We start from the raw sequence: 70,627 nt of genomic DNA on the forward strand, positions 1-70,627 counted from the left end.
TTTGGATGGGCTTTTTTCAAAGGCCTGCACTGAACACACCACCAGTCACCATTTCAGGGTTTTTTCCATTGGCAAGGGCATCCTTAGATACATGTCAAAAATATCAGTCACGCCATGTGGACCTGCATTTCAAGGAAACAAAGGACCAGGACATGAACGATGCAGGACAAAGCGTATTGCTAAGGTAGCACACCCCACAATGTTCTATTGATGGGACCAAGCCATAGATGGTACACAAATAATCAAACATTTGTATCACAGCATATGAGACTTTGTGTGCCTTTTGTTTCTGAAACATAGCCACGTTGCATCCTCTATGGCTATGATACAGTAATGGGCCAGCGAGCACCAAATAAGGTCCATCACTTACACCAAAAGCCGCATAATCACTTTAGGCTGGCTCTGTTAATGGGACAGAGCGCGTGATCCATTTGGCTGGAGCTGTGATCCCAAAAGGTAAAAAAATGTACTTTTAAACTGCAGTGCCTGGCCCTGAAGCACAGCGCACATACTGACATCATTTCTTTTTTTACGCATTAGCCCTTTGCAAGCCAAGCTGGCCCTGTTCGGTACTTTAAACGCTGATTAACAGCAGAGGGGCGCGTTGTGCAGCTGGGTTATCAGTGCACAGACAAGGTGCACGCTTGCACTGTGTGCCACGCTTTGGGGGGGGGGGGGGCTGAATTTTGGCCCAAAGGGTTGTCGCTACATTTGCAAACCTTGCGCGTGAACCCCGACCAACTTTGACGATGGGCATCTAGCCGGCATGCCAGTGCAGGCTGCAAGCCTGGCCCTTGTCCACCGCTGATGGCCTTGAGTCTTTGGGGCTGGGGGGGGGGGGGTGACAGTGGAGAAGGAGCCCCTGCAACGCACATGCCCTGCGGCCAGCCCAGGTTGCAATGGGCCTATAGTGGCTGGCTCCCCTTTCCCTGTAGGCTGCTGCCCTCTGCTGAGCCAGCCTCCCTGCAGCAGCCCCCTTCGGCCGCTAGAGGGACTCTTAGCTGCAGCCTGTGTGGAGGCGGTTTCCGTTTCCTGTGCACCGCCCGCCGGGAGGGGCCCCGTGCAGGTAGGAGCGCGCGCCCCGGGCCCAGGCTGGAGCAGGGACCGCAGCGCAGGGCGGGCTGGGGGAGGGGGCTGACTGGCCCCGGGTACTAAGGGGGAAGTGGGGACTGGGTGCTGGGGAAGGGAACTGAGCCCGGCCTGTCCCCTCCCCCCCCCCCCGGGCGGGGGCGGTTCTCAGGCGCTATTTCGGGCTTAGGCAGGAATCTTGTCTCTCCCTGGTGCAGCGGTGTGCAATGGCAGGGGTGTGGGTGCAAATAACGTGTCGGTGCAGCAGTGTGCAACGGTAGGTGTGTGTGTGTGCACAGCACTGTGCAATGGCGGGGTGTGTGCGCAAGTGTGCAAATAGCGTGTGTGGGTAAAGCAGTGTGCAATGACACACGTGTGTGTGCGCAAATATCATGCGTGGGTGCAGCAGTGTGCAATGGCAGGCGTGTGTGTGCTGTTGCTGCCTGCAGGGTCTGGTACTTGGCAGGGGCATGATTAACTTTGATGGTCACATCCCCTATTGCAATGCCTGGTAGCTGCACTGTGGCAGGTGCTGCTGGTGGCCCTGAGCACTGAATAAAGGCAAGCTGCTGCTTTTAGTGAGAGATCCCACAGAGAGCCACCCTGCCTCCAAAAGGAAGCGCATGCCCCTACAAATGACAAGTGGTCATTGAGTCACCTGGCCTGTACCCTGGGACCCACTGTGTGAGGACTCCTGGTGTGTATGATCGGGTCGAGCTGGTTGGGAAGCATACATATGCGTGTGTGCATGTATGTAAACTGTGTGTGAAATTTCCCAGCCAGCTGGGTGCTCCTGTGCTGTGCATGGTCCTGTTTCAAGTGGAGGGAGGTGTTAACTGCTTGATTCCACTCTTACAAGTTCATCATTTGCATCAGGTGAATTAAGCACCAGGTGACTGCTGTGGTAACCTTGTGCTATCTTGATGTTCTTGTTATTCCGCAGGTGGTGGTATTCATTGATTATTTTTATTGTGGTAGCAACCAGCAGCTCCAGTCAGGATCAGGGCCCCAGGGTGCCAGGCCTTGCACAGCCACACCCACAAAAGACAGTCCCTGCCCTAAAGAACTTACAGTATTACACCCCAATCCTCCGAAGCTTTATGCCTGTGCTTAACTTTATGCACTGTGACTAGTCAATGGAATTACTTGCAGTGCTTAAAGTTAAGCACGTGCCTAGGTCGTAGTAGGGTCAGGGTCATAGCAGTAGAAGAGTCAGAAATTAAATCTTTGTTGAAAGCAACATACAGTCAGGCTAAAATCATATTTCAAAGAAACAGCGAGGAGTTCCTTCCTCTGGTTACTAATGACACTTAAAATGATTGAAACTGAAAAAAATCTAATTTACTTCTATCTATGGTTTTGGTTATTTTTAAGTTTTGTATTTAGACAATGAAAATAGACCAGTTGCTTTAATGTTTTGGTTCTTCTGTATTAACCCATGAAACAATGCAGGGAATGTTTTTTTTTAATTAAAAAAAATTGTTTGAATTTAAAGGGGCATGACCTAGATAGGAGCCAAATTTTTAAAATGTGTAAGGAGTGGGGGGAGCCCTCCAGCTTTTCTAAAAACCTAAGACCAACATGGCTTGTACAAATTAAAAGGGAAAAAATCCAGTGAAAACAGTTGCTTCTAAACAAATACACCTCTACCCCAATATAACGTGACCTGATATAACACGAATTCGAATATAACGCGGTAAAGCAGTGCGCAGGGGCGGGGCTGCGCACTCTGGTGGATCAAAGCAAGTTCGATATAACGCGGTTTCACCTATAACACGGTAAGATTTTTTGGCTCCCGAGGACAGCGTATATCAGGGTAGAGGTGTAGATACTTCTCTGCAGAGATTCCAACTCTGCCCCACAGAGAACCTGAAAGTGAAATTGACTAAACAACAGTAGAGGTGACTTTGTTGATTCCCATTGTCTACACTGGGAGAAATGCAAAAAGTAAACAAAGGAACTAAATAGTGATGACTTAAATCAGATCCTTACAATCCTTTCATTTTTAAAAATCTTATGCTGTTTAGGTTCTTATATCATGCTCAGCAGTACGAAATCCAAGCACCTAATGTGTTACTAGTAACAGCAAAAAGTGTTTTGTTTGCAACATTATGATCTTTTAAGTTCAGTGTAGTTAATGGTTTTTAAAACACCTATGGAGTGTTTCTGTTTATAGCGGGTGTTGAGAACACTTCTTAAAAAACAGAACCAAGACTCCCTGATCATTGTGTCTAACTATTCTATTGATTAAAATTAGGCCACATCTAAATTAGGAAATATTGTTAGATTTTAAAACATATTAGTCAATGTGTTTTAACTAATACAAATTTTAAACAGGGCTTTGGTCCTAGTGTAGACAGGACAACTCGTGTTTAAAAACATGTTACCTGGTCATGGTTAACCCTCAACTCCCCTTATTTATCCGAGTCTACCCTTAGTGAGACCTTCTCGCTAGGTTTGTGTGAAAAAGATTTTTCAGTTCACTGGCAGTTTTTAAAAAAAAAAATGTTTTGGGTCAATCTGAAGACTTTTTTTTTTTTCAGCAAATTGAAAAGTAAAATTAATTTGTTTCAGGTCAAACAAATCATTTTGTTTTGACAAAACTGAAACATTGTTTTGATTGACCATTTTTGATTGTTTTGAATAAAGTTAAAGGACACTTTGAAACAAAAAGTTGTTTCAAACTGAAAAATTGAAACATTTTGAAAATATTGAAACAAAAGTATTTTGATTTTTTTCCAGAATTGTTTAATGTTTTTTTTCCAATCCAAAACAATCAGATGAAACCAACACGAATTCACTAAATGTTTTGGTGTCACCGAATCGTCATTTTTTGCCCAGCTCTATATCTGATGCTCTCCTTCCAGAAACCTGTAACTGATCCGTGTTTGAACATCTGTCTGATTTCAGAGAGAAAAGAAGAATCCATCTCTTGTGCTTGAGACAAACGGATAGTCTGGATGATCTTTGAATAGAAGAGCACAATGCCTTTCTTGCATGGCTTCCGCAGGATCATTTTTGAGTATCAGCCATTGGTAGATGAGATCCTGGGATGTTTGGGGATACAGGATCCTGAAAAGCAGGAAACTCTAGAGAGGTAACAAATTTCAAGACTCTGGTGGCCTTTACTCAGTGTTTTTTGTTTGTTTTTAAAGTAAGTCACAAACTGAATGAAGGATTAAATAAGTGGTTGTGGGTTACTCTAAGCTTATCTCCACAGAAGCTCCTCTGAATAGCTGTGTTGTATCTAATTAACCCTCTAAATTGTTGTTATTATTACAGTAGCATGTGGAGGTCATACCTGAAATCAGGGCCCCACTGTTGTATAGGCATGTTGTAAAAGGCGGTCCCTGCCCCCAATGAGTTTACAATTTAAATAGACAAGACATACAAGAAGTGGATGAGGAAGCAGAGAGGTGAAATGACTTGCCCAAGGTCACCTGGCAGGTCCAGTGGCAGAGCTGGGACAAGAACCCAGGTGTCTTAAGGCCCAGTCCAGTGGGCTGGCTGGTGCGCTCTCCCTGAATCACTGACTGTACCATCAGAGGCCTTTGCTGTAGGAAAGCTGGATGCTAATGTTGGATGGATGTGGGTGCCAAGAAGATTTGGGGAGCCCTTTAATAGAGAGGAGCCAATTGTTTACACAGGGGTTAAAAGGCCGATTACGGTGTTCCCCAGAACCTGCAGAGAAGAGCGGTTTAACCCTTGAGAGAGACCTTCCCTGTTAGTCTGTTGACCTGGAGCGAACTCTTGCGATAGGAACTAAGGGGAGTTCTCTCAGGCTGCTGACACTTAATTCTGAGCAAATAAAACCTCCCCCGGCGGTCAGACCCTAAATGAGAGCAGGGCGCAATGCACCAAGGGGGCGGCTGGCTCCCGCAACACAAGACTGGAGCGATAGGAGGGCAGGACACCTGCAGAGACCGTTATTGGCCCAATTCCCTTTTCCAATGCACATCCCAGGAGAAATGCTGGAGCTCTAACAATGGGCCACTTTTCTGTGTCTCAAGCCCCAGCTGCCTAGCTGAAGACAGCAGCAAATTCTTGGTCCTCAACAAGCTGTTGGAGAGAGAGACCCAGTCCCCATTCTACCAAGAAGGCGTGAGCTACTCCTTGCTGAAGGTAGCTGAACTCGGGCTGGTGCCTGCAGCTGAAATCCTCCTGCAGAACGGGGCCAATCTTATCTTTGAAGGTAAATCTGGGGGAGATGATGCGTTCTAAGCACACCCCCGTTCCTGACGCAAACAGGCTCCGCAGGCGGTGGAGAGGGAGGGAAGGGCCGTTCGTGGGCTGGCCGGTGGATTGGAGCCACGACGCAGCGTCCTGGATCTGAATCAAGGTCCCAAGCCCTGCCCCTTCCTCATTCCCGAGTTAACCCGTCTGAGGCGTGGAGCAGTGTTAGGTGTGTTACGAGTTTTGGAAGAAGCCAACGCCCAACCGCCTTCCATCAGAGGGAAGATCAGTGAGCTGGGTGGGATCATAGGATATTCCACATTCCCCTCCAAACCCCCTTCAGTGGGTAATAAAATTGGTCCTTTGCTGTCTGTCTCCTAAGACATTCCATGCCCCTCTCCCTCACAATGGATTGATCCCCCCCCCCCCCCCCCCGAACGCTTAAGCCAGGGAGAGGATGCTGCGTTGCCTTTTTTTGAATCAATGTTAATGAAAATGTAATTGCTGGCACTGGGCCTGGTCTCTCCCATCGTTCCTTGGTGCTTTTCTCTGAGCCAGCTTAGAAATGCATTGTGCTAATGGTCTGGGCATCGCAGGAAGCCGGTTAGTGCCTTTAGGTTTAAATCCTAGGTAGGAACGTGCTGGCTTCCCAGGGCGCAAGCACCAACGTGGTTCCAGGGAAACAGGAAAATGTTAGGCCAGAATCTGATGACACCACGTTGATTTTACCAACTCGTGGGGCAGGCGATGCGCTAGTGCAGTGGTTTGTCTGGCAGTCTCTGTATCACAGAGGACGCTGCAGGGGGACTGCATGGCTCAGGGGCGAGTAATGGGCTCTGTGGCCCCCTCACCTTTAGGTTGCCAGTTCAAATCCACCAACACTGACAACAAGCTGTTACCGACTGGTGGCTGCTTGTGTGAGATGAGCAAGGTGGGGGTTCCAGCCAGTTCAGTGGTCACATCAGACACCCGTGTTGCCAGTCCCAACAGCGAGCACAAGGATGCGAGCCGCCAGGATTAAACCACCCCTTCAGCTCAGGATTGAGGCATGCTGGCTGGTCTGTGCCGACTAGCTTGTCCTAAGCGTGGCAGTGCTGTACCTGGGTAGTGAACGCCAGGCTCCAGGGCTGCACGTCCGGCCTCGCTCAGCAACGCTCCTTGCATTAGCTTTGTGTGGTAGCACATGGCCTGTTTAATAGGGTGAAGGGTTTAAAACACTGCAGAACCCAACACTGACTCTTCTGTTCAGTCCCGTGGTCAGAGAAACCCTCCCTCCCGGCAGTGGCTGGGCTTTTGTGACATCACCCCCGGAATGCTGGCTGTGCTCCTGCAGGGTGGCTGGGTTTAAACAGCCGGCCCCGGGATCTGGGGAACATCCAGCTGTTGGGAAGCGGGTGGGGATGGGGGAACTGGGCCATGAATTGCTTCCCTTGCAGGCCCAGCCGCACCAGGGCTGCAGTGACAAGCAGTGAGTCTCTTGTCCATCCATTCACCCCTCCCCCCAGCCTTGCTGCCAGGGAGGCGGTTGGGGCCTGCCTGGGGGTTGCAGAGCTTGTCAGGGATGCGGGCTGCCCCATTGCCACAAAAGCAGGGCTGCAGCCTGCCAGAAAGGGGCTGGGATGGAGTTGGCTCTTCTGATCCAGCTGCTGGAGGCTTAGGGCCAGCTTGTTCATCGGCCTAGAGACGAGGCCCGCACAATGGCAGAGCCTGGGCGGTCAATAGCTTAGCTTCAGCCCAGCCCTCCCTGTCATTCCTCCAAGCCAAGCAGGATCCCAGCCCCTTCCCACGCTCTCAGCCCCGTCTGGGGAGCTGGACTCTCCGAACCCAGCTGCTTTGGGTTATTCTGCCTTATCGTGGACTGTTTCATATTTTTTGGAGGGTGTCTTTAGTCCTGAAACTCCCTGACTTGTTGTTCGGTCTGGCCCTAGATCCCGTCACCTATTACACTGCTCTGCACATCGCTGTTCTCCGAAACCAGCCGGACATGGTGGAGCTGCTAGTGCGCCGCGGGGCGGACATTAACCGGAGAGATCGGGTATGGAAAGCATCCACCTTAGACGCAGGGTTAAAGGATCTGACCTCTCCTAGGTTTATGGTACTGATAACGCCTCCTGAGAGATCTGGGCCTGTGAATTCCTTTGCAGAGAGCACAGGCAGAGAGGGATCCAGAGTGATGCCTGCTTAGCTCATCTCCCTTTATCTTTAACGTCTTGGGCTGCTCGGGTCCAGGTGGAGCATTGCATGCTGGGACTCTTAGTTTGCACAGGCTGCACTTCAGTAATGAGGCCTGGCTGCAGTCAGTCCTTTGCATGCCCTGCCCCGTTGCGCTAGCGCTGATGGGAGGAACCTCCGCTACTCCCTTCTGGCCGTACGAGCCCTGCTTTTCACCTGCTAAAGCGGAAGATCATTGGCTTTTTTTCGTTGTTGTTGTTGTCTTCCTCCCCACAGATTCACGAGAGCAGCCCCCTGGACCTCGCCAGTGAGGAGCCCGAACGGCTGCCATGTTTGCGGCATCTCCTGGAACTTGGTGCCGATGTCAACGCAGCTGACAAAAATGGTCTGTGCCCCTGTCCATCCTACATCAAGAGTTAATTTCCCCCCCAGCTCCTGGTGCACTTGATTCCCACACAGAAAGCAACCGTTGGTATGTGTAGCAAATAGAATGGGCAGACAGCGTGGTCTAGTTAGAGCAGGGGACGGGGAGGCAGGACACCTGGGTTCTTTTGCCTAGGCTGTTAAATTTGGTTCCGGATTTCTGAATCGCCCAGTGCTCAGCCCGTTTTAGAAGTAGGAACCACCTGTGGAAATTCAGATCCAGGTTAAGACCTTCAAACCGTACCGGCGTTCAGGGGCATTGGCAGCTCTAGGACAGACAAGACAGGCAGGTATTTAACCACATTCAAACATGGTGGGTCTCAGCCCTGCTTTAGCACTGCAGTGTAGCAGTGCTCAGACTACCTGGCATTGCTAGTCTCTGGCGCCTTCGGGCTAGCACGCTTAATTCCTGCCCACACCATCTGGGCTAGTGACACTCGGGCTGTAACATGCTTGCAGTTGCCCCACTGTGCTCAGGGGCTAATGGACGAGTCACAATGTCTGGTGCTCCCCCTGGTGACTCTAAAGCAGTATTGCGCTAACACGCACTAGCCCCAAGTGGGGTTGCCAACGGCAGGTCGGGGAGAGTGAACAATGGAGGGAGGGGGGATGGAGTGAGCCGGGCAGGGTCTCGGGGAAGGGGCGGGGCAAGGATGTTGAGGTTTGTGTGATTAGACAGTTGGCAACCCAACCCCTAAGGCTGTGTGTGCTCGCGCTGCTGCATCCTTGTGCAGTTTGAATAGCTCACTAAGGGGGTGCATTATTTTTTCTCCTTCAAGGCAGAGCTCTATGCAGAGTGTTCCCCTCCATACTGTCACGGTTCGTGGACAGGGGCAGCCCCAAAAGGGACCCTTCCTAGAAGTCACCCTGATGTAATGCTCCCCCTCCCTGTTTTACGCTCTTCTCCCCAGGAAAGACAGCTTTGCTGCATGCCCTGGGCAGCAGCGATGGAGTTCAGATCCACAACACCGAAAACATCCGGCTCTTGTTGGAAGGAGGTGAGGGCAACCGGGCAGCTGTCGGCTCACTTCCCTGTAAAGACCGAGCGCTCGTTCGGGCAGGGCCCGGCTGTTCTGTGTTTGTACAGCACCGAGCACCATGGTCTATGCCGGGGTTCCTAGGTGCTACCACAATGCAAACAAATAACGTAACATTTGGCACTGGCCTTTGCTCCCTGCAATAGTCCAAGCTGGAGCTTTGTGTCTCCTGATTCACCTGCCCCCAAGTGCAATAACTCACAGCTTCACCCTTTCTGGTTCATGTCTGATAGTCCTAACAGCTCATGCTTCAGCCTGCAGGGGTCAGGAAGAGATCGCCCTTCCCACCGTATTCTGGAGTTCGTTTGGTCTCCTCCCTCTGAAGTATGAGGGATGACCACGGCTGGAGATAGGAGGGCCAGGGCTTTCAGGTGGCCCCAGGCATTCTCTCTGTGAGGTGCTTGGCTGGCTGGTTCTAGCTCCCATGCTCTGGGTCTTAACTGATCGCCATGTGGGATCAGTCGGGAGGGGATTTTCCCCCAGGTCAGACTGGCAATGCCCGTGGGTTTTTTTTGCCTTCCTCTGCAGCGTGGGGTATGGGTTGCTTGCCAAGATCAGCTGGGTATATCTGGCTTAATCAGTTCTTCTACAGGGGCCTGGCATTGGTGCACATCAGTCCCCCCATCCTCTGCCTGCGACATCATAATATTGGTCTAATGTCAGTGGTTGGGTTTAGCATCCGGGTGCTGGGGCCTGTGATATACAGGTGAGACCAGATGATCTCGTGGTGCCCTCTGACCTTACACTTGATGACAGCTTCACTCTTCTTAAGCCTATTTGTCACTGTCTGGATGAAACCCTTGTATTGGTCACACTGTGAACCCTCGGTGGAGATTGTTTTAACTGGCAGCACAGGTTGGTGCAGAGAGATGCTGTCCCTCCAGGTGAAACAGTCACAGTTGCTACTGTGCGCTCCATCAACTCCCTAAATGGCAGGCAGAGGAGGGCTGGAGATGAGTGACAATGGGGCTGCAGTTCAGAGGAGAGGTACCATGTGCTGTGACATATACCTGCACGTGCTCTTCGGGGTCAGCCCCCCGTTCTAGGGAGTCGGTGTCCATTGCAGCATCTGACCATGGCTCCCCCTTTTGTCTCTGGCTTCAGGAGCAGACGTGAAGGCCACCACGAAAGATGGCGACACCGTCTTCACCTGCATCATCTTCCTGCTTGGTGAGACGGTGGGCAGGGACAAAGAGGAGGCGCGAATGATCAACCGCTTCTGCTTCCGGGTCACCCAGCTGCTGATGGCCCACGGCGCTGACCCCAGCGAGTGCCCAGCCCACGAGTCCCTCACGCACATCTGCCTCAAGAGCTTCAAGCTCCACTTCCCGCTCCTGCGCTTCCTGCTGGAGTCTGGGGCCTCCTACAACTGCTCCCTCCACGGTCCCTCGTGCTGGTCAGGCTTTCACATAGTCTTTGAGAGGCTGTGCTCTCACCTCAGCAGCTCAGAAGACGACAGCTTCTCCGCTGACCTCCTGCAGAAAGCAGAAACTGTCCTAGAGCTCATGGTGGCCAGCTCGCAGATCCCCAAACTGCCCAGCAACTTTGACATCAACTCCACCAGCTGCAGGTTCCAGGGGGAGAAGATCAAGGCCCTTTTCTACTCCCTGAAGCAGCTGCAGCACTCACCGCAGGCCCTGAAACATCTCTGCAGGGTGTACATCCGGCAGCGCCTCAAACCGTGGCCAGTGGATGTGAAGATCAAGGCACTTCCTCTTCCCGACAGGCTAAAGTGGTATCTCCTCATAGACCACGGCAACGCCGGCGAGGAGGACATCTGAGCCAGGCAGGGGGCAGACCTGGAATCCTCACTCCAGTCCCTCCCCAAACACTCTGGTGACTTGGTTTCCCCACCCAGAAGAGCAAGAGGTTCCTTATGGTCCAGACCAGCTTCCTCCACTGCCAGCCAGTGCTTTGTTTGATCACGCTGTCCACAAATACCGCTGCAGGGCCTGTGCATTTAGGCGCCGCATGGGCCTGGCTTCTCTGGGAAGGGACACCCCCAACAGCATGTTACCTGAATCCCAATGAAGTGTGATTGGGGGTGGGAGGGTAGAGGGATAAGTGGGTTGGGCTGGTGATCTGGACTTTGTGCCTTTACGAGCGATGAGTGCTGGTAGAAAGGCTGCTTCGCATGGACGTACAGGAAACGCCTGCCTGGAGTTGGGACCATAAGCCCGGTCTGAGGAGCAGAAACCAGAGTAGAGACTCAGGCGGTGCTCCCCCTAGGTTGTCCGACTGCATGTGCCATGTTGTTTGAATAAGGCCGAGGAACAACCATTCCCCCTCTCCCTCATCCGCCCGCCAGTCTCCGGCCGCGCACTGAGTGCGGGAATGGCTGAAGCGGTGTCTTAGACGAATGGCTGCTTCTAACGCTGCTGCCTCTGGGGAGTGCGGCCTGGGCAGGAAGAAGCCTCGGGCTGCTAAGGGAAAACGTTCAGCGAGCGTCTCCTCGGGAAGCTATGCGGGAGGTTTCCCCTCAGGCCAGGCCCAAGCGCAGGCGGTGCTGGCCGAGGGATTGATGGCCTTTCACCAGCCCCCTCTGCGCAGAGCCTTGAGCAGGCTTGGCTCTCCCAACACTTGGAAAGCAGGAGATGTGGCTCTTTGCAGCATGGGCCACATGCCAGAGGAGCAACTAAATTCACCCAGGATTTCCAAGAGCCACATCAACGTCGACAGTCACACTCCTCTCGCAACAGCTTGTCCGCCTGTTGTACCACCTGCCAGGACTAAACGAAGAGCAGAGAGAGGTTAGCGTTCTCTTCTCTCTTTCCCCCTGGCATCTGCCAAGCACTTGGGGTAAAGGCTGGAGCCCCTCTGAGCTGGGTGGGCCTTGGGCTCAGAGAAACATTTACAAATGAGAGGGAAGCGGCAGGGCTGGGCGCTAGCTCAGGGCTTTGCAATCTGCTGATATTGCAAGTGGAGGGCGGCACCTTTGTGGCAAGAGGAAACGATTGGCTTGTGAAATGAAGTGCTCAGGGGCTATTGGAGGAGATGATAGGAACAGTGCTAACATGGGGCCTGGTTGTGGATTCCCAGGCCAGGCCGTCCTTTCAGCTTAGTCTAGTAGCAAGTTATTCCCGGCTCCTATAGTTGTGGGGTTTCTAGTGCAGCTCTCCACGCTGCTGCCTGCGCCACTCAGTGCCTTGGGTGTGGTGGACAAGTCTACTAGAGCAGAGGAGCCACTAACCTTGTTTCCAGGCTAGGCTCCACTGACCCTCCCCATGAGGCCGTGTCTTGGGCTGGAGGTGCCGCCTCCTGGAGGCTGTGCACCTTGGCCAGAGGAGCACACTTCTTGCAGCACTCCCTCGTTTTCTTCGCCCTGCTAAACCCTAGGTGTGATCTCAGCCTGGGGCTGCAGAGACGAAAGGCCAAGCCACAGCACCACCCACTGAGGGCAAGTTTCCCTCCAGCGTGTTAATCACCCTAAGTGCCAAAGCCAAACAGCTGCTAAGCCAGTCTCACCCCTGGGAGAAAAAGCCAAAGCTCCAGTGAGGAAATCCACTGTGATTCGCCTCCGATTACCAGCTAGGCATGAAAAGCCTTCACTGATCTGGGGCTAACATTGCAGCTGGGTACAACATGAGGCTCTTCCTCCCCAGCCATCACCTCCACCCATTTGTTAACACTTACAGCAGGGCAAGAACATGAAATTCACTCTCCTGCCAAAATCCATCCACCCGCTGTCTTCCCCCCCCCCCCCCACCCCAAACACTTCACAGGAGCAGCTGACGATCATATTGACAAATGGGAGTAAAATGAAACACTGTGCCAGTGTCTTGCTGAGCTCAAGCCATTAAAGATGACCTATTGTCATAGAAAATGGCTGCTTGTTTCCTTTGGGGCAGAGGGGGGGTTCCCCAGGGGCTCAGCAGCTGGGACCTACCTGTCCCTTAGGGGGATGAAGACTTAATGGCAGCACTCTTTAGTGGGTGGGAGGCTAGTCGCCCAGCTGTCAGTAAGTGGGTAACACTGATGGGCCAGGCCCCGTGGAATCATTCCTTATTTTCAATGAGAGATGAAACAAAGGAGGCAGTGATCGCCTGCACACATCTTTGACCCTGGGACTAGGTGTAGGACTTGATTTTGAGCTGGATGAAAGGAGTATAAAACTGGCATAACCCAAAATGATGCTGACTCCCAGGATTTACATTGCTAGCGGCAGTAGAGAGATGCCAGATTTACACTAGATTGCGACCAGAATCTGAAAAAGAAATCGGGCTCAGCTGTTTGTTTACAGGGCGGACAGAATGAAAACACCTTAGTTACCCAGAGCTAGGGGGGAAGAAGAGCCTTCGCATTGTTAAAGCCTGGCCCTGCAGGCAGGACGCCAAGATTTTATTCCCAGTTCTGTACTGGGCACTTGATCAAATCACTTACCTGCATGCTGTTTGCACGAGAGGGATCTTTCCCTCCTCCCAGCCAGCGGGGGACTTGCTGCTGGCAGCCCAGTAAGGGCTGTGCATAAAAAGGTACTAACGCTGTCAAGCAGTGAAGTCAGACGCCATAGACCGTTACTCTGCTGGTCCATGGCCCTACCCAAAACAGAGCAGCCACTGGGCCTGCTCTCTCCCTCTTGGGTTAATCAAGAGGGCGGCTAATTTCCCAAGAGGGGCACTGAAATAAGGGAGGGTGCCCCTTTGTAGCTGAATTCCTGCCTATTGTCACCATGCAGACAAGCCCTTAACTCCCCCCCTGAGCTACTCCACCAGTCAGCATTTCCTTGTGGGCTGCTGCTCAGTGATCACGCGACGAGCGGTAATGGAGGGGAAGTTGCTACGGCGGGGGGTGGTTTGAGAGGCCTGGCGCAGGCTCCCACTCAAATGCTAGAACAGCCATGTAAGATGGCCTGCCCGCCTGGAGCAAGCAGGACGCAGTAGTTCAGAGCCAGGCTGTAGCCCCTACCCTGGCCCGGGCTGTGCTTGCTTGGAACAAGCTCACTCAGGAAGTGGCAAATACTTCCTAGCCTGTAATTCTACAACGGGCACCAGCAGTGGGGGGCCAGCCTACCTGCACAACCCCCGCTCTGGGCGAGGGGCCAGGGCTGGATTTGGAGTCTCTGTTAATGGGTAGTTGGCTACAGCAACATTATTTTTAAAATCCTTTAGGGTGAGAGATTTCCTTTCTCCTGGACATGAGAGCACAACCCCAGCAAGCAGCCTGACTCCCCCCTTCTGACTTAACTGTCCAACAGGTACAGCAGGCGAGCTGGTCCCGCCTGAGGTTGGGTATTAACCCTGGGGAAGGAGGCACTGGCCTCTCAACCCCTACGCCTCCCACCCCCGCACAGATAAATACGGATTTAGTCTTGAAAAAGTTTTTGCTCTGAAAAACTTCCCGCGATTCCATGAAGACACTAACGATTTTGCTATTACTACTGATTTTGCGGAAGATACAATGGGGATGGGCAGCCATATAAAACCCCACGATAGCCCCAGAGCCTCTTTTCTTTCTCCCCTTGGGAAGATCTGCTCCATCCTGAGGAAATGGCATAGATCTTGGAGAGAGGCCAAACAAAATCACCCCTTTTCCATCACTGTAAGCGAGCCCCAGCATCTACCCCTCTCTGCCTTTGCGACAGATTTCACGTCCCAGGAACTACAACCTCCTGCCTCAGACTGGTTTCGGGAAGGCAGCAAGAAAACGCCTCGCTGAACTGACCCCAGAGGAGGGTTAGGAACAGCGAAGTAGTCAGCTGGAGCAGGAGCCAGTGAGTTCTACCCCGCATCTCCTCCTGGCTCCCCTGCAGCAGGGAGAGCTGGCGCTGCGGCCTCCTCCGCACGCCCTGAACTGAGCGGGGTTCAGGCATAGTGCACACAGCATCGTCTGGCGGCAGGCAAACAAACCAAGGCAGGGTAGTTGCAGGGTACTCTGCCTCTCGTACCCCCATCTGGTGCCGCATCAAGGCTTTTCCTCTCTAGGGAGCCTCCAGCCTGGGTAGGTGGCGTGGGCGTGTTTAAGCAGAGTCTGTGTACAGAGGTGCAACAGCAGGAGTGTGTATTTGGCAGCTGTCTTTTCTCACAAACAGCAACAACGCAGAAGACCCACCCCGATCTTTCCAGCCAGCCCCAGCAGGGTTATTCAGGACACCCCACCCCACCCTGAACTTTAACCATGAAGTGTCTGGACCACACGATAGGTGTCCTCCTGATCCCCCCAGAAGGGGCCTGCTGGGCTGGTCCTGGCACAGTGGTACCTCTTGGTAAACAGCCTCTCCCAGCCCGGGTTCATCTCATGGCAAACGTATAGACGTGGTAGATTTCGTCGGGGAAGTTCTCTTGCCTTTCTTCAGCCAGGAGATTGAGGCCTGCGCGCCGGACGATCGTCCGCACCACGTCCAGGTCCCGGCACACACTGCTGTCCACATCGTCCATGATGACTCCCTCCTGGGCCATGTTGTCCTTGATGACGACGATGCCATTGGGGCGCAGGCCAACCTTGCATCTCTTCAGGAAGTCAGACAGGTGGTCGTCAGTCAGGTGTCCTGGCAAGGGGAGAAGCACACGAGCATTAGCAGGGACCATGGAGAACACAGACCAGTCATGAGAACGGGACCAGTATAGGAAGGGCCAGTACTGCTGTATCTGTGTGGGGAACAGCTGGTGTTCTGTTGATCCACCCCTAGACGGGTGCGCGGGTCAGTTCTGCAGATCACGGCATCACCTAATGGATTAAGGCAAACTGTTCTACCTGCCCTCCTCAGGTAACTCTCACACCAGCCAGTGCATAGCCTCAGTACAAGGGAACATAAGGAGGCTGGGGACAGCAGAACTGAATGGGCCTTTTCCATATGGCAGAGGTTCTCTTACCTATTACCCACTGGATCCAGATGACGTCATAGGAGTTGGGCTCGGGGCTGAAGTCCTGCAGGCCACAGCAGAAGTAGTTCCTCACTCGCCTGCCCTCTTCTCCCAGGTAGGTCCTCGCCTTGGTCAGGAAGTCCTCGGTCACATCCACCATGTCCACTGCTTTGAAGAGAGGCAACAGCAGCCTCTTGGTGATCCTGCCAATCCCAGCCCCACAGTCCAGGGCGCAGGTGGTTCCCGTCCTGTTAGGACCATCCTGAAATGAAAGTGAAAATGAGGGACAGGAGAGACATAACCCTGCCAAAAGGAACCTCAAAGCTCACAAGCTACAACAGAGGGACGTGGCAATTGGCGCTGGGAACTGGACCTTGGCAATGCCAGCTGAGGGCCTCTTTCGTCGTAGAGCAGCACGGTCAGTGGCACTACAAGCTGCCCTCATGTTGCCCGGCAGAGAGGAGATCCGCTCCAACAGGGAGTGGGGGGCTCAGTCTCCATGGGTTATTCTATCCGTGGCCTCTCAGCTGAGACGCCAACAAGGGAGTTTCCCGCCCCCCACATTCACAGGCTGCATGGACACCTGGTTGCTACAGGTATTGAACTGAGATCATTTCCCAGTGGGCAGAGGTTTGGGGTTGGCTTCATGTGGCGCGATCAGCCAGACATCAGGACCACTCACAAATCCCCCTTTAACAGTGGGTGGGTGTGGATGACCAGCTAGGCCTTGAAGGCACTGGACAGCCAAAGGAAAGAGACAACAGTCCATCTTCCCCTGTGCAGAACGGTCAGGTCGCTAGACAGAGAGCTATGGAAAGCTGTGGGGTGGGAGAGAGCCACTCAGCAGGTGTTTGGAGCATGGTGGACATCCACCCACAGTTAAAGGACAAGCTGTAGGACACCTTCGCCCCTCGCCAGACGGATCCAGACCACCTACCCGAAGGAATTTAAGCAGGAATTTTTTGGAGCTGTTGATGTCAATGCTGGAGATGTGGCCGTACCCACCCAGCATGCCGTCCACCGTGGGCGGCACATCCTTCCAGTATTTCTCAGCCTTGGAATAAAATTCCATCTCATCCTCCACCACCTCACTTGTCATGCTGCTGAGTGGAATTGCCCCCTGGGTTAGGGACTTACCCCGCTCCTCAAAAGAGAGGAAAAGAAAACAAAGATACGTCAGCCTGCCAGAAGCAAAAAGTCACTTTGCACCAAGAGCAGCACAAATCATGGAGACCAAGCAGGGCAACATATTGTCAGGCCCTGTCTACAAGCCGCCAATGTTCATACCACCTGGGCCCATTCTGAACAGGGTTAAATGAGAAGAGTTTAACCACCGTGTTGTCCACGGTGTTCTCAATTGCAGGAGCAGCAGGAGGGCCTGGTTAATTTCACTTTACGGCTACTTGAGAAAGTTTGGGGCAGTGGCAAAAGCAGTGGAGCAACCTGCAGCCTTCCCCTTTGCAGCTATCAGGCCAGGGTTTCCCTTTCTTTTTTTCCCAGTGAATATTGATGCCTGGGACACCACCCCCCTCATTAAGGAAGGTTTCCTACCAACCACCCGCAAACAGCTTCTCCCATCCCAAAAGCCCTGACAACTTCTCTCCCTTCCTGGCATCTGCTCTCTTCAAATCTATATGTGGGTTTGCCCTCTGTTCTTGGCGTTTCCATCCGTCAAGTATTTGCAAATCCATTACAGCCTCCTTTTAAGAGCTCGCAGCCAGACGATACATACGGCACTCTGCTAACCTTTCCTCCAAGTCATCCCTTCCTGCCCTTCTCGTTGACAGGGTGAGATTCTGGGCAGCATCTTGGGGCTTTAAGCCACTTTTGCATCCTTCCAATCCTGAGCTCTTCACGGGGCTGCCCGATGAGCCACAGCACGGCATAGAATCTCTGCAGCTCCCAACACGCCCCCCCATCCCCAGCACATGCCCAGCTTCAGGGCTTGTGAGGGAGTCCTTGCAAGGCGGCCTTTAAAGCTGATTTCTGCTTGGCCTGCACTGACGGAAGTCTCCCCCCAGCCAGATGCAGGCTTTTAGGACCTTTCAGCTCCAATCTGGCCCTTTTATGCACCGTGAAGAGGCAGGCGCGGGGACGATGACCTCACCCCCAGTACCTATCTGGCAGGGACGTGCCCAGAACTGGACGCAACATCCCAGGTGCAGTCACACCATAACCACACGGTCATAACCCTGCTCCATGATGTGCATTTTCGGAGGCTGATCTCTCATTTTCACTCACCCTTCCCTTTCTACCCCTGCCTGAAAGCCTTATGAGAGTTACCATTTTATAGATTACATGTTTATCTAGGTTGACACCCCATCAATCACCCCCAATTATATCCAGGGTAGCTAAAAGTTATTCTAAGCACCTACCTGAAGACCGTAAATTTCAGTCATGACCTTAAGTTGGACGCTTGGCAATATAATAAAGTCAAGGTATAATCAGGAATACAAGCTGTAAATTCCTAAAGACATCTCATAATTCAAACCACTGAGGACTTGATTCAGTGCGCTGAGGATTAAAAACTAGATTTAACGTGGCCAAAGGGTAAATTCAAGGACTCCAAACACCTTTGCAGCGAAAGAAACAGATGGTTTCGTGGACTAAATTTCCTGAGAAATATAAAAATCTTTTCAAGGGTAGCCTAAAGAGCTTACAATACCCTGGCAGGATTTTAAACAGCAACAGAGAGGGAACAAAATAAAAAGTATCCAGAAACTAATAGCTCAGGGAGGTGGTAACAGGTTATGGGAAGTCTCACCTTGATCACCAGCTCGAATCCAGCTTGGGTTGCTAATGATGAAAAGCAGATCCCTGTTCTATGGCCTGTGTGGAAATAAATGGCTAGGTGTCAGTCCAGTGGCTATAGCGCAGACGCAAATTCAATACCGCAAGTGTAAGCGATTAGCTACCATCTCAGCAAGGAACCATGGACTGAAGGGACCAGAGAGACTGAGTGTCTCTCTCTAACCTGCAGGGGGCTCCTGCATGTCAATGCTGAGGCACCTTCAGGTTTGTGATCTTGATGCCTGCACTATTCCTGTTGTGGGGATCTCAGCCGGTGTCAGTCATCAGGGCAGCCACACATGCCAGATGTTAGCTATGCCCCTCAAGGCACAACTGGAAGGGGCTCAAATACTGTGGGGACGAGGGCAATGTAAGAACCTACAAAATAGGGCCGTCAGCCCCGCACCTTTCATCAGCAGTAAATTCCCTTTAAAGACACTTACGATGCAATGCAACAAAATACTCACACTTGTTCCCTGATAGGGGGAGGGGGGGAGATGAGTATTGGGTTCTATGCCCCAATTTAAACCTTCCTTTGAGGACTTGAGTTGGGCAAATTTCACTGCCCCGGAGAGGGACACAATCCCATGCTCTGAGTCTAGGTGTCTCTAAGCCTCTGACTGACAGATGCTGGGACTGGAGGACAGGAGATGGATCACTTGATAATTGCCCTGTTCTGTTCATTCCCTCTGAAGCATCTGGCATTAGCCACTGTCGGAAGACAGGATACTGAGCTAGATGGACCATTGACCTGACCCCTTACGGGCATTCTTGCGTTCTTATGGACCGGAAAAGGGTTGTGGCAACCCTTCACAGAGGAGGCGGCAATATTCCAATGGGACATCGGCACTTTAAGGGCTTGTCTACACTACAAATGCTGTGCTGGTAACACCAGCAAATCTAGCTTGAGTTGCTAGTGACCAAAAGCTAAAAGCCGTCTAATGGAGACGCAGCTTCTACTGACAAAAGTTCTTTCGCTGGCATAGTTACCCCACTTCCCCGGACAACGTAAGTTACGCTGGCAGAGGGACTCTTTGCACACACACTAGGGCTTTTGCCAGCACAGCTCTGTCAGGCAGAGGGCGTGATCGTTTTCCCCGCACTCCTGGCTGACATAACTATGTTGGCAAAACTTTGTCCCGTGGACCAGGCCTAAGAGAACGGACCAGGTCCACAGAGGAAGCACTGGGAGTTCGTTTTGCCCTTGGTAGGTTAGGGCCTTACCCTGCTCCATGTGAAATTAACGAGATCACGTACGTAGGAATATGGATCTGTACTTCTGCACCCATGTAGCGCCAGTAATGGGGAAAACTCTGATGGGGCCTGGGCAGGTGTCTCTACCACTGCACTGACTAATATGGCACAACTCTGAGCACAACTCAGAGATACTGGTGTTAAACTGAGGAGAATTTAGGTGGGGGTTGTTTTTTTTTTAGGATCCACTGCTCAGTTCTGCCCCCGAATCACTGCAGGGATTGGGGCCCCTCTCTGCGTGCCTCCTTGCTCAGGCTGATGGGAAGAGGGAGTATCAGTGTTTGGAGGCCTGTGTCTGACTCCCAAAAGAAGTAAAGAAAGATGCCCAAGTCATTGCTGCCTGGTCCCCAGTGAGCTCCCACAACAAGCCCTCCTCCTAAGGACGTTCCCTCCTCTTGGCATCCACGCAGGCATTTCACAAGCATGCGGGACACCTGAGAGTGCCAGGAGCGCAGGTGACAACTGTGGCGGCCAGCAGCTTCCTCCTGGGACGCTGCTCTGGTGCTGTCATGTGAAACTGGCGGCTCAAAGCCAAAGGGCGGGTCCTGCAGCCGGGCTCCTATCTCCAGCTGTCAGGCCAAAGAATGCACTCTGCACTCGACCCCAGCAGCCAGCACTCCAGTCACATGAGCATGCAGGAGTGTGAGAGAGTCCGCTAAATATACATCTGCTGCCTCTTTGCATGCCAGGGTAGTTCCAGGTTTCCAACCAGACGAGCACTGAGTATACTCTATACCCAGACGGTGCCAGCAATCCCAGGGCAGAGAACATGGAACCACATCTTCCCTGCTATTGGTCAAAATCCTGCCTACAACAGGGTGTAAGTCCAGGCAGGGTCTGGCCAAGTGGACCCATGTCTGCCCTAGGGGCTTTCACTCTTGCAGCTACCCCAGTGGCTAAAATCCCAGCCTAGGCAAGACCCAAGAGTTCAACGTTTCAGTACATGGCTCTCAGAAAGACCAACCAAGTGGTGCTTCACCTGAAGAAGCGCCTGACTTGGCATGCCAGGGGCATTTGCATGATGCTGTTTTGTTACGTGCCCTCACCGGTCAGAGGAGTCACTGCACTCTCAGGAGAGAGCGGATTTGTTCTACTTCCTACCACAGTAAGAGTCCGATTGAAACACTGAACTCCCTTGAACCACTCTCTTCTGGAGGGGAACCTGCTTGGCCCCGGGCACTCATACCCTTGTAGTGTAGCCAAGGCCTCTGATTGACAGTACGTGGGGAAATGTAATTCTCCCCGAGGGCAGCCAAACCAACAGAGGGAGCTATAGAGTAAACAGCACACAGGGTGTTTTACCGCCATATTAGTCAGTGCAGTGGTAGAGACACCCGCCCAGGCCCCATCAGAGTTTTCCCCATTACTGGCGCTACATGGGTGCAGAAGTACAGATCCATATTTTGCTAGACTCAGCAGGTGGAAATAAACTCAGGCTCCAACCACATCCTTCTCATGTGAAAGGCAACCCCAGAACATTACACGGCACTGGCGACACACCAGCCCCAAAGCTGTGTACAAAGCTAAGGCTGGTCAAGCTTTTTGTCCCTTGCACCAACAACAAAAAGGCCTAGGGCACTGCGGCGATGCAGACAACTGTGCTTTTTCAGTGAAGGTTCCCCCGCCCTATCTCCTCAATCCGGCCCCACATTTTCAAACTTGGATCCGTGTTTAGACCCAACTATCAGTGGGGCTGGGCACCCACAGCCCCTACTAAAACGGTGTGAATCCAGCAGCTTTTATTTAGGTGCCTAAATTCACACACTGAGGGTGAAAACTCTGGCCCCAGTGAATAGCGGCACACTGCATTCCCCAGCCTGCGGTGTGGCTGCTCATCGGGAGAGCCTGGCACTGCCTAGCTGGGGAAGCCAGAAGTGAACATGCCCCAGAGGCAGAAATCCAGCATGCCCCTTCAGGCACCCTCATGCAGGATGCAGAAGACGACTGAAAAGCCCAACCCTTGTGCCCCTCCTCAGCGCACAGAGCAGAAAGATGTGGCTATGTACATGGTTGGGAGGTTTAACACCCCCTCTCCTGGCCAATTAAAGACCCCTGGGGCGTAAGAGTAACCACCAGAAGATGCACAAATCAGCTAAAGAAGCAAATGCCAGAGGCCTAGATTGGGGGCATGCAGGGAGATGACAGCTCCTCCAGAGATGGGAGGGAAGGCGCCTCTACTTCCAGGCACAGTGGGGATCCAAGCCTCCGGGGAGTAAGTCCCCATTCACAGCAGCTCTCCAACATCTTCCCACACGTACCCTCCAACCCCATCCCCTGCAAGCGCACAGGGACTGCCCCATGCAAGATAACGCTGAACCCATCAGCAACCTCCTCCATGCAGTGATGCCCCCTTCTCACAAAAGCATTCACAGGCAGGCATCAGCAGCGAGCACAGGGGAGCGGGAGAAATGGGGAGCAGTGTGGAGGCCCTGGGTGGGTGGCAATTTCTCTGCGGATCTTGGGACATCAGTGGACTAAGAAGGCTGAACCTCCTGCCTGCTCTGTGAAAGGGCAAACCAGGCCTACCCCCCACCCCACCCTCCTGGCAAGATGGCTCAGGGAAGCAAATCCTCACTGGACTTCATCTACTCCACCTGTTTCTCAGCAGAAGAGCACAACACGGACTCTAAGGCCATGTCTACACTGGCACTTATGTCAGCAAAACTTTGTCGCTCGGGGGTGTGGGGAAAAGACCACCCCCCTGAGCGATGTCATTTTTGCCAGCAAAAGCACTCATGTGCACAGCGCTATGCCCGCAGGAGATGCTCTCCAACATAGCGCTCGTTGAGCTGGTTTTATGTCGACGTTGGCATAACGCAGCTACATGAGCGTTCTTACAGCGGCACAGCTGTATCGGTACAGCTGTGCCGCTGTTAGCTTGTACCTGTAGACATGGCCTAAGTGCTCAACTCAGCAATGTATTAGTGAGATTGCTAAAGGCAGGGGAGAGAGACACAGGTCCCCGAGCCACAGACCCAGGTAAACAGTGCGTAGCAGTGTGGTTAAGAAATAATACTTTGCACCTACAGAGCCCCTTTCATCCGAGGAGCTCAAAGCACTGAGATGTCACATAATGCAAGCCACACAAAGAGGGGTATGTGTGTGCACACACACCCTGACCATGGGGTGCACAGGGGCGCACACACACCTGATGTGACCATTTACAGGAGGAAAGCCACGTTTTGAGCTTTGGGGTGGGGATTTCCCAGATTCCCAGCTCCCCTTACAAATAAGCTCGGCCAGGACTCTTGACACACACACCCCTTGAGGTTACCCCTAAATCCTGAAGATTCACCAGGGGAACCGAACTCCCGCTCCCTAGATTTCCACCTGCTGTGTGTACGGCGAATGAGTCTCCTGTGGCCAGGGCCCTGAGAGGATCAGCCTGGCATTAGCAACCAAGGACCGAAGCCTTCCCCATGTGCCAGGGTCTCTTGCTTGGAGGACCTGGCGCCCGCGCAGAGGTCCGGCTGCCTGGGAGGCCCTGGGGCCACTGGTGCATGGGGTGTCTGGGGGAGCCTGGGCCCGGGAGCGTGGTTTGGGGGTTCCTGGTTGATGGGGAGAGGCGGGGAGCACTGGGGGTGTGTGTGTGCTACAGCGGACGGGGCTTCTCTCTCCAGGCCCGGAGCGGAGGAGGTGCCCCCGGGTCACCCCGCACTGGAGCAGCCCCGGGCTCCTAGCCTGCGGGCCTGCCTCTCCGCTCCCCCAGCTCCCGCGCCACGTGGGCCGGCCGGGGGAACGCAGCGAGCCCAGGGCCTCGGGGGAACCGACCAGGGCAGGCCCGCTTCCCCCCTCCCTCATCCCCGGGGAACCTGCTGCAGCTTCCTCCCCACCCCCGGTGCGAACTCACCCCGAGTCTGCAGCGCCTGGGCTGAGCAGCTGGGGGGGGGCGGGGGGTCTCCTCCCGTCCCAGCAGCAGCGATGCACCCCCTGGATTTCCCCCCCTCCTGCAGCAGCAGCGGCTGCACGCTGGCCTGCCTGCTCCTCCTCCGCTCGAGCGTAATTTCCTTAAATAGTTCAGAGTGAAAATCCCTCCCATCAGGGCCAGGGGGAGAGATTTATTCCAGGTTACAGCAGGGAGCCACCTACCAGGGGGAGGGGAGAAAGGCAGGGGAGTGAGAGCGCTGTTCCAGCTCCCCTGCTGGGCTCTGCCCCTTCCTCCCTCTCCAGACCAAGGCAGAGCCACCAGGCATGAAGGCTTTTAGGAAATAACACCATGGGACCCAGGCAGGTTGAGGATGGCCGGAGAGTTAGGGCTGTTGTCAGAGCACACACAGCTCAGACTGAGGCCTGGGCCGGTGTGGGCGCCCAGTGCCTCTGGAAATGTGGCCCTTTGTACCTCTGCGTGGTAGTTTCTGTCTCACTCCCCAGCCTTAAGGGCCCCAGAGGGTGTTTGCAGCCCATGCCCGTGCAATCCGATTTGCGAACGTTCGATTGGCACGGTGAGCTTTACTAGCGCTGCCCAAGCTAGTAAAGCGCATCTGGCCCCTTGGTCTCTCTCTGCACAGCACTGCTGAAATGCAGCTGCCTATGGGGTGGAGAGCGGTGGCCAATTCGTGCACATCGATGAACAAAGAGGGCGAGGAAGGGAAAATTTGGGTGAAGGGCACCAGGGCAAACTTCCTGTTCTTAGGAGGGGAGGTATCCTGGAGCAGAGGTTATGGTCCTGGACTGGAAGTCAGAAAAGCTGGCTTCTGCCCTTAGCTGTGCCACTGACTGAGTGACCTCTGGCAAGTCACATCACCTCATGTCACAGCTCTGTGCCAAGTTTCTCCACTTGCAAAACTGAGTATTGACAGGTTTCTGAGTAGCAACCATGTTAGTCTGTATCCGCAAAAAGAACAGGAGTACTTGTGGCACCTTAGAGACTAACTAATTTATTTGAGCATAAGCTTTCGTGGGCTACAGCCCACTTCATCGGATGCAAGCAGTGGAAAATACAGTAGGAAGATATATATATATACACAGAGAACATGAAACAATGGGTGTTACCATACACACTATAAGGAGAGTGATCAGTTAAGGTGAGCTGTTATCAGCAGGAGAGGGAAAAAAAGTATGTTCACATATTGTGATTCTGTAAAGCTGCTCGGGGTCTTTGTTTTTTCAATATTGACTAGTAGGGGGTTTTAATGCTTATCTACCAGCTAAGTGAGCGATGGCCCAGGGTGAGCCGTCACTAGCACAGGTACTTACATGGCCCCTGTTACCACAGTATCTGAGCAGCTCGCACCGTCCCTGTGAGGTAGGGGAGAGCCATTTCACGGTTGGGGAACTGAGGCAGAGAGACCAAGACCCGGATTCACAAAGGGATTGAGGTGTTGCCATGCTGAGCATGGCAGCGCCTGATTTTAGGAGGCCAGAAAATCCCAGGAACTGGGATTCACAAAGCCCGAGTTCAGCGCCTCGGCGCCCTGTACAATGAACGGGAAGGAAGGCCTTAGAACAGGGGTGGGCAAACTTTTTTGCCCGAGGGCCACATCTGGGTGGTGAAATTGTATGCAGGGCCATGAATGTAGGGCTGGAGCAGGGGGTTGGGGTGTGGGAGGGAGTGTGGGGTGTGGGAGGGGGTGTGATGTGCAGGAAGGGGCTCAGGTCAGGGGGTCGGGGTGCAGGAGGGGTTGAGTGCGGGAAGGGGCTCAGGGCAGGGGGTTAGGGGGCTCAAGGCAGGGGGCTGGGATGCGGGGTACAGGAGGGGTTCGGGGTGCAGCCCGGCGCTGCTTGCCTCGAGCGGCTCTGGGGTGGCAGCGGCGCGCAGCAGGGCTAAGGCAGACTCCCTGCCTGCCCTAGCCCCACGCCACTCCCAGAAGTGGCCAGCATGTCCGGCAGTGGCTCCTGGGGGGGGGGGGGGGGGGCAGGTGGCTCTGCTGCATGCTGCCCTCGCCTGTGGGTACCACCCCCGAAGCTCCCATTGGCCGCGGTTCCCCATTCCCAGCCAATGGGAGCAGCAGGGGGCGGTGCCTGCAGGCGAGGGCAGCGCACGGTGGAGCCTAAACCTGGGACTTAGGCACCTAAGAGACAACACCCCAGGTCCCACATGGGCAGGGAATTGAACTCGGGTCTTCCAGGTGCCAGACTTGATCCCTGACCATCCTCCCTCCCTGCCAGTCATTGAGTGCCAGTGCCATGGGTCATTCCAGGGAAATAAATCAAATGATAAAAAATAAAAATCATAGAAATTACCTTCTGCTGGAAAGTTTCAGTCACATGTTACCATGGATACAGGGTTCTGTTAACAGTATTCGTCTCTCCCTAGGAATCACTGACAGGTTCAGTAACCAATAAGAAAGCAGCACTTCAGCCTCAGTGTTCCATAGGGTGTGTCTTTTTAAAATAAATGTACATCATTTTATTTTTTCATCAGGAAGGGTACACTCCAAAAAAATGCTTGTTTTGCACCAAAATCAGAAAGGCCCTCGTGGCCACGTGCAAACCAGAGTGTGGTGTGGGGAAACACCAGCAGGTCCAGGCCATTCCCTGCCGCGTCCACTGCTGATAAACGAAGCACAACTTGTGATCCCCAAAATAAGGACAACAACCCACAACATACCAAGGTAGAGTCAGTCACCTCAGACACTTGGGCTCAGTAAACTCGGGAAAAGCTATGTCCACTAAGTTTGGGATTCCAAAGTTCAGGAGTATTGGGATCCAGAGTTCTGACCTGAGCCATAAAATCTGGATTCAGAGCCAGATTTGTGGGGGAAATGTTGGGATCTGAGGTTTTGGCCCATCTCTAAGGAATGAGAAAACATGCTTTAAATTGTTCACATGTTCAACACATATGAACATACTCACATGCCCTACCGCAAGCACATGCAGTTGCACTCCCCGCATTGTCGCACAAACACGTACGCACATCTTCACACATCTAACTGAGAGAGTTAGGAAGAAACTTCCTTCATGGACAGGTTAATCCTTAACTTCCCACTTCTGGATTCTTGCACTTTTCTCTGAAGCAGGGAACTGAGGAGGTAACAGGGTGTTGGAGAAAAACAATTGTGGTACCACTCTTCAAAATAGGAAAACACAATGATTCTGGCAATTACCATCTTTTAAATCTAATTTCAAACTTTCATGGACCAAATATTAAGAGAAAAAAATCTGCAAGCACATCTGGAGGATAACGAAACGGGTTTCTAACGAACAAATCATGCCAGATAAATTCGGTGTTCTGAAGGAACTGAAATATGAAATTGCAGAACTACTAACTGTGGTATGTAACCTATCACTGAAATCAGCCTCTGTACCAAATGACTGGAAGGTAGCTAATGTAATGCTGTTTTTTAAAAAGGGCTCCAGAAGAGATCCTGGCAACAACAGGATGGTAAGCCTAACTTCAGTACTGGGCAAATTGCTAGAAACTATAGTAAATAAAGGAATTATCAGACACATAGATAAACATGATATGTTGGGGAAGAATCACACAGCTTTAGTATTAGTAAAGGGAAATCATGCCTCACCAGCAGCGGTGGCTCCAGGCACCAGCGCTCCAAGCGCGTGCCTGGGGCGGCAAGCCGCGGGGGGCGGCCTGCCGGTCCCTGCGAGGGCGGCAGTCAGGTAGCCTTCGGCGGCATGCCTGCAGGAGGTCCGCTGGTCCCGCGGATTCAGCGGCAATTCAGCGGCGGGTACGCCGAAGCCGCAGGACCGGTGGACCTCCCGCAGGCAGGCCGCCGAAGGCAGCCTGCCTGCCGTCGATGGGGCCGCAAAAAAGCTAGAGCCGCCCCTGCTCCCCAGTCTATACGAATTCTTTGAGGGAATCAACAAGCATGTGGATAAGGGTGATCCAGCTGATATAGTGTACTTGGACTTTCAAAAAGGCTTTGACAAGGTCCCTCATCAAAGGCTCTTAAGGAAACTAAGTAACTATGGGATAAGAGGGATGATCCTCTCATGGATCAGTAACTGGTTGAAAGAGAGGAAACAAAGGTAGGAATAAATGATCAGAAGAACGGCAGGGTCCCCCTCAAGGATCTGCACTGTTCAATATATTCATGAATGATCTGGAAGAGGCGGTGAACAGTGTAGTGGCAAAGTTTGCAATCTATACAAAATTATTCAAGGTAGTCCAAAGCAGACTGCGAGGAGTTACAGCGGGATCTCTCAAAAGTGATGACCAGGCAACAAAATGGCAGATGAAATTAAACATAGATAAGTGCAAAGTAATGCACATTGGAAAAATCATCCCAACTATACATATAGAATGATGGTCTCTAAATTAGCTATTACCATCCAAGAAAGAGAACTTGGAGTCACCATGGATAGTTCTCTGAAAACTTCCCACTGAATGCGCGGCAGCAGTCAAAAAGGTTAACAGTATGTTAGAAACTATTAGGATAGAAAATAAGACAGAAAACATCATCATGCCACTATATAAATCCATGGTGCACCCACATCATGAATACAGTGTCCAGTCCTGGTCATCCCATATCAGAAAGGATATAGTGGAACGGGAAAAGGTTCAGAGAAGGGTAACAAAGGTGACCAAGGATATGGAACGGCTTCCATACAAGGAGAGACTAAAAAAATTATGGTGGTTCACCTTAGAAAAGAGACGATTAAGGGATGATATGATCGAGGGCTATAATATCATAAATGGTGTGTGGGGGGAAAGTGTTATTTACCCTTTCCCACAATACAAAAATCAGGAGTCACCTGATGAAATTAATAGGCAGCAGGTTTAATGCAAACAAGAGAAAGTACTTTTTCACACAGTGCACAACTAACCTGTGGAACTCATTGCCATGGAATGTTGTGAAGGCCAAAAATATAACTAGTTCAAAAAAGAACTAGATAAGTTCATGGAGGATAGGTCCATCCATGGCTATTAGCCAAGATGGCTAAGGACAGAGCCCCATGCTCAGGGTGACCCTAAACCTCCGACTACCAGAAGCTGGTAGTGAAAGACAGGTGGATCGCTCCATAATTGTCCTGTTTTATAAACTCCCCCTGAAGCTCTATATGGGCCACTGTCAGAGACTGGGTGGGCAAGATCGAGCATGGTCCGACCCAGTATGACAGCTCTTGTGTTCTTACGTAATTTTTATTGATTGAATCACGAAAGTAGCAGATATCGTAAATATTGGATTTCAGTAAGGCATTTGACATGAAGAAGTGGGTTGTAGCCCACGAAAGCTTATGCTCTAATAAATTTGTTAGTCTCTAAGGTGCCACAAGTACTCCTGTTATTTTTGCGGATACAGACTAACACGGCTGCTACTCTGAAACCTGGCATTTGACATGGTATCTCACTAAACCTTATGTGGAAAAAATTAGTTCAAATGAGCTTTTACACACTGTCTCGGTGACTGAAAACTACCTGAAAGGCTGTAATAACAATAGTACTGTAATAACTAGCTCTGATATAGCACTTTTCATCAGTAGATCTTAAAGCACTTTACAAAAGAGGTTAGTATCATTATCCCCATTTTACAGATGGAGAAACTGAGGTGCAGGGCAGAGAAGTGACTTGCCCATGGTCACCCAGCAGGCCAGTGGCAGATCCAGGAATATAGCCCAGGTCTCCTAAGTCCCAAACCAGTGCTCTACCCACTAGGCCAGGGCTGATGATAAATGGCAATGCAATATGCTGTGGGGAGATGGCCAGTGGGATGCTGTGGGTTCAGTATTGGGCTGGTCTTATGTGAAATCTTCATTAAAGAAGATTCAATAGCACAGTAACTGAACTGGGAAAGGATCTCAAATTGGGGAGTGATGAGAAAAGAAGCAAGAACAGAGACATAATGCAAAGGGAGCTAGAGAGGATAGAAATATGGGCAGAGCTAGACTGAACAAATGGAAGCTAAAATCACTGCTATTTAATAGAAAGGAGATCCTTGCAGAGTGGTAACAGTGACAGCAACATTAGGGTCATACTGGACAATGAACTAGGTATGAACATCATACACTGTCAAGAAGTCCACTCCTGCCGATGGGCCACTGACCAGCCTCTATCGCCCATTTATTACCTTGTCAAACAAGCACCAGCATCATTTCTCCCAAGCTGCCCCTCATGCTTGGGAAGAGCTCCCTATAAACACCCGCAAAGCCACTTCTCTGTCCTGCAAATTCCCCCTTACAACTTTCCTTTGCCAGGATGCCTACAAAAAACTTGACAACAGAAAGGCAGCTGGCATGCTGGAATCGCTGCCCATCATGTCAAAAAACAGTGTTTCCCTTTGCTCCCCGTCTGGGTGTCTGTCTCCATCTATTACCTCTTGCAAGATTGTAAGATTTTAAGTGGGCTTGGCAGAATTCGATAGTTACTTTTTAAATAATTTTGGCAGATGATATCAAAATTTATTTTTAAGCATTTTTAATTGTTTTAAATGTTCACAGTTGTGCAAAATTAAGCATTTTTTCTCATTTTATCGCTTTAATTTTCACAGTTGCGGGAAATTATGGGGGTCAGACAAGGGGAGGGTCAGACAATAATTATTTAATGACCATAGACACAGAGCTATTCAGAGTTGAAGCTCTATAACCGTTAAAACACAAATTGTCAACGGCACATGTCAAAATAGACAAAGTAAATATCCTTAAATCAAACTTCTATAAGTTCTCAAGCAGCATTTTTCTTACTTTCCCTATCTATACATTTCGATGATCATTGATGGATATATTTTTTCGTGGGTTTGTGTGTATATGGTAAAATTGACGTTTACCGACATTTACCCATCAAAATCTGACCCTGCCAAGCCTAATCATAAGCTCACTGGGGCAGGGATTGTCTTTTCGTTCTGTGTTTGTACAGCACCTTGCACAATGGGTCTGTGACTGGGGCACTTAGGCACTACTACAATACAAATAACTTGCAGTGTGATGCAGCCACACAATCAAAGGGCACGTCTTCACTACCCGCCGGATCGGCGGGTAGCAATCTGTCTATTGGGGATCGACTTATCGCATCTAGTGAAGACGCGATAAAATCGATCCCTGATCGCTCTGCCGTCGACTCCGGAAATCCACCGCGGCAAGAGGCGGCAGCGGAGTCGACGGTGGTGCGGCAGCGGTCGACTTGCCGCCGTCCTCACAGCCAGGTAAGTCGACCTAAAATACGCAACTTCAGCTACGCTATTTACGTAGCTGAAGTTGCGTATCTTAGGTCGACCCCCCGCTGTAGTGTAGACCTAGCCAAAGCCACTGTCATTCTGGGCTGCTTACACCAAGGTATCTCCTGATGGCGCCTGGAGGAGTTAGTCGCTTTTTACTGAGCGGTAGTAAGGTTGCCCCTGACATGCTGTGCTCAGCTCTGGACACCTAAGATCCAGCTGAACTGGAGGAACTTCGGAGAAGAGCAGGGCAAACTGGTGAAGAAAAGATCCAAAGAATTAAACATGCAGAGTTTGGCTAAACCTCGGCTGCCATGGAGGTGGGTGAGTGAGGGGGTGTAAGAACAAGAGGATGAACCTGCGACACTGGGGAGCATGAAAAGCTTCCTGGCCGTGCGTCTGTCAGACCAGATTTGGCAGAGCATTGGGAGCGCAGCAAGGTGTGATCCTGATGGAGACCTGGGACAGCAGCTAAAGGAATGGGCCTTTTCCAGCTCTGGCTGGTTCTGATCTCACCCTGGGTTTAAGGGTGGAGTTATTCCTGGCTTACACTGATGTGAGTGTGATCAGGAACAGGCAGAGTTGCCGGAACCTCCCCGGCCCTGCCCCGCCTCATCCCCCCAAGTCCTCCCTGCCGTGCCCCTGCCATGCCTCTTACCCACAAGACCCCACCCCACGTTTGCTCCACTTCCCCCCTCCCCTGTCGCTCACTGCTTTTCCCCTCCCCTCCCCAACCGGGGTCCACAGGAACTTCCCTGCGGAGCTGGGGCTGGGAGCTGCAGTCGCTGGATGCAGGTAGGATGTGGCCCTGGCTGAGTAGGGGCTGGTGCGGGTGATGACCTGGTGTCTCCCTGCCTCCCCTGCCCGCAGTAACTGGACTTTGGGTGTCCAGTTAGTAGACCCGACCAGACATCGTCAGGTCCCCTTTTCAACCGGACTTTCTGGTTGAAAACCGGACACCAGGCCCTCCAACTCTAGCAACAGCCCTTTCAGCTCTTCTTGTGGGGATGAGGCAGAGGGAGGGAGGACACCCTGGGCTAAAATCACCGAACTCAACCGCAAGATACCCACAGACTTTGGTGGGAGCAGGAGCAGGCCCTGCATTGCTGAGGTCCAGTGGGGAAGCACACCCTTGCATCTGCCAGAGCCGGAAGTGGCTTGCTGTGACAGGCTTGGGCCCTGGTACCTTTCAACTTCCCTCCTCTGCAGACACAGGCGGGAATCCAACCCCGCAGGGCTCCGGAGCACTGGCTCCGCACAGCCGCTCAAGCACAACCGCGCCTAAGCCTCCAACTCCACTGCTAGCAAGGCTGCCTCCAGTTCCCAGGCAACCTGCGCGGCAGGCGGCTGTGCGGGCAAGGGGCAGAGCCTAGGAAAGTTCTTCAGAGCCCTGCCAGGTACAGGACAGGACAGGACTCCGCAGCCATCCGCTAACAACCGCCTTCCTAGCAACAGAAACATCACAACACCCATTCCTGGAAACAAAGCGCCAGGCTGGAGACAGCCCACTGGAAGGAACAATCGCTCACACTTCAGAGCAGCCTTTGCCAAAGGGATGACACGGGAAAACACAGCCAAGGGGAGTAACACAGCCCAGAGAGATTCCACTGCTGCTCTTCGCCTCTGTCTGCTTAGTGTGTGTGTGTGTGTCTGTCTGTCTGTCTGTCTGTCTCTACATCCTGGTAGACTTCTGGGTGAATGTATGAATCAAGTGTGCACGAGTGAATATGTACATGCATCTGGCCAGAGCGTGTGTGCATATGTGTGTGTACATGCATCGTAGGGTGACCAGATAGGAAGTATGAAAAATCGGGACGGGGGTGGGGGGTAATAGGCACCTATATAAGACAAAGCCCCAAATATCGGGACTATCCCTATAAAATCGGGACATCTGGTCACCCTAATGCATCTGGAAGGAGGGTGTGTGTCCATACATATATGCATCTGGATGAAGTGTGAGTGTGCGCGCATGCACAGAGAGAGAGAGAGAGAGTGGGTGTGTATACATGTGCGTCTCAGTGGATTGTGCGCATCCTCTGCATTTGCAAAGGCTGAACCTTACAAATAAACCATACAGTCAGCAGCTGTTTCATTAACATTCACTGTCTCATCTAAACTCTACGGGGATTTGAGGCCATCGTGTTCCCGGACTGACTGCCCGTGGCTGGTGCCCTTTCTCCTGGGCTCATCAGGACATCCAAGCGGCCTGGGGATCAACTACACCTTGGCATACCAACGGGACTGGCGGATAGCTGCCACACCTGTCAGGAAGAAGGTGCTGCTGTGCAATCACTGTGTCTAGCATTCAGGAGCCTGGCATGTAGCCTGACGTTCTCCACAGGGGGAGTCCAGAACGGCCCCTGCTGGGCACTGGGCAGTCCAAGAGGCTGGGTTTGTGATTCTTCCAACTAGGCCTGCAAATGTGCCTGGGAGAGGGGGGCAGTAAAGTGCCCAGGTCCAGAGCTCTCCCCAGCAGAGCAGTAAGTGGCTACAATGAGCCAAGTTCCCCACTGACATGGAAAGGGGACTCTCCCCTGACGTGGGTGCAGTTGCATCCATTTACCCCTGCAGTGCATGGAGCCAATGGCCCCTTTCTGGCCAGACATGTGAGCTTGAGCTGGGGCTGGGTAAGAGGAATAACTGAAAGCGAAGGACTAACGCAGCAGCAGCAGCTAAACTCACCCCCCTGCAGCTCTGCCAATTCACCCCCCTCTGGCTTTGCAGCAGCCCCGTGCCGTGCCTGTCCTGGGCTCCCAGACACACCGTTCCTCTGCGGGATCTCTGCAGGCCAGTCACAGCGGCAATGTTCCTATCAGCGAGTATTATTAACTTTGCCAAGGCCCCTCAGTCACGACCTGCAGCATTCCCTGCTGCTGCCGGCCCTGGACTCCCTCCAGCATCCGGAGAACTGTCTGGTGCTTTAGTGACACAGGCAAATGGGGCCTGAGACCAGGTCATCCAATTAACATGAGGGCGACCAGAGGCAGAATTTGAATGCAGAGCTCCCAAGAGGTGACAGGCTAATGCCCTACCCAGCACCACTGCACAACCCCATTAGCCGGTCTCTCTCTTCCCACCGGACAGCACCTGCACAGCTGGACCCTCAGACGGACCCCTCCAACACTGCCACTTCCAGCAGAACCCAACACCTCCCCCCTCCCACGTGGAACCACCAGAGCGCAGGTAGCCTCTGCTGGCTCCTGCAGTACCCCTGCACTGGCACACGGGGGCAGTGTTGGCTTTCCTTTGATGAGCCTTGGGTTTTCCCCCCTACATTGAAGCTGGGCTAAACTTCACTCCCTCTTGCTAATGGGTTGGGAACTGTCCCACCCCCACCCCCACCCCTTCCCTCCCTCTGCTGCCGGTGATACTACCAGGCTGGCTCCTCTCTTGTCCCCTCTACTTCCATGTCCCCTGCAAGGGGAAGAGAGGGGTTTTAAAAGTTAAATAAATAAGGGAGGGAAAATCCTGCCAGGGTTGCAACAGAGCTGGAAACTGAATCACGAATGAACCTCGGGACACAGGGTGGCGGGGGAGAATGGGTCCAGTTCCCAGCCTCTCTCTCTCCTGTCTGCTCCCCCCACCCATCCCTTCGTTTACAGGAGACTAAGCAAATCCCCGGGGCTGATTTCCAGCGCCTTTAGTCAGAGGATCTCAAAGCACTCTGCAAACAGGAGCTACTCTAGAGAGCTGGGTCTCCCCCCCACTCCTCCCACCACTGCATCTCAGCACCACCACCCCTCCTTGGTAGCTTTATCCCATGCGCGCTTCGCTCACCCTGCCCGGGGTGCTGAAGGGGCAGGGCCGGGGATTTAATCCCCCCCCCCCCTTATATCTCCCGGGTCAGTCAGGGTGCAGCCGGTCCCACCGGATCCTGGAGGCAACATCTCCCAGCCTGTCTCCCTCCAGCCAGAGGCTGCTAGCTCTGGCAGGGAGCCATGCCAGGCTTATGCGGCTGAGGGGCTGAGGACCAGCAGGCTCATAGCAAACAGCTCTGCAGGTTGCATTTGCACAGCAGCACTGGAGGTCAAAGGAACCCGCCGGCCCTGCCTGAAATCCGCACAGGAAAGCAGGAGTCCTGCTCCCAAGCTTAAGGGAGCCCGACTCCTGGACAGCTGCTGAGCTTTGGTCCGGGGGCGGGGGAGGATTCTCCCTTCCCTCCCCAACGTGTTAGCCAGGGACTGTGCTTTGCACCCCTCTCTGGTGCATTCAGCAAGGGGGGGCACTGTGCAAACACTCCAGACCCCCTCTGCCAGCAGAGGCCTCCCACAGGAAGTCTGGGGGAGCTGGTGTCTCACCGGCAAAATCTCCTTGTCGAGCGGCATGTGCAAGGACTGTGCCCAGCACCCAAGCAGGACAGCAGGGTCTGTCCCCCAGGAACCTGCCCTTGCCTGGCTACCTTCTGCTGAGCTCTGCTGTGGGGGGTACAGAGGTAAGCAGAGTACCCAAGCTGGGATGAGCGCTGCCTACCCCCTCCAAAAGCCACCTGCTCCCTTGAGTTAAGAATGCCCCGGCACCCCTGCAATCCCTAGACTACTTTCAGAGAGAGGGGGCTTTGTTCTGCCCAATTTCAAAGCCACTCCCACACGTTAGCTCTGTCACAAACTCCAGCGCCGTTGAGTTCCCCTTCTGCTACAGAGAGAAATGAGGGAGCGGAGAAGGGGACAGAGAGAAGGTGCCAATGTCAAGAATAAGAGGGTGAGAAATGGCAGATCGTGAGCCACGTGGAAAAACAGACACAGAGATTTGGGGAGCACGGAGAGGAGCAGAGATTAAGTCCACTGGAAATAGACCTGCCCCCTACATAGTTCGTACAAGACAGCCCCTTTGCCCCACTCCAACTCGGGGGACTTGTGCAGTCATTCCTGCCTGGGATCACGGCTGCCCTGGACCTACAACAAACGTAGGTTTTTTAAAAACAGAAACCGCCCTTGAAAAGCAACGAGTTTCCAGTAGACCCGTGGCCAAACCCAGAGCACTAGATCCAACCACTGCTGAGACCTGGGGAAGTTGGGATCCTGATCCGAATGCCAGGCCTCTCGCGAGAGTGGCCTCAGTGGGAATGTAAACTGAGCACTCCTAGCCTCGGGGGAGTCGGGATCCCAGTCCAAGTCTCACCCTGCTGCTCGGCTCCATCTGGAGCTTAAATTACAAGGAGGGGGAAGGCTCAAGAGCTGAAAACGGTTTATGATGATTAATTATTTGCATTGTGGTAGCACCTATGAGCCCCAGTCATGGCTCAGGGCTCCGTTGTACTAGGCGCTGCACAAACACAGAACAAATACTTCCTCCCCTGAGAAGTAGACAATCTAACCAGCTTGAGGTTCACCAAGCCTTGAATACCACCATGTTCCCTCATCCCAGGTCACTTCCCACCTTTCTTTGTCACAGTGGGAGGTGACAGGAGAAGGACAGGAATTCTCAGTGGTATAAAATCACCCCACAACCACCTTTTCCCACCCTACCACCCCAGTCTTCCCACACATGGACTGGTTCTAGCCTTCCTCCTCATTCTCCTGGACAGCGAAACCATCTGCACATGAAGCAAGGCAGAGCTCGGTCACTGGCCAAGCAGCGTAAAGCCTGCCCCATTGCTAGCCAGGGTGACTCAGGAGACTGCAGGCTGAGCAGGAGCCTTGGGGTTGTGGCTACCTCCGAGCCAGTCAGTCACTGGGGAGACAGATGAGGACTCCAGGTCTCCTGAATGGGATGGATCCGGGAGTGGCCACTGGAACAGATGGGCTAGAGGGATGGGGTGGAGGAGCCCACTGCGCTGGGTTTCTGCATCACTGGAAGACCTGCTGTCGAACGCTGGAGCGAGTCCCCTGATGGTGGGGGGAGGGAGAGACATAAAAGCTCTTTCCGGGAGATGGTGCATTTCCATTTCTAATGGCTGGACGGGAGCCAAGCTCCTTTCAGAAGGCTTCATGGGAAAATGCGATGTGAACGCCGGCTGGGCTACAGGCCGCTCGCAGGCAACGCTGCAGAGAGCCAGAGCTCTAGGGCAGCTGGAGACCCACTGGGCACCCCCTGCCTGCCCCAGTCAGTGCCTTGTTGGACAGAGCGGGAAGGACAGGGAGGTCTGGCCAGGCCTCTGAGCACTGCTATCCCTCACCTGTCTGATCTCCTGTCCTACCTCTGGGGGAGGACAGAAAGGGGATGGGGTGGAAACTCTGGTCTCCCATTTACGTTCTAACGCCAGCCTGATCTCAGTGAGAATTTGGGGTGGGGGTGCATTCCCAGCCCCCATTCAGCAGAATTCCCAGTCCAAAGGTCTCTTCATTGCATGGCTCAGTTGGTTTGCTCTCTGCTCCTGCCACCCCCAGCAATGTTGTGAACTATTGCAAGGAGCCATGGTAACTAGAGGGGGTGGCTTAGTGCACTAAACACCCAGATTCATTGTAAACCCAAGTTCCCATCACAGCAAGGTCCCTTCATCATCCTCAGGCATGCGATCCATGGACTTCATTTTGTGTGGGGGACGTGTTTGGGGTGACCCTGAGACGCTGAGGTCCCGTGCTTTGTACGCAAGAGAAAGGGTTTGCCATAAGCAACAATAGCTCCTTCCACCACCTTCACCACCACGCCGGCTGGCTGCCGACCTCCTCCACAGAGGTGGCTGCATTTTAGTGGCGCTGCATGTGGATAACTTCCTGGCCCTTTAAAATTCCACTTGTGCAGGGTATTTCCTGGCCTGTGGGTTGAATTCCACTGATGCTCCCTTTCTACTGGGAATGTTTAAAGTTCTGATTGGGAAGCACATTGGGATGAGAGGCACTGTAAGGTAGAATCATCATTATGGACTTGATATAACAATTGAGACAGAAAAAGACTCCTACGAGCCAGGGGCACAAGAGAAGGGGACAAGAAAGGCCAAGGATCTCCCGTTCCTTCCAACCCCCGCTCAAGGGCATGGCGCACTGCAGGGTCTTTGGCTCACTGAGCACACCCATAGAAAGGTAGGGCTGGAAGGGACCTCAAGAGGTCATGTAGTCCAGCCCCCTGCATTGAGGCAGGATTAAGTTTGTCAGGGGTGGTCTAGGTATATCCTCAGGGGAGGAGAAGTGTGCAGCTCCCATCAAGTTACCAGAGCCCCCCCATTTCCAGAGTGGTTGAGGATGGGGCCTTGTTCATCTCTGGCAGTGCATGCCAGCATTGTTCATAATTACAGGGGGGGGGACTTGTACAGACACACAGAGCAGTGGGACCTGGGCGTTGCTCCCAACTGTGCCTTTGAAAACCTCCCACTATGATCCCTGGTTTCAACGCCAATTGAAAGAGATCACAAACTAATCACATGGATGCAAAGGGACCCACCCCAGAATACCTTGAAATGAAGCACACGCGCCCTGGCCCCCTCAGCTCCAGATCCCACTCATGGCCCCGGCCCAGCGCTATTAATTATTAACATCACCGACCACGTTAGACCTGCATTCAAAGAAAATTATTTATGGGGCTTGATCCCAAAGCCCACAAATAGGCAGGACTCCCACTGTTATAATGAGAACGCTTTGCATTTATACAGCGCCTTTGGTCTAACAGTCATCCAGCATTTGCCAGCCATGAATTAATTGTCCCAACATCCCTATGATGTGGGTCAATATTAATAACTGCATTTCACCTGACGGGGAAGCTGGAGTTCGGGGATGTAATCAGGCAGGTTGTCTGCCCAAGTACATGTTGTGGGTCAGTGACAGAGCAGAGAATAAAACTGTCCAATAATAGTATTTTCCTCCATAGTTCTCAACTCACTTTACAACGGGGGGTAAATATCGGTAGAAAAGAGACAGGGCAGAGGCAGAGCCAAGAACAGAATCCAGGTCTGCCAACTCCTACTCCAATGGTCCATCCAGTGGACCATGCAACCATCTAGCCCCTACACCACACCCCCATTGGGTGGGAGTGTCGCAGTTTCTTCACTGATCCTCCCAGACAATCTCGTTGTGAGGACCCCCCTCCGAGCCCCTTAGACTCAGTCTGCAGCTGCACCCGTAGGCACTCCTAGTACCTGCTTCCCATCACGCTCCTCCTCACTGGATGTTGCACATTACATGGAAATGGTTCATGCTGCAAACTGGCCACGCATCAGGGCCACGGCGTGTGTCATGGGAGCAGAATCGGCCTGGGGCATCCTGGCAACGCTCAGTTCTCTTAATACCCTGGACACTTCATGCTCTGCTGCTGGGATCCTGTGGAGTAAAGGTGGGGTTCTCCAAAGTGCTCTGCCCTGGCCTACCTGTTGTCTCATTGGCATCAACGGTAAAAAGAGCTGGCTGAAAAAGGCCAGTTAGTTTGCAGGAGATTTCAAAACTCCCCCCCCCCCCCAAATTTCCCCAAGTAAATGTTTGGATCTTTTCAACAAAAAGACAAAGTAAAAAACCGTTGTGAAAACCGTGTGCAGGAAATCTCTCCCAGTGCTAGAAAACCAAAACCCACCGAGTTTTGCTTAAAAACATTGTTTTGACAAAAATATTTCGACTGGCCCTAAGGGTAAAATTCCCATTGACTTCAATGGGAACAGAAGTCAGACCAACACTCAGGCAGGGTAGTCAATTATTTTCTGTCAAGGTCCAAATTTCTTGGCCAAGGTATAGACAAGGTCCAGATTCCAGAGAAAATAATTAAAAAAGGATAATAAGACGTAAATAAAAAGATTTCGCGGTCCATTCAAAAGCGTCTGGCAGTCCGGATTGGGCCCCCAGTCTGCCTATTGACTACCCCTGAATTAGGGTATGTCTACACTGCAAAGACCCATGGCTGACTCGGGTCAGCTGACTCAAGCTTGTGGGGCTCGGGCTGCGGGGCTATAAAATTGCAGTGTAGACGTTTGGGCTCGGTCGGGAGCCTGGGCTCTGGGAGCGGGGAGGGATCTCAGAGCCCAGGCTCCAGTCTGAGCCCAAATGTCGACATTGCTATTTTTAGCCCCACAGCCTGAGCCCGAGTCAGGCTCTGCGACTCGGTGCGGCAGGATTTTTATTGCAGTGTCGACGGACCCTGAGAGCTTTTGCCCCATTCTGCCTGCCCAGCAGTTGGACAGGATCCATCCCATCCATGCTCAAAAGCATTTCTCTATTCTTGGTGGAAGATTTTTAAAAATCAAACACTAGGAAATTGTATGCAAAGAGCTTTAAGAGAGCGGCTGCTCCACCTAGGGTGACCAGATGTCCCGATTTTATAGGGACAGTCCCGATATTTGGGGCTTTTTCTTATATAGGTGCCTATTACCCTCCACCCCCGTCCCGATTTTTCACACTTGCTATCTGGTCACCCTAGCTCCACCCCTACTGTCATGGTTGGGTCAGTAGGAACCCCACTGCCTGGACAGTCCTCGGATCCCCAGGAAGAGTGGGGAGGTTACAGCTGGAGTGTCCTCTAACTCTCAATTTCCTTGGGCTCTGTGGTTTTAAGTTAGACTCTTAATGCTGCTTTACTGTGGATTTTGGGGGTTTAATTGAACTGACGGTAAATCTATCTTGCAGATTCCCCCCTTGATCTTCCTTTTGATGATTATTAGCTCAACAGAACATGCTTTAAAATAAAAATAAAAACATGTTTCCATATTTCCCTTGGTCTTCACTCCTTAACTGGGACCAAGAGCCCTGTTTCTCTTCATCTGTCCCCTTGAATTACACACAGATTCCCATCAGCGCACATGCTATTCCGACGTTTGCCATCCAGCTAAATCTTCCGGAATACACACAACCGTGGGGAAGTTGGCAGCCATCGTATCTCTAGGTGAATTGACAGAAACAGGTGCCATAACCGGTGCTATGCAAGCGAAGACGGTGCTAGCTTCCCCTGCCACCCGCACGCCTTACCTTACCTAGAGGGCTGTATACGCTGACTACAAAATTAACTGCAGAATCCACCCCTATGGCTCCAGAATCAAATCTTTCATTAAAAAAAAAAAAATGCTTCTAGCCTTCCTAGTTGCAAAGAAAACCTTTCCAATGTGAACTGAGCATGAACCAGTGCGATGTCTGCCTGAGTTTGAAGACAGCCTGAAGCAATAGTTCTGAGACAGGTATGACCTGCTCTATTATCAAACTGGGTTGTGGCTTCTGAAACCTAATGATGACAGATTAAATGTCAGTCCTATTAACTGTTTCACTGCTGGTACTTTTAGCAGAAATGTCCAATCACCCTCAATCCCCAACTGCCCAAACCTGAGTTCACCCCCAACCGCTTCTGTGATGCAGTTTTGCTTGGTCAGGACTTTGTAGCACGTGGCAAAGTGACAATGTAGGAGCAGAGTAAAATAAAGGGATTTTAATCTCCATATAAATTACACAAAAAGAATGTGCCCTATTCACTTCTGTATTTAATCCACACACACACACACACACACACACACACACACACACACACACACACAAACAGCTGGAAGTTGTGGCAATATTCCCGTTCAGCTACAGAAACTGAGAGATCTTAAGTTGAGCTTGCTGCAAAATGCACAGGGGATGTGTTCTCAAGGGTCCTCTTCTAGGCAAGATTTCAGAGTAGCAGCCGTGTTAGTCTGTATCCGCAAAAAGAACAGGAGTACCTGTGGCACCTTAGAGACTAACAAATTTATTTGAGCATAAGCTTTCGTGGGCTACAGCCCACTTCTTCGGATGCATAGAATGGAACATATATTGGCCTCTCAGAGTTGGTAAGACAACTCCCACCTTTTCATGCTCTCTGTATGTGTATATATATCTCCTCAATATATGTTCCATTCTATGCATCCGAAGAAGTGGGCTGTAGCCCACGAAAGCTTATGCTCAAATAAATTTGTTAGTCTCTAAGGTGCCACAAGTACTCCTGTTCTTTTTTCTAGGCAAGAGTGAGCAGGTGACTCTTTATGGTCCCGCCTACCCAGAGCCTCTGCTGTGACTGCCAGCAATGAGCTAACCAGTCTCAACTACTAGGGTGGCATTTATTATGTAGAGACCTGTCTGCTAAGAACTGGACTGAGGTCGCCAGCTTGTTCTCATGGGCACCTGAAGAGACATCAAGAGATACAGGGACCTTTTGGCCACAGCAAACCTGGATTAGATTTTAACTGCTAGAAGGCTCTCCAGCTCCCCCATCCCCCCAGTCAATCCAATCCCCCCAAACTAAGCAGCCACCTCCTGTTGGGCCAGGAAATCCATAAACCTTAATTTTGATAAATTGGGGGTAAATTTGATGCATAGAAAATTGAGGGAGCTCCACCCTGGCTAGAGACAGACTTGGTGTAGGGGTTCCTCCATGCTGCCCTGTTACCCCTTCCCAAGCCTGATCTTTCCCAATGGGGCTCCTATGGCAGTACTGACTGGGCGATGGTGAACTCTCTGCTTTCTTCGTGCAATACCAGGGGAGACGACTGTACTTGGTAGTAGGAATCAGCGTTCCAGCCTCTGTCTCTGGAGCATCTTTGAGTGTGGGGAATGAGGCTCAGTGCTCTTTCTTTAACAGAACCGCTGTGACATCCCTCATAGATGGCAATGAATGCCATCCCTCTGCAGCAGGTTTCAGTGGGGGACCACTACAGCACTCCTAAGGGGAGGCAATGTGAATTCAGCCTTAGTCACTGGTTATGTAAGGTGCTGCGGATCGGTGGGAGTCCAGATGCGCCTGAGTCATGTAATAAGGAGGTGGAGCTGAACCTCCTCAAAGTCCAGGGCTGCCTGGATACTGGGCTTTGATCCGAGCCATTACAGAGGTAGAGTCCAGGGCCGAGTACGGCTCTGACCACCTGCAGAGTCAAGGAATATTTGGACGCGGGATTCTGAGCAGGCCCATCTCTGTCTCTGGGATGGTGCAAGGGGACAGTCATGAGAGCCAGCACTGTGCCATACAGAAATACCTGCACAACCATAGCACCGCTTCAGTAGCCCCATCTCTGCTTTTCTAGACACCCTTAGAGTCGCTAGCAGGCAATGCCGGAGCACGTACCATAGGGCTATTACTGCTAAGCTTAGTGGCCAATGTGCTTGAACTTGCCAGGGCCTCCAGAGGTATTTGACATGTCAAAGCATCGCAGGATGAAAGGGAATCCGCTGAAACTTGTCTCCCCTCACAGATCCCATCACCTCCCTCTTCCAGCAACCGGATCTCACTCAAGGCAACCAGCCCTTTGATGTTAAAGGAGAGGAAGGCTGCTCTTCCCCACTCCAAAGGCGCTGAGGAGACAATGAGGCAAACATCAAAGGATAAGCACCCCCGCCCCCCGCTCACCAGCTGAACCCAGAGAACTGGGGCAAGACCAAATGGCTTATTGTGCTGGGCACATCAGCTGCGGATGAGCTTTGCAGCCACCTCTCTGGTCTCTGGTTCCCAGCTGTGCTTTCCTCAACCCCAAGCACACCCACCTCCTTCCAGCGTCGGATGCAGAGCGGTCTGGGAGGGGGGATAAGGTTGCAGGCAAGAAGCAGAAGGAGAGGGTGTTGACAGGGCGTTGGAAAGAAATGAACCTTAACAGGGAAAAGAACAATGCGAGCGGTGAAAGGGATGGGGGAGAGATGTTTTGGGGATCTAAGTGGAGGAGATCTCCACCCATCTGCTTGAAATCAAAGTGGGATGAGCGGTCAAAGGAGAAGCTGCTGCTTCACCTAATGTTGTGGCAATATGGAGAGCCACCGACCCATCCCTCTCCTTTCCCTGTAAACCCCCCACGTGGGAGACTGGAGGTCACCCCCAAGGCATCAGCAGCTGTATGTCCAGATGTGCAGCAGGCAATAGACATCGTTGATGTATCAATCACAGCCACAAGAGGAGACCGCACAAGAATCCTGCTCCTTCGGCTTCCAAGATGGCCTTTATCTAGCATTAGCAGTAGGTTTCCTGTCCCCTCTGCAGGCCAGGCACTAGAGAGCAACACCCCACTCTCAGTCACATGCATGTTACACAGTGGTAGAAGAGGCAGACCCAGCCTGGAGGACCCGAGGCACTGAAAGAGATGCAGAGAGGAGCAGGGGGTTAAGCGCCCAGTTTCAGAGGAAGGAGAGATTCTGGGAATTTGACAATGGGACATTCCAAGTAACAGGAGCCTCCGAGAGGCCAAGATTCCATTTCATTCAAATGTAACAAGATGTTAGGCCCTAAAGGAATGGTTCAGTGTAGCTGGAACGTTGACAAGGTCCCAGCACCCACATCTGGGGGCCAGACTGTCCGAAGAGCGCGGCATGCCTTGTGAGCGTTGGGTGCTGAGCAGTTTTGAAAGTCTGGCCCCATGTTTAGAAATATTGACCTGTGAGGTCCTGGCGCAGGGAGCGTGTTAGCCTTCAGCACGGGATGGTAGGGGGATGGATGGTCTTCAGCAGAGCTTTCAGACCTGGAATTCCATCAATATACTGTTAATATTAACAGAAATTTGATCCAAAATGTTGGTGGTCTGCAGAGGATTATTTAATATCTAAACTGCAGTAACATCCAGTGGCCTCAAAGTGCTGGGGTCTGGACAGACAGATAGAAAGACAGTCCCTACTCTGAAATAGAAATGGTCTACGTATCACTACGCCAGGAAAAATAGTTCCCAGGAATGAAAAGGCAAAGAATGATTTATCTTGTTTGGCTTCCTCATACACTCTGCTCTCAGTGGCTCCAGTATGTTTCTGGTTTGTAAAGTGGCTAACCCAATGGGGTCCTTGTCCTACAGTAATACAAATACAGAATGATCATCCTAATCGGAGTTACTCCAGATGTTACACTGGGAAATGGGAACGGAATTTGTCTCTCAGAACCAGGGTGACCAGATGTCCTGATTTTATAGGGACAGTCCCGATATCCGGGGCTTTTTCTTATACGGGCATCTATTACACCCCACACCCTGTCCCGATTTTCCATACTTGCTGTTTGGTCACCCTACTCAGAATGTACTCAGGCCAAACTCTGAAGTCAATGGGAGTTTGACCTGAGGAAACTCTGAGTGAGGATCTCAGGCTTAGGCCTCTGAGCTATCTGCATGTTTTGATATTTGCCAGTCATCTTACTAGGAACACAGGATTTGTCATAACAGATCAGATTATCAAGTGTCATCATGGCCCATCTCATGATGTTTCAAACGAAGGCGCTCACTCTTCCCTTGGACTACTACTAATTCTCTGACGCTGCACATGCTGCGGGGGGGGTGGGGGGGGCAGCATTACCACCTGATCCCTGTAAGCCACCAGCTTGTGCCCTGAACTGGGAGAGCTGATTGCCCCTCTTACCTTAGCTTGTTTAGCTAGAATATATCCACATGGTCATAACGTCACTCCACCCTTGTTTAAAGCCAGCAACGGTATCTGGCTCTGTCACTTATGGCTTATCCAGCCCTCTAAATAAATGACTTACTTTGAAGGCTGGAGACATCACACTCGCATCCCATCAGTTATTAAAAACGTTAGAAGAATTGGGGAAAGGCCAGCACAAGTTAACCTAAATACACGACAAGTGACTGATTTTATAATTTGGTCTCTGTTGTTATTTATATCACAGTAGCACCTAGAGGCTCCATTGTGGTAGGTGCTGTACAAAGCAAGAGAGAATCCCTGCCCCACAGAGCTTACAATCCAAACAGACAACTCAGAATTATCAGGCATATGGGAAACTGAGGCACAAAGCGAGGAATGCTGGGATTTTCGGAGATTAAGGTAGTAATATGCCCAACTCCCACTGAAACTCTCTCAAGCTTTTTGGAAAATCCCAGCCTAAGTTGCTTGCCCTACCTCACCTAAGAAGCTTTTAGGAGAGCCAAGAATTGAACCCAGCTCTTAATCGCAAGACCATCCTTCCCATCAACAAAAGGTAACTGAAAATGTCTGTTTTATTTTAATTCCTGAGCACACAGATCCCTCCTCTTGAAAGATCAACTTGTTCAGACTCATGGAGACATTACTTAACTTTCTCTTACATAATCATAGGCAGCAGGGCAAAAAGTGTCGACATTTTGGCTGAAAAAGGGCCTTCATCAAGTGAAAAAAACCCCACTGGCTTTTTGTTATATTTCTGCTCCCTAGCCATGACCTGACTCATGGTTCTGCCACTTGTGATTTAATAAAAGCCTGCAGCAAATTTGCAAAAAAATAAATCTGGTATTTTCTTTCTGAGCCATATCATCTTCATGCAGGAACAAAATCTGCCAAAAAACCCCAAACCCTCACTGACAGAGGAACATACGGATTGCCGGACAGGATCAGATCCAATGGCCATCTAGTTCAGTAACCTGTCTCTGACAGTGGCCAGTACCAGATAATGTTTCGGAGGATGGTGGGAGAACCCTGCAGTAGCAGGTATGGGATAATCTTTCCTCATGTTAGGTCTCATCTGGTCTCTAACAGTCAGAGACTGGCTTCAACTCTAACACATAAGGTTTAATATCCCTTCCACAAAATTCGCTATCCTTAATTATGTCCAAACACTTAATAAATCTTAAGTCCTTGGTCTCACCAACCTCTTGTGGCAGGGAGTTCCACAGTCTAATTATGTGTTGTGTGGAAAAGTATTTCCTTTTGAATTTGCCATCTTTTAATTTCAAAGCCGACTGTGAAGAGCTACAAAGGAGATATATATATATACACACACATACAGAGAGCATGAACAGGTGGGAGTTGTCTTACCAACTCTGAGAGGCCAATTAAGTAAGAGGGGAAAAAACTTTTGAAGTGATAATCAAGATAGCCCAGTACAGACAGGTTGATAAGAAGTGTGAGAGTACTTACATGGGGAGATAGAGTCAATGTTTGTAATGGCTCAGCCATTCCCAGTCTTTATTCAAACCTAAACTGATTGTGTCTAATTTGCATATCAATTCGAGTTCAGCAGTTTCTCGTTGGAGTCTGTTTTTGAAGCTTTTCTGTTGTAAAATAGCCACCCGCAGGTCTGTCATTGAATGACCAGACAGGTTAAAGTGTTCTCCCACTGGTTTTTGAGTATTATGATTCCTGATGTCAGATTTGTGTCCATTAATTCTTTTGCGTAGAGACTGTCCGGTTTGGCCAATGTACATGGCAGAGGGGCATTGCTGGCACATGATGGCATATATCACATTGGTAGATGTGCAGGTGAACGAGCCCCTGATGGTATGGCTGATGTGATTAGGTCCTATGAGGATGTCACTTGAATAGATATGTGGACAGAGTTGGCATCGGGCTTTGTTGCAAGGATAGGTTCCTGGGTTAGTGTTTTTGTTCAGTGATGTGTGGTTGCTGGTATTTGCTTCAGATTAGGGGGTTGTCTGTAAGCGAGGACAGGTCTGTCTCCCAAGATCTGTGAGAGTGAGGGATCATCTTTCAGGACAGGTTGTAGATCTTTGCTCAAATAAATTTGTTAGTCTCTAAGGTGCCACAAGTACTCCTGTTCTTTATTCTTGTGTTATGAGACAGGCTGAACAGAAGCTCCTGACCTACCTTCTTTAGACCATTCATTTTTTGATCATCTCCCCTCTTATTTGTCTCCTTTCTAAGGTAATGATCCCAATCTTTTCAATCTCTCTTCAGAGGAGAGCTTTTCCAGGCCTCTAGTCATTCTCACAGCCCTTCCCTTCATCCTTTCTGTGGTGGGGTGCCCAGTGCTGCACGCAGTCTCCCAGAGGAGGCTGCACCACTGATTTATATAGAGGCATTATAATAGTGTATGTGTTATTCACCATTCCATTCCTTATGTTAGCTTTTCTGAACGCAGCTGCTCGTTGAGCAGAGGTCTCCATGGAGCTGTCTACAGCGATACCCAGGTCCCTTTTCTCGGTTGATACAGTTCATTTAGAAAACTCTAAAGTGTAGGAGTCATTTAAAATTTTCCCTCCAATGTGCACTACTTTGCATTTATCAACTTTGAATTTCCTTTGCCACTGTGTTGCTCACTCACTTAGCTTCTTTAGGTCTCTCTGAAGTTCCTCACACTCCTCTCTGGTCCTGAGCAACCTAAATAACTTCCTCTTATCAGCAAATTTTGCCCTCTCTGCTCACCCTACTTTGCAGTTTATTAATAAATATATTAAACAACATGGGACCTAATATGGATCCTCGAGGCATGCCATCAGTACTCCTTTTCCATTAGGAAAATTGACCATTTAATCCTACACTTTGATTGCTATCTCCTAGCAAAATTTTGCTCTAGGAGAATAGACCTAATTAACTTCTTTAGTAGCCTCTTGTGTTTAGGGTGACCAGATGTCCCGATTTTATAGTGAAAGTCCCGATTTTTGGGTCTTTTTCTTATATAGGCTCCTATTACCTCCCACCCCCGTCCCGATTTTTCACACTTGCTGTCTGGTCACCCTACTTGTGTTGGACGTTGTTGAAGGTCTTTTGGACGTCTAAATAAATTAGTTCAACTAGTTCTCCTTTATTCACTACTTTATGGACATTTCCAAAGAATTCTAAGAGATGCGAAAGACACAATTTTCCTTTGCAGAAACTGTGCTGGTTAGACACTATCGTACGTAGGTGTTCAGTTTTAGGTGTTCAGTTTTTTAATTGTTGCTTCATTACCAATTTGCCAGGTACATATGTATGGCTTACTGATCCAGATCACCCCTGATCACCCTGGAGCCTTTTTTAAATATAGGTTCAGCATTTGCTACCCTCCAATCCTCTGGAACAGTGACTTTTTAAATGAGACTGCATCTTCTGTTAGCAGATCAGCTACTTCATACTTAAGATCCTTCAGAATTCTTGGATGGACCATCTCAGCCTGGCAACTTACTGCAGATTAAATGATCAATTTGATGCGGCAGATTCTTCTTCTGACACCTCAGTCTCCTATTGTAGCTCATCGTTATTACCAGGAAAGAGCAGGGCCAGGGTAAGTACTTCGCCAGCATCCTTAGCAGTAAGGGTTTATATAAAGAAATCATTTAGCATCTCAGCAATGTCCTTATCATCCTTAATTGCTCCCTATCCCCTTGGTGATCCAGTGGACCCACTGATTCTTGAACAGGCTTCCTGCTCCTAATATATTTAAAGATTCAAAGGTTTGTTATATTAACGAACAGGTCAGTAACTCAGCTAGTTTAAACTGGCATAGCGCCATTGACTGCAATGGAGGTACATCAGTTTACACCAGCTCAACATCTGGCCCCATGCTTTGTTAGAAATTCTGGAAAAGGCAACCAGCAACCATACAGTCTCCAACCTGGGAACATAGCTGGAGCAGGGACTATCAGAGTAACGGTTAATATCCAGTATCAGAGGGGTAGCCGTGTTAGTCTGAATCTGTAAAAAGCAACAGAGGGTCCTGTGGCACCTTTAAGACTAACAGAAGTATTGGGAGCATAAGCTTTCGTGGGTAAGAACCTCACTTCTTCAGGACCCTCGGTTAATATCCAGACAGGTGTGTAAGTGTCACTAGGGACGCACTGATACTGCCATAGTTAGTTGCAACACCCCATTAAAAGGGGCATCTGATTTACAAAAGGTTGGCTAATCAGTCATGACCAGGCAGCTCAGGGGCTCCTCAAAATCAGAGGGTGGGATCATTCCGCGTTCCCTGGTCTCCACGAACATAACTTTTGTGGCAATGGGAGCAACTGATCCTCAGCTAAGGCAAGTTGGCACAGCTCCATTGACAGCAATGGATTGACACAGAGTTACACTGTTTGTCTGCTAAGACAACAGTAAGACCCTTTGCATCTTAGTGAGATTTAATGGCAAGCCCAGCCAAGGACAATCCCTGCTCAGTGCTGGTTTAGAAGCCGAGCTCTGTATTCAGCACAGATTCCGCTGACATTTGTTGTTAGCCTTGGATAGTTTTGCTAGTGGATGCTTAAAAATCATGAGATTTAAAAAAAATATATGCTGGGTTCTTTTTATTTGCCTTATGGTTTTGAGGACTTTACAGTTTGTGTTTTTAGCTTTCTTCCATGATCACAAGAACTAGAAACCTACAGTTCATTTTTTATTTTAAATTGAAAGCTGAGATTCTGCTGTATTCACATGACTCCAAGAGCTGGGGCTTTAACAAACATACCATACACCATGAGACTCATGATAAAACGATGAGTGACATGGTAAAAAGAAATTTAAATTTTTGCATTTCTCCCCGACTTTTAATAATCTGAGGAGTCACATGTGTGAGTGTGTATGTCTATATCTATATATCTATAGATATCTATAGAGATATAGGATCTCATCCTGCTATCACCAGTCAATTACAAAAAACCCATTAACTTCTAGTGGCCCAATCCTGTAAGACGTTGTGCCCTCCCTGTGTGGTGTTGAGTACCCTCGGTGGTTTAAATGGGATGCACCTCCTCACAGGGTTGGTCCCATAATTCTTAATTTGATCGCATCTCTTTAAAAGAAACAAATATTTAAAGGGGAAGGCATCATTCTAGCAGTCACGGTGGTGCAGCATTAAAGTATTTCCTATTGTCACACAGTAAATTCACAGCAATGTCGGATACAGGCCCACTTGGATCCATTTCAGACTAAAGCTTAGCAAGCTCCCATCCTACCACCTTCGCAAACCTCATACAAACCCATCTTGCGGGTCCATGCAGTTGTCCCCCTGGTTGCCGAATATCTATAAACACAAATCCAAGCCTGTCCATCATTTATTATGGTTGGCTCATGCCTGCTGGAGGGCGGTACAGTCAACATGGAGCGAGGATTCTGCTTTTGCCCCAGGCACGTTCCCAGGAAGTCTCTGTGGGTCTGTGGCACCCTACACCGTCCCAATGGCCGGCTCACGGAACGGCAGCAGAAAGGGTGGAGCCAACAGGGGGAAAGTGTACAGAGCCTGGCAGCATCGGAAGTGGACGGCCAGCACCGAGCACAAAGGGGCTCGAATCCCAAATTAGGGTCTTCAGGTGTGACCACAGTACCAATAGAAACAAACCCACTTGCCCCCCAATCACTCTTAGAAAATACGCTAGCTCTTTACCTGGCAACCTGCATGTCCTGCATTTGGTCTCTGGAAGGCCAGCAACTATGGACCAGACCCTCAGCTGATGTAAATTAGCATAGCTCCATTGACTTAAATGGCGCAAAGCCGATATACAGCCAGGGAGAACAGAATGGTGGAGGAATGTGGAGCGACTGAAAGGGAAAGAGAAGGAGGAGGAAGAAATGCAGAGGAGGGTTCAAATGAGAGAGAGGAGAAAGAATACAAAATACTCTGAATTATAAAAGCTTCCGTATTTGATTAATTGGGCTTTCTGTTTGATAAATGTTACTCAGGAGTATAACTATGCAAAGCACTTAACAAGTTCACATTATTAAAAGAACTCAACTAACTAAATTAAAATTCCATGATATTAACCAAACCGCTAAAGATCAACTTCTCCTTAATGCAATGTTTGGGGAACCAACCCAAGCAAATGATTGTGACACAGGCAATTTTACACAGTTAAAACAACCTGGGCATGTTTTTCCTCCAAATGATTATCACTAAAATTTAACTGCAAAGGGAGCAGGTTTGGTCACAGTGGCCACGGAGAGGGTTAGGGGGAGGTGATGTTAGAGTTAGGCCATGTTGTCTAGTGGTTACAGCAGGGAAGTTGGAGGAAGAACTTTGGGATGTTATTCAAAGCTCTGTCAATGGTTTGCTGTGTGACCTTGGGCCAGATTGGCAACGGAGCCCAGGACCCAAAGTGCTGAGCTCTTCTGAAAATCTGGCAATTTATTCAGGTGCCTAAATAGGAGGTGAGCTCATCGGAGAATCTGGGCCCAACTGAGAGTGCTGGGACCTTCAGAAAATTTACGTCTTAGCCGCTACATGACTCAGTTTCCCCCACCATCAAATATTTCTCTGCCACACAGTGGGGTTGTAAGTCTTCATTAATTAACATTAGTAGAGCAGTTACAGATCCTTGGGTGGCAGGTGCTACCATAAGTACCATGCCCTGTTACTAGGGACATCTCTATTTCTAAGCACACCGTATCTGTGAGACAAGCCATTGCTCAGAGCTCTCCAGCGCTCAGGGATTACAATGACACAGGCCTAACTCTGAGAGGTACTGAGCACCTCGGGTCTGAGTTCAGCGGAGGTTGAGGGAGGTTCAGCACCTCACAGGATTGGGCCCTGGGTGATTTCATTCCTTCTTTTCCCTGAGGAACCTTCTCCCCCCAGGAGTAGTAACATACCAGAGCAAGGAGTAACCTGGTGATAAAACTAAGAGCTGGTTATTCCTCCTCCCCTACGGCCTCAGCAGTCTCATTCTCTGGCTAGGCAGAGGCCAGGGGAGGGAGGGTGGAGGAGCAGCTGCACCTGGCATTTCAGCTCCCAGGTTCAGTCAGACTCGCTCAACCTGTTCTCCGCCTCCAGGGGCAAATACCAGGGTGTGGAGAGAGGGAGCAGTGAGCATGACATTGTCTTTCCCTGTGTGTGAGAGTGTGTGTGTGTGTGTGTGTATGCGTGCACATGTGTGTGTTTGTGTGCGCACCAGGAGACAAGGGGGATGCCAGTGTATTGCAGCTTGTGTACAGGTCTCCCATTAATGAGATGTGCAACTCATGAGACAATCGCAGAGAACATATAAAAATACAACAATGGCCTCGGTGTGTGTTTCCCCGGTGCGTCTCTCTCATCATTCTCCCAGTGTTATGGGTGTGTGTGTGTGTGTGTATGTGTGTCTTTTGTCTGGAGTGTCGGTGTGTTCTGACGTTGCTCGGTGCATTATATGAGTCTCATTGTTTGGTGTGTCTGTGTTCTGTCATGGTCTAGTGTGTGTGTTCTCCCATTGTTTTGTGTCTCTCATTGTTTGGTGTGTCTGTGTTCTGTCATGGTCTAGTGTGTGTGTTCTCCCATTGTTTTGTCTCTCTCATTGTTTGGTGTGTCTGTGTTCTGTCATGGTCTAGTGTGTGTGTTCTCCCATTGTTTTGTCTCTCTCATTGTTTGGTGTCTGTCTGTGCTAACGGATTGTTTGGTATGCCTCACTGTTTGGGGTGTGTGTGTGTGTATATTTTCTCATTGTTTGGTGCATCACCCATTGTGGGGTATGTTTCATTGTTGGCTCTGTGTGCGTGCGTGAGTGTGTGTATGTGTGTGGTTATCATGTGGTTGTTTAGCGTGTTTGTCTGTCACTGACTGCCCATGCTTAGCTATGCTTCAGGAACTGCAACCCAGGTTAGAAGGCAAGAGGGAGGGGGAAGGTGACTTGAAGCCACTTTTGTGCCCTCTGGATTCCAGGGCCCCCTCAGATAGGGAAAGCGAGGCCCAGAAAGGGTAGCCCTACATTTTCAAACACTTTTACTTTTTGGATGCCCCGGTTTTCAGGTGCCCAACTTGAGGCACATTGGGCCTGATTTTCAAAGCCAGCTCAGCTCCCCTGGACTTTAACCGGTGGTAGGGCAGCTGGGCAGCTTCTAAAAATTAGGCCCCAGGCGTCTCAAGCCGGGCACCCCAAAAACTTGAGTGCTCAAAATGGAGTAGCCACGTTTGAAAATGTAACCCTGCTGGCTTCACACCAAGTCCGTGGCAAAACTGGGGGCTAGTACTCGGGAGTCCTGGCTCCTAGTCCTGTGTTCACCCAGTGCACCACCCTGTCTCAGGGACCAGGCAAGAGAGAGAAACACACACTCATTTGTCCTTATATTCTGCTGTGTTCTCATCCCTTCCTTTGACATCCTATAAATCACCAACTCCCAAATCCTCCCCGTCCTCTCCTAAAAGGGGAAATCGGTCTGGTATGGAGAGGAATTGAGAACTGCTTTCCTGTCCGCTGCTTAACGGTTCTGACAGTTCCCCATCTATTCCCTCAGACGTGGCTTACAAGGCTACAGTGTGTTTGCTTAGCAGTTTCCATGGCTCCCAGCAAGGGGCGTACGCACAATCCACTCCAGATTGGGCACGGAATCCATCCTGGGATTTCTCTGCCACTCCCCCAGGTGAGCAGGGTTGGCAGGAGGAGTGTGCAGTGCACTCATGTCAGACAGGTAGAGGACTCCTTCAGGATTGCATTTTAGAGGAGAAAGGGGGAGGAAAACCTGGACTGGAATGGAGTCTGGCTGACTCCTGGCTCCCAGGAAGGAACACAGCTGAAAGCCTCAGCAGAGAAGTTTAAACATGAGTCCTGAAAGCTTCCCTCGGTCCTAGCACCCGCTCCCTTCCTCGGGGCTCCAAAGCGAGGGCTGTCTGAATTAGTACTGTATGTGCAGGGGAGAAGCGGAAAAGGGGGTGATTAACATGAAGTCACACTGGGTCCCTAAGAGGACAGAACTCTGCAGCTACCCAGGGTCCAGGCTTGCCGTGCTGTGCAAAGCGGTCCAGAGTTTACTTGAAACCACAGGTTTCTGGAACCGTATTGCAGCCTAGATTAACCGCTCTTCTTTCTCCCACTCTCCCCTCTCACTGCCTGATGCTCTGTGCTTTAGGAACTGACTCTCCTGCTCACCGATCCAGAGTGCTGGATTTGTCCCTTTCCTGCAAAATCTGACAAAACTCTTTGCAGCTCAGCACTCTCGACTCTCAGCGAATGCAGGAGTGGAGGCCTCTCAGGATCAGGCCCCAGAGAAATGTAAAGGGCAGAGAACCCTTGAAAGACAGAGACCAAATTCGGCACTGATTTATGCCTCATTAAGGGGCCAACAGATCTGCAGCAGGTGTAAATCAGGCTACAAGGCTATGTTAAAGCTGTGCTCTGCTGCTACCCAGTCTCCTTTTCATTCTTCTCCCAGATTCTTCTCTCAAGGGTCACCAAACAGTTTGGTCAATTACCGCAAGTTACGCCAAGAAATGACAATCCAAGAAAAACGTGCAGGAAACAATGAATCAAAGAATATCACCAAAAAATACAGATCCTAATACTGGCAATGCGCTTGGCAAAGTACACGCCAATCCCTCTTCCAGTCCCCGTCTTCTCATTTGTCTCTCCAGGCACTTCTCCTGCCCTTGCCATTTTCACTGGGTCCCAGCTGAGCTAGCCTGGAAGCTCCCTGGGGCAGAGATCCTTGGCCAAGCTCAGCCTCGAGGTGCGCAGGCGCCAATTCCTTTGATTTCAGCGCCAATTTCATACGTTTGCAAAGGACCAATTAGGGACCGATCCAATGCCCACTGGAGTGAACAAGAGACCCTCTGGCTCGGCTGGTAATCTCCCACCTCCAATCCCTTCCAGACAAAGAGCTCCAATCACCTTGCAAACATTCCACCCCCGCAGCCATCAGGGTCTGAGCCAGGGAACTCACCATTGAGGGTTAAATATGCAAGACCTTGGCACAACTGGGGCAGTACCCACTGACCCTGGGCTTTGCAGCGTTCATCCCAAACTGTGAAGTGCTGCAACTGTCCAGGGAGAGGGGCAGTTTACCTTTGACCTTTGTTGTAGGTTTTGTCATGTGGTGTCAACCATCAATCTCTGTATAATAGTGTTTGCATTTGCACATATAAGGCATTTGCAACTGAGGGACAGAACACAACCCCCTCCCCCCCTCCCAGCACTGCCTACACCTCCCTGATAAAAAAGACATGCATACCGTCTAGGAAAGGGTTAACTCATTCCTTCTCTCTCCAGCCCGCTTGTTTACAGCTCAGGCCCTGTCATGTGATGCCGACTGCACTCTGCATGCAATCCAGTCCCCTATAAATATCTAAGCCTTTTCCTGAGAGATCTCACAGCTGAGCCCCCAACATTATAGCCTGAACCTCTGAACTCTCCAGCACCCAGCGTGGAGACAAATGTCCAGCATCTCTCTCTGTCACCACGCTGCGAAGATGCTGTCAAGGGTTGGAGGGAGTCTCCGTTGCTGCTTGCACCCTTCCCACTGGCGATTGCTTTTAAAAAGCCCGGCAGCCCCATTAGGTCAGCGGTGAGATTAAAAGATCTGTCTCTATCCAAGCTTAAATGGGAGTAAATGAGCTGCCATTCGTCCTCTGCCAGAGCTGAGCGCTTAGCAGACGTGGGTATCCATGGGCAAGTCACCTACTCTGGCTTTAGCCCTGGCCCGGATGGGGGAGAGGCAGGTGACCCTCACTGTCTCCCTCGACTCGTTTCAGCCAAACAGGAAGTGAGTGGCTGGCCTCGAATGCTGACCCGGACACCCCCCTCACACGCACAGCGAGGGGCTGGGCCGTTCCCCAGCTGTCTATGCAGCAGCAGGACAGAATGTTACAACAGCACCTGGTGACTCAAGCTGAGCTCCAGAAAGGCTTTGGCTCCGGCCCAAGTCCCGACTGAGTCAGCGCAAGAAGCCTCGTTTTTCTAGGTCACAAGCAAAGCCTCAATCCTTGCTCCAGTCGTTTTGTAATCCACAGATGCTGCCCGGCCCCGTACGGGCTTGGCGCTTTCTCCTGCTTTGGGCAAGCGGCCGGCTCCCGTTAAAGGAGGCAGGAGTGCGGGGTGTCTGCATCCCACTTCTCCTCTGTCTTCTGTAGCAGTTGGCCTTGCTTGTCCAGGGAGTGGGCCATCTTCCTTTTCCACCATGCGTGCAAGAGCTTTGCAGCGACCCAGAGAGCCCCGGGGCCAGAGTAAAGCTTGGTGTAACTCAAATGAAGCCAAAGGACTTACACCAGAGAGGAGTCTGGCCCTTTGGTTAGTAACAGGCCTCAGGCTCATGCCCCCCTCTGCCCTCCACCAGTCTCCAGCTCTGAATATGACCGAGAGCATCAGTGCCATTGAAAGCTGGCAGCTAGAGCGCCCCGGCGAGGGAAGTCCTCTGTCCGCAGAGCGAGCGGGGCGCAAGGGGACAACAGTCCCAGCTTCCCTGTACCTCTGCCCTGCCTTGGCGGGACAGGAGCTCAGGCCGAGAGGGAACCACAACCTCCAGGGCCATTTCTGTCTTGAGCACCTGCCAACAAGGAGCCAATTATTGCCAGTCGTGGTTATGCTTCTTGGTGTGTGTGTGTGCGTGTGCTGGATGAAGACCCACCAAACTCATTTCACATGCTGCGGAGGGCCCACACAGCCTTCAGAAGATAGTGACTTTCCGAGCTGGGGCAGGAGGCTTCCTGCTCTGTGGGCTGGCCACGAAAAAGGGGAGCAGTCGGAAGGCCAGACAGAGGGGAGTTGGGTGCATGGAGGGACGTGCACATATGTGACCATGTGGAGTGAGGGAGAAGGAGACGTGTGAATGGGTTAAGGACGTGAGCTGGGGAGGATCTGTGCAGAAGCGGTGTGCAGTGTGAATGGGTACGTGGGCACAATGCTGTGAGGGTGGGGATCCTTCACGCCTCGGGACACAAGACTCCAATAGCTCTTGTCCAGCAGGACAGACAGTGGTACCCAGCTGGGAACAGACCTTCCTGCAAACTACCTAGCTGCTAGCTACAGAATTGTCTCCTGTGGTGTATTGGTTACATGTGCCTGGTAGTAACAATAGAGTAATAATCTAGCCTGGCTGCTCCATGCGTCTCTCTCTCTCTACACCTTCGTTCTCCCTCTTCTGCCACCTTCTCCCTTTCCCGGTATGTCTCACCTTCTCCACACCCCCACTTCATTTCCTTCCCTCTCTCCTCCACAATTCCCCACTCTTTACTCCTCCTTTTTATCTTCTTGGCTCTCCACTCTCTTCCTTTCTTCTCCCTCCTCTCCTCCTCTCTTCCTTCTCTTGTTATCCGTTCTTTCCAGGGTGATGATAATTACAGCAGCCATCACAGCAGTGAAGGAGCTCAAACACAGAGGCAAGGGATGCTGATGGGGAAGAGAGTAGCTTGCCATGGCCCATGTATATGGGAAGGGGGACAGTCATCCATAGTGGAGATGGGTCTTACGAACAGAAATCTTGACTATGCTTACACCACTAATAACCACACTGGGAAGAAACTTGCATACGGTAATTCAGGACCAAAGTCTCATGGAGAAAAAAAAAATAGATGAACATTTTTTCTTCTTTGACTCACCTCCCCTCAAACAGTAAACTATTTTCTGCCAAACTCAACCAGGCTGTTTACTTTCTAGCCTCTCTTAAAGGATCACTATGGTTACATTTGTCACGTAAAGTGGCAGTGAGTAGGAGATTGACTTTCTAGCCCAGGGGTAGGCAACCTATGGCACACGTGCCGAAGGCGGCACACGAGCTGATTTCCAGTGGCACTCACACTGCCTGGGTCCTGGCCACCGGTCCGGGGGGGCTCTGCATTTTAATTTAATTTTAAATGAAGCTTCTTAAACATTTTAAAAACCTTATTTACTTTACATACAACAATAGTTTAGTTATATATTATAGACTTATAGAAAGAGACCTTCTAAAACCGTTAAAATGTATTACTGGCACACGAAACCTTAAATCAGAGTGAATAAATGAAGACTCGGCACACCACTTCTGAAAGGTTGCCGACCCCTGTTCTAGCTTTTCTTACAGGCTCTCTATGGTCAGAATCATCACCGGGTGGGTGACACTGGTGGACTGAAGTGAAGCAAACTTGATTCAGAATGAATTTGCCAAAATGTCTCTGCCCTGAGCTTCCAACTTCAAATAATCCCTGTTAATCCAGGCCCTAACACCTGTAGCTCAAGGTTTTTCATAAGCAAATCCAAGCTAACGAGATGAGTTACAGTCCATCCTTTCTCCCTTGGTACTTGGCGCTGTTCCCCCATATCTATTTTAGGAGGGCAACACCTGCCATCCTTTACTGCCGAACAATCTTCTGCACTATGTTAAAGGGGCACTGTCAGCATGAAAATCATGGGTCAAATTCTGCTCTCAGTTACAACCACACAATCCCCAAGGTACCATTGGAGGTTAAACAGGTGTAAATGGCACCACAATTTAGCCCCATAAATGTAAATAAGAATTCCTTATATGCACTGCTCGTTAGAACGGGAGCAGGCATGACTGCTATAGTCCAGTTATTATTACTTTTACATTAGCACCCAGAGGTCCCAACCAAGATCAGGGTGCTGCACATACACACAGTGAAGAGTTAACGTTCTAAGTACTAATACATCTAAAACTCCCCTTTGCCGTGATGCCTACAAAAAAACTTGACACTGGCTAGGAAGCTGGGGCACTGAGCTCGGCCCATCTAGGGTGACCAGACGTTCCGATAAAATCGGGACCGTCCCGATATTTAGGTGTTTGTCCCACGTCCTGACCGATCTTTGGTCGGGACGCAATTTGTCCCGATATTTCGCACTGTTTTTTTTTTTTTTTTTTTTGCTCCCCTCATGTGTCCCGATATTTTCGTCCTCTCATCTGGTCACTCTAGGCCCATCCTGCCCATCCAATATTGTCTCATAGTTTCCTTGTGTTCCCTCATCTGTCTCTACCTACTTGTTGGCTCTTGTCTGATCCTTAGACTGGAAGCTCTCTGGGGCAGGGCACCCATCGGTTTGTTCTGTGTTTGTACAGTGGCCTGCACAAGAGAGGCCTGGTCCATGCCTGGAGCTCTAGGTGCCACCCCAATACAAATAAATAGCGAAAATAATTAACAAGCAGACAGAAGCTTGTAAGGGAAAGAGAGGCAAAGTGACTTGACCAATGTCACAGAGCAGGTGAATGGCAGAGCCAGGAATAGAAGCCAGGACTTTGGCATCCCAGACCATTCCCCTCTCAGCTGACAATACTGCCCTTTCCCCCAAGTTACTTCTGCAATTTCTATTCTAATCCCCTGACTGTTAGCAGCTGCCTTGCTGCTGGGTCCATTCGAACTCCCAACTGATGCTTTACCAACCGATTGTTTTTCAGTCACTTCTGAAATGTTCACTTTGGAGGGCTGAAATTTCCCAGGCTTGGCCTCTGCCTGCAGATGAATTTGTGTGGAAAGTCTGAGCCAAAACCATTCAGCCAGTTTGGAGAATGAGGCGAGGGGAAAACAAAACACGGGAAAGGAACATCTTGTGAATTTTGTTTGCTTGCCTCTGCAGAAGAAACAGCTGGGGGTAGAGAGTTAAAGTCATACCGTATTATTTGAGAAGACGGTAAGTAGTCAAACAAAGACTGCATCTCAACGCACAGGCACACGGACAGGATTAGGTTTGTGCGGGCATTTCCAGACTTCAGAGTTCTTAACTGAGCACACTTGATGTTCTATTAGGGTTTGATTCCACTTGTATTTTTAGACATGTTTTAACACCTGTTAACTAATGCGACTGTAAGACAGGACACAAACATTCGTCTCCTGCAACATACATTTGTGTAGTGTTGACACTAGAATTTACAGTCTTATTAACACACATTAAAACTTTACTAAAAATTCAAAAACCCAGTTTCTCATTTATACTATGAGGCCATAGTATAGTATCTATACTGAGGCCAACTTGGATGCTGATCTGGCAATGTAAGAGGACTCTGAAGTGGGAGTAAAGAATATTTACACCAAATCTAAAACCTTTTTATGCAGCCAGAGTGGTGTAAAGGAACCATAGTATAGTGAGAATCATCCATAAATTGAAATCTATCCCTGTGCAGAGAGCCGGCAAAGGCCTATACACCATATAAGGGACACATGCGCAGGCTCTGTGCAGAGCAATGGATTTCACTCTGAATGAGATGATATTTTGGATTACCAAAGTTGCAAGAATTTTTAAAATCTCATTTGTTTTTCACCACCTAAATTATTTCTTTGCTTTTCACTTGGCTTGGAGTTATTAGTTGCACCTCCTGTTTATAAGCAATTTCCTTTCATACACTGGAAACCCAGACAAGGCAGCGCTGTACTAGTGCTGGATTTCCACTAGGAATGTGTTTAAATTGTGCGTGTGTGTGTAATGCTTCTATTAATTTTTGTTTAAATTAGCAAAAACACGTGAGTGATATTAGTCACTGTGAAAGCCCCTTGCTGCTCCAACCCTAAATTTTGGCCTACTTTACCCTGCAGCGTCCCTTTAATTGAAAAGGTGACTGCTACTCCGGGCACCATTTTGGTTAGCATGTGCATAGCTATCCTTGGAGATGTGAGGAAGATAAATGCATAGAAGGGGCGTAAAAGGTATTGGAAATTACCCTACATCAGCTGGGGCCTTTTCCCAGGGGGAATCCTGTTGTTTTCATTTATTCTTTATAGGCCTGGCTCAAAACCCACTGAAATCAACCACTGACCTCAATGGGCTTTAGATGAGGCCCTGTCTGAGGGTAGCAGCAAGCCACAGCATATCAGGACCACGGGGATCTCAGCCACTACTGCCATGGGGCAATGACTTGGAGATTAATCCCAAGGGATGCCAAGTCTTTTAGCTCCAATCAAGAGCTGTGTGGAAGTTTGGGCTACACACACACACACACACACACACACACACACGGAGGGATAAATTACACACACACACACGGAGGGATAAATGGTTCTAATTTCTGTCCCTTTCCTAAATGTCATTGACCCTGAGCCCCCGATAAGACTCGAATAAGCAAGGAACGACGAGTCTTGGCATATCACTGTAGGAGCTCTATCATCAAGACTATGTGTATTTCTGGAGGACAGACATCTCTCTCTAGCTATGCAGTGCATGTGTGCAAAAAAATAATAATGATACAAGCAGAGCTCCCATGAGAGCTTGCCAGCTCCCTGATTGTTTGTCTGAGTAACTGCATCCATGAAACCTCTTCTTAAAGACTCCAAACCCGGAGCCTGGACTTGCAGAGTTCCTTGGCTCGCCACGGTAGGTTAGATAAAATTGTGCTGACTGTGTTCTCCAAGCCGCTGCTGACAAGCCTGCTGCTTATTGTTAGGGGAGGGCAGACGCCTCGCAGGCTGTTCTAAACCTTCCCTACTGCAGGCTGGGCTCTTCTTTCTCTCTCACTGCTATCCATAATCTCGACAGCCTGCTCTTCCCCTGTATTGATTAGCCACCTTGGACAGAAGTCCTGATCTGTAAGCACCGCGCTGCAGAGAGAGAGAGAAAGCTGCCTCTTGGGGGTTATGGATACAGCTGTGAGATATACAGCTGTGTCAATAGAGGCAGCGCAGGCCAGGAGGCGACTCAGGATTTATTGCAACACACTTTCCACTTGGGAAATCTCCTCCAGAGGGGAAGCGAGAGCTCCACTGCTAGCCTAGAAACCCACACCTCAGCAAGGAGAGACTTATTGATATCGACCCTAAAATATCATCGGCCTCTTTAGGCGGAAACAGCACTGGGCACAAGGATGGGTTGGACTTCAAATGTTTCTGCGGATGTGAAAGTTTTTATCAGCATGAGAGACATTGCCGATACCTCTCTTGGGGAACAGGAGGAGACCCAAAAGAGTGGGTTGTTTCCTGCTGCAGGGCTGGGAAAGTATCTGGGGGGTGATGTCTCAATAGGTCAGACACCTTAATAAATGGCCTCGCCACCCACATCTACCCGGAAATCAATGACAAGCAGGAGGCTTATTTAGGTGCCTAAACATGGTGCCTAATTTTAGGCACCCAAGTTTGAAGATTTTTACCATCATGCTTCACTCTTATGTCACGTCTTTTGGGTGATAATCTCAAAGCACTTTATAAACATGTATAAATTAGCCTCACTACCCACTGGGAGGCGGGTAAATACCATGAAGCCCATTTCACAGAGGGCTACACCGAAGCACAGAGAGGTTAGATTAACTTATCCAGGATCACACAGCAAAATAATAGCAGAGCCAAGAACTGAACCAGGAGCTCTAAATCCAAGAGCATCTGCTCTACTAGACCATATGCCTGAAGCAGCCTCAGAGCTGGATTTCCCTGGGGAAATCTAGGGACAGATTTTCAAGTTTGCAGCTCCCAGGGTGACACAGAGGGTCCAGTTTTTCTGAGGTGCTCAGCACCCAATGTGCACCCAACATGCTGAGCTCTGTTGAAAATCTGGCCCCAAATTTGAGTGTAGAACTCTTTTGAAAATTTGGCCAAAGGCCCTGATCCAAACCCTATGAAGTCAACTGCAAGATTCCCCTAGACTTCAGTGGACTTTGGATGAGGACCAGAATGAAGGAATAAACTCCCAGTGCAAGTAAAGATCAAAAGAAAGCGAAAACTGACCCAATAAAAGTCAGATCTGTTAAACTGAATCCTTTCTGGTTTACAAATCTGACATACATCTTTTTACGAAATGTGTATTTATCCAACTTTTGCTTAACCACGAAATGCCAGAGAGCATCAATATCCCTTTCGCGCACAATGGTTCAAAAAGAGTTGAGTTACGAGTAAGGGGATACACCAGTTATTGAACCAGTGAGTTACTTTTCACCAGGCAAAGTTTATTCATTCACCCTGCTACCTAGTTCCAAGATGTAAAATTAAGGGGCTGGTTCTGCTCTTCCCTCTCTTGCTGATCTATCACTCCCTGGGGGTGGAGATAGAAAACAAGTGCATCTGCCGCTCAGCAGATTCATCACAGTATATTTCCTTGGTAGCCAAGGCCTTTTCACCAGATGCCTATTAAGGGTCTGACCCAGTAAGTGTGGAAGTCAGTTGCAAAACTCCCATTGACTTCAGTGGGAGCAAGCCATAAAAAAAATCAGGCCTGTTAATATAACTATTTTGGTACAACTTGAGGCAGGACAGTAAAGACACCAATGAGGAAGAGGAACATTTAGGTGTTTAAAAATAAAAGGTGGAACTAGAATAAAGGGATGAGATTAAGGCAGAGAACATTTAGAATGACACATACAGAATGGGAAGAGACTGTCTAGGAAGGAGTACGGCAGAAAGGGATCTAGGGGTTATAGTGGACCACAAGCTAAATATGAGTCAACAGTGTGATGCTGTTGCAAAAAAAGCAAACGTGATTCTGGGATGCATTAACAGGTGTGTTGTGAGCAAGACACGAGAAGTCATTCTTCCGCTCTACTCTGTGCTGGTTAGACCTCAACTGGAGTATTGTGTCCAGTTCTGGGCACCGCATTTCAAGAAAGATGTGGAGAAATTGGAGAGGGTCCAGAGAAGAGCAACAAGAATGATTAAAGGTCTTGAGAACATGACCTATGAAGGAAGGCTGAAAGAATTGGGTTTGTTTAGTTTGGAAAAGAGAAGACTGAGAGGGGACATGATAGCAGTTTTCAGGTATCTAAAAGGGTGTCATAAAGAGGAGTGAGAAAACTTGTTCACCTTAGCCTCTAAGGATAGAACAAGAAGCAATGGGCTTAAACTGCAGCAAGGGAGGTTTAGGTTAGACATTAGGAAAAAGTTCCTAACTGTCAGGGTGGTTAAACACTGGAATAAATTGCCTAGGGAGGTTGTGGAATCTCCATCTCTGGAGATATTTAAGAGTAGGTTAGATAAATGTCTATCAGGGATGCTCTAGACAGTATTTGGTCCTGCCATGAGGGCAGGGGACTGGACTCGATGACCTCTCGAGGTCCCTTCCAGTCCTAGAATCTATGAATCTAGGAATATCAGTAAGAACCTCTTGCCGGGAAACATTGCAAAATTGCATGATCCCGACGTGCTGCAGCTAGTACTGTCGCCTTTTCATTTTAAAAAAAAAAAGTGGGAAATTAAATACAAAAAGTTTCATTACGGTAAAGTTAAGGCTGCAGATTTATAGCAAACAAATCTCAGTGCTGCCGACATTCAGCACTTGTGATTTTGTCACAAGCCTCATGATAGTCCGTGTTTTCTTAAAGCACCAGTCCCTGCTATTGCTGGAGAAGCTCAGCTTTCGTTTAAAAGTAAAGTAAGCTTCTAGTCCTCTTGGTTATGGAGAAAAGCTTGAAAATGGGAATGGTAAGGACTCAAAAAGCATAAGGCAAATTCATGGGGAGAGGGGCCTGGCTGGAAGATCAGCTCTTGCTATCCAGGATCCAGTGGGAGACCATGGGACTAGGCAGCAAAGTGGGGGCAAAGGGCAGCCATACAGATGTCTTCTACAGATGTCCCAAAATCTAGGGGATACCTGGGTTAAGGGCATGGGACTCCTGGCTTCTTTTGCAGGGGGCTATTTGGAATTTAGCAAACCATGTACCTAATGGAAGAATGACTAGGAAACTCAGCAACTTTTCAACTCACTGGCTTTCCTCTCCTCTGCCTGAGCTATTCCCATGGAGGTGAGAATAGACTCTATGCTTATAAAGGAAGGGATTTTTTTAATAATATTGTTCCTCTGTATTCAGTGCTGACAATTGCTAGGTGCTGTGCAAGACATTAGAGTAAAGGCAGACTCAAGAAACCTGATTTCTTCCCCCCCCACCCCCCCATGTCAAAATTAGGATTACAGAAAGAAAAAAATGTGACTTTAAAAAATACTTCCACATGGCCACTGTAGTTCGGCAGTGTATTGATGACTATGGACCGCTCGCCAATTAGGAGGCTGGTGGCTCAAGTTTTTAATGCTGTCAGCCTGCTTGCAAATCACTTGCCTCCTGCGGGCCACCGAGCACCCACTGCCATGGCCGTGGGCACCTGCCAGTACAGAAGTCCTGTTTGAAAAGTGACTTGGATCCTGAATGAAGCAACACAATGGAACCCGCAGCGAAGATGCAATTGACAATGCACCTCAACTCACTAGAGTCAGGAGTGAATTTTAATGGGTTTTTTTTTAGCTCCTTGGAGAAATGAGCAAATTCCACATAAAACCAGGGAGGGAAGGGAAAGAGAAAAATAACTCATTGTAGTTCTACCAATTGAAACTTAGGAGCCAAAATCTCATGACAGTCAATGGGGTTTTGGCTCATAAGTGCCTAAATCCCTAATGAAAATGAGACTTAGGCTCCTGGTGGTCAGGCATTGCAATGCTGAGCAAACGCAGCAACGCCTACGTACCTTTAAAAATCCGGGCCCGTGCTTATGGACTTCGGCACATGCTTCAGTGCTTTGCTAAATCCTGGTTTAGAAGCAGAATCTGGCCCGGGGAGAAGGTGGAGATATGCCAATGAAGGTGGTCTTCTCTGTTTTAAAGGGACAGGGATGTTTTCTGAACTGCTGTACTGGCGGTCAGGCCCCCCTGCTCATCTGGAAGGGTGCAGGCGCCGAGGGGGAAGTAGACGCAGTCTCAAGGCTCAGAGAGAATGACACTACGAACAGTTTATTGTCTATATTTGTAACACACTGGTACCAAACCTGCTTCCTACGCTGCAGGATCTCCATCCTTTTTCCCCGCTCCCCCACCTCTCTCTTTCTCTCTTTCTTCCCTTCGTTCCCCCCTCCCTATGATCCTTCCTTAGCTCGCCCTTTCCCTATCCTCCTTTCTTTCTCATCTCAAACTCTCTCTCTTTTCTCACCCTCCCTCCCTCCTTTCCCTGCTGCCAAGTCCGCAGGTTTCCTGCTGTGACCTTGAGCTGATTGCTGGAGCTGGTGGTGGGTTTCTTAAAGGAGCCACAAGGGCAGCTGTCCCGCTGCCAGCCACAGCAAGGGGCCAACCTCCATTGGGTGGGGTGGGGGGGCTAGCAAGGGGGCTCACAACTCTGGCAGCAAATGGGGGACGACATGGGCAGCTGGCTCAAAGTTCTGCGAGCCAATGGGAGCACTTGCTCGCTCCAAGCATGGCCATTGGTTGCCAGAGTTATGGACTGGTCATTCCCATCAGTGGCCGCTATGTTTCAGCCGTGGTAGATGAAGGCTGTTTCTTGCCTCTGTATCTGGCACCTCCGCCTCACTCCCTTGATTGGGTTTTAGTCCCCATTTAAGTCCTGGAAATTTAAAAGCCTTTGACCTAGAAGGCCGGGGTGGGGATCTGCTCGCTAACGGGCTAGTGATCAGATTCAAGTAGCACAATTTGCTCAGCCTGAGCAACAGCAGCTCCATCAACGGGAGCTCTGTATAGAGATTACGGGGAGAGCAGGGCCCTTCGCTTCAAAGGAAGATTCCACTTCCAAGCCCTGTCGGCGAATCATAGACTTGCAGGCCCTGGCAACCTCCGGAGAGTTTTGAACTTCAGCCACACCTAGAGGAGAGAAGTCTCCCTTCCCCTCACCATGCAAACCCCTCCTCCCCTAGCCCGTCCAGCTCATCACAAACATGCTCATAGGCCAGCTAGTGTGTTCACACAAATATCCACACACTCAAACTAACAGTGCGTTCACACACACACACACACACACATGCAAAGGTACACAGTTCAGGTCACACAGTTACACACACACTAACCTACCTTCACACTCCTACAAACACCACCATATAAAACAGCAAAGAGGTGTGCTGGGGATTCAGGTAGATGGCTCTCTGCCCTCTCTGTCAGTCATGAACCAATGACCCAGCCTGGTGCTAGGGGGCGCTGTGCTGCAGGAGGTGCCATCTTTCAGAGACTCAGAAAACCTGTGGTCTTTAGATCTCAAAACCCTTTTTCACAAGTATAGTATAATTAGTCTTGATGCCCCGGCCAAATGCCAATTTGGGCAATTACGAACTGCCAGCCTCAATCCCCCCTGCAGTTTCAACTGGAGGCAGTACCTTCTGTCTTCAGTTCATATATAGTTTGGCTGTATACTCTTAAACAGCTGTTGTGTCCCAACCAAGTGGCTGCATTTCAGTGGTGGACAAAGTTTATAAACGGCTTTGTAATGAAGAGAGATTTGGGATGTAATTAATTGTGATTATAACATACAAACACATGCTCTGGACTAAAATATGAAAGCTCATATTTCCATTCCTTCAACAATTAGCTACTGCAGAAGTTAAGCCAGCAATGCATAGGTATTGGCCCAACGTAGCTGGGTGTGTCGAACCTGAAGCCATTAGCCTAGGGCAAGAAATTGTACTAGAGGGTAATTGTGTAAATGCTGGATTGTGAACTTTTTACTCATGCTGGTGAGCAGTTACTCACGGAAGTAGTTCTTTTGACTCCAATAGAACCATTAGTGGGTAGAATTGCTTACCAGTGTAAAGGGTTCAAAATCCGCCCTCAGACACTGACGTTCTTTGTTAATAAACTCAGAAAACATTAAATAACTTCATGTTTGTGATTCCTAACCCAGACTCTTTCCGAGTTCTTGCTAGAGCGGGACAGACTATTTGCAGTGCAAAAATTGTGAAATTTGCCCCCTTTTCTGCTGCCAAATTGTGTGCAAACACATCATGATTCCTATGAATTCACGTGCTACTACTTCTTCAATGGATGTTCTGTGCAAACACGAAATCCCATGAGTGTACCATAGGCCCCAGACCTAAAGCTGATTTTGAGTTGTATCAAGTCAAAGAAGTCAAATCAAGTCATACCATAGTGAGGGGCTTTCTTTACATTCACCTTAGAGTTACTGCCATGATGAGTCAAGAAAAGAGTCAAGAAGTGGAATGACCTTGGTCTGAATTCTCAGTTGACTCAACTGTTCCAGGACAATTCTGCCCAAGTATAAAATTATGCCTGGGAAATTGGCTTAGACTTGGTGAATGTAAAGTCCAAGTGAAAATTAGGTCTATCATGGAGACTCGAACATTTAAAAGTCATCTAAAGTGACTACAAACACTTTATAGGCCAATCAGGAAAAAAGACCCCTGTACTGATGAGACCTCTTATTGTTCAGAACTGCCTCCTACGAAGAGAACTGTGTGCTACCGTGAGTTCTGCAGTCATGGAGCAGTTATTAACGAACCCTTGTCACAGGTATTTTAAGAGGTAATTTGGATAAATCGAATGGCCTGAGATTCCAACCTTGTTTGATGGTCCAAGACATGTAGAGGACCACAGTCATTAAGTGCCTTAAAGGTGAGCAGTAACACTTCGAAATTATGCAGAAGTCTATAGTTAGAGTGGAGTTGAATTAATATGGAAGCTCATGGGGAACCAGTGAAAGGGGATCTTAAATTAGGGACAGTTTACAGCATGGGCTGCAGCATTCTTCAGTGACTGTAATCGGGAGCATCAGCAAACAAAGAATACCAGTAGCCAAGCCTAGGGCAAATGGTAGCTTTGACCAGTGATTCCAAGCCTTCCTTCTTATTAAGCAACAGTCTCAGCCTGTATGTTCTGGAGATGGAAGATGTTCTAGTTACAGATCCATTGACAATGCCCAAACTATAGGCCTGATCCAAAGCCCGTTGACTTCAATGAGCTAACTACTCATGCTAAACTATCAGTTCGCCCTTGTATTTAGCTGTGGCACTTTTAGTACCTTTCCCACACCCTGAAGAAGAGCTCTGTGTAAGCTCAAAAGCTTTTCTCTCTCACCAACTGAAGTTGGTCCAGTAAAAGACAGTACCTCACCCACCTTGTCTCTCACATCCTGGGACCACCACAGCTACAATACTGCATACAGCAGAGCTCGTCTTCTTACATGTCTGTAAATGCCACGTGCATCAATGGTGCTAGATGAACAATAAATACTACTGTACAGCACACAGGCTCAGGAAAACAGTATCAACAGGAATTATCAAGCTGGTTGAAGAAGCACATGCACCATAAGCAAGATGTCTGTAGGAGTGGGATTTAAGCAAAGACCTTGTTTACCCTGGGATTCCAGCCACCAGCGTAGCTGCACCACTTTGAAACTGGAGTAAACTGCACCAGTGCAAGCTGTGCGTAAATAGTGCCAGCACCAAAGACCAGATTTTCAAAAGGGTTCCGGGTCTGATTTTCAACAGCTTGGCACCCACAATTGGAGCCGGACTTTCAAAAGTGCTCAGCCCCCAGTGTGTCTGGAAATCTGGCTTTGGTGATGGGTGCTGAGCATTTGGGGAAATCTGGCTCTAGGGGTTAGCACTGCTTAAGACAAAATCTAACTAAATCGTGTGATCTATAAGGACGTGGAGTAAGCAGCTGGAGGCGAAATCACAGCCCAGGGGATGTAGATCTGGGGGATGAATGGTCAGTAGAGCAAGCTAAAGGAGCCCTAATGCAGGGCAATGCGCAAAGCTGAAAGCTTAGTTAAACGGACCCATGAGAGCTGTTGCTGATCGATGTTGTAAACAAAGCCAAAGCCATCATGTTTTGTAAACAAAACACAGCCCAAGAGCACACTGCAAACGGGTCACACGGTCAGCGGTGCTGAGTGCTGCCAAAACGGCTAAAAACCCAATGCAACAGAGAACCCGAATCAAAAGGATCCAATCAACAAGTCTATAAAGGTTACCAAATCCACAGCTCCTCAGGAACTTCCTGGGGCTTTTTTCATGGCACCAGCTGGAAGCGAATTCAGACCCTCCTGCCCCTATCGCATGAGATGAAGGCAAATTGCCGCTAGCTCTTATCAGTCTAGGTTTTATGACATACAGTGGAGCATTCTGGGAAGGAGGGAGATATTGTTGTTGGAGGTAGGACAAATCTGCAAAATTTGGCTCCAGATTTCAAGCACACCACAGTTTGCCAGAGTTCGGATCCAAGGTTTTGGTTCAGTCCATTAAGGTGACTGGTACTGAAATTCAAATCCAGGCTTGAGGTGGGAGGCTCAGGTCCAGAGTTTCGGTTCAGACCCATCTCTAATTATTATATCCACATTCTAATGGGGAAACAGGCGGAGTGGGGCCAAGGACCCGGAGGTATTCAATGGCACAGCCAGCAGAGATACCCAGGGGGGCTGACTCCCTATAACAGACCACAGATGCAAAATAAGAAGCGTACCTAAAGGAAGAACCTCCAGCCCCCCCAAAAAGTAGGGTGGACTCCACACTGCTGGACGGCGGCTTGGGAGATTTTATTCCATCTCCTGACCTGAGGTTTGGGACTCACTGACCCTACGCTCAGGAGAGAAGAACTTTCCGAAAAAAGCAAACACGGGAGGAGGGGGGCGGAGGAGGAGAGGAAAGAAAAGGAGAAAAATGAGTTTTCCTGCTGCCCCAGTGGCGTTGTCGATTGATCGGGTGCAGGTTACTGTGGAGCGGTGGTGAGAGCCTCATTCCCAACTGCTAGCTTACAATTATTGGAAAAAAACCTGTGCTGCTGCTGCAGTGAAATTAGTTATTGATCTCTTGTCTGGGTGACAAGGCTCTGCTCTCCTCTCTCTGCCGCTGCACAGCCTCCCAGCTGCTCTGGCGCTGTATGCTAAGGAGCCCAGATCCCACCAGCCTCCCTCTCCCTGCCTCCCCTCTGATGTTGTGGGGGCCGGGGGTGGGGCGGGATCCATGGGGCACTGTAATTCAGCTGGAGATTTCCAGTGGAATGAGATGCCACAGCTGGGGAGCCCCTGATAACCACCCCCCACGCACACCAGGAGCCCACCACGGCTCTAAATGGAAGGCTGTGTCCTAGGGAAGTCATGACCCCTCTCTGCGTGAGTCCAGG

General features: G+C 50.1%; 2 protein-coding genes across 3 annotated transcripts; one reads left to right on the top strand and one right to left on the bottom strand.

Moving 5' to 3' along the window:
- The first annotated feature begins 1,034 nt into the window (after positions 1-1,034).
- Positions 1,035-10,654, top strand: ASB6 (ankyrin repeat and SOCS box containing 6). 2 transcript variants are annotated; one of them, XM_065418861.1, is made up of 7 exons: positions 1,035-1,066; positions 3,979-4,165; positions 5,079-5,260; positions 7,170-7,276; positions 7,690-7,798; positions 8,748-8,834; positions 9,978-10,654. In XM_065418861.1, the coding sequence occupies exons 2-7, from the start codon at positions 4,053-4,055 to the stop codon at positions 10,652-10,654; spliced, it is 1,275 nt and encodes a 424-aa protein (XP_065274933.1). In that variant the 5' UTR covers positions 1,035-1,066; positions 3,979-4,052. The 2 variants fall into 2 exon arrangements, with proteins under 2 accessions (XP_065274933.1, XP_065274932.1); XM_065418860.1 differs by lacking the exons at positions 1,035-1,066; positions 3,979-4,165 and having other exon boundaries at positions 4,921-5,260.
- A 4,201-nt stretch (positions 10,655-14,855) lies between these two features.
- Positions 14,856-23,606, bottom strand: NTMT1 (N-terminal Xaa-Pro-Lys N-methyltransferase 1). Its single transcript, XM_065418893.1, has 5 exons — positions 23,568-23,606; positions 18,438-18,502; positions 16,611-16,817; positions 15,683-15,935; positions 14,856-15,357 (listed from the first exon to the last, which is right to left on the bottom strand). The coding sequence occupies exons 3-5, from the start codon at positions 16,770-16,772 to the stop codon at positions 15,101-15,103; spliced, it is 672 nt and encodes a 223-aa protein (XP_065274965.1). The 5' UTR covers positions 16,773-16,817; positions 18,438-18,502; positions 23,568-23,606; the 3' UTR covers positions 14,856-15,100.
- Between the last annotated feature and the right edge of the window lie 47,021 nt (positions 23,607-70,627).

The sequence above is a fragment of the Emys orbicularis genome, chromosome 18, assembly GCF_028017835.1.
Source record: "Emys orbicularis isolate rEmyOrb1 chromosome 18, rEmyOrb1.hap1, whole genome shotgun sequence".
NCBI lineage: Eukaryota > Metazoa > Chordata > Testudines > Emydidae > Emys > Emys orbicularis.

Bases quoted from the DNA above. Each gene is read 5' to 3' on its own strand.
- ASB6 (XM_065418860.1), top strand. From the start codon at position 4,921: ATGCACCAAGGGGGCGGCTGGCTCCCGCAACACAAGACTGGAGCGATA. The intron at 7,277-7,689 runs GTATGGAAAGCA...TCCTCCCCACAG, and splicing joins ACATTAACCGGAGAGATCGG to ATTCACGAGAGCAGCCCCCT. The intron at 8,835-9,977 runs GTGAGGGCAACC...CTCTGGCTTCAG, and splicing joins CCGGCTCTTGTTGGAAGGAG to GAGCAGACGTGAAGGCCACC.
- NTMT1 (XM_065418893.1), bottom strand. From the start codon at position 16,772: ATGACAAGTGAGGTGGTGGAGGATGAGATGGAATTTTATTCCAAGGCT. The intron at 15,936-16,610 runs GTAGGTGGTCTG...CTTTCATTTCAG, and splicing joins TCCTGCTTAAATTCCTTCGG to GATGGTCCTAACAGGACGGG. The intron at 15,358-15,682 runs GTAAGAGAACCT...TCCCCTTGCCAG, and splicing joins CTGGATCCAGTGGGTAATAG to GACACCTGACTGACGACCAC.